This window comes from Pinus tabuliformis, chromosome 8 (genome assembly GCF_031772625.1).
Source record: "Pinus tabuliformis cultivar Carrire ecotype Pingquan chromosome 8, CPIR1, whole genome shotgun sequence".
NCBI classification, from domain to species: Eukaryota; Viridiplantae; Streptophyta; class Pinopsida; order Pinales; family Pinaceae; genus Pinus; species Pinus tabuliformis.
This window is the reverse complement of record NC_142294.1, coordinates 800059645-800131733: the sequence shown is the minus strand read 5'-3', so window position 1 is coordinate 800131733 and position 72089 is coordinate 800059645.

The following is a 72089-nucleotide window of genomic DNA, read 5'->3' as shown; positions in this document are numbered from 1 at the left end:
ACAAGGGGTCGATGCAAGGGGACATGTTGGGGAAAAGATATTATCGTTACTTTATATCCAACAATAAAAAAGGCCAAACTCAATAGAGGAAGAACTTCAATATATTATGCATGTGACGCTTAAAAAGGTTATAGGCTTAATTGTAAAAAAATATTCACTTTGTATGTCATAGCTTCAAATCCGAAAATGGATAGGGTATATACACCTTCATACACTAAGAAATCAAATCACTAAGAAAGGGGGATCCCTTGTTAGAAAAATAAGCTTGTCTCATACATTATTTTGGTGTCTCAATAGGTCGATCACCTTAACTAGTTCTAACAAGGTCCACAAGGCTTATACTTAGTTTCTTTTTCTCCTCAATTTTAATGAATCTCAATTAAAATGAATATATGCTAATAGTAAGAGTGTCTTATTAAAAAAAACATATAGAAAACATGATTATATTGTTACATAAACATTTAGATCATTTTAATAGGATGATACATAAAAAAAACATCTTCCCCATGTATATCTTTTAGTTTTGAATTTATTCATCTTTTGATTTTTCTTGATTTTTAGGTTGCTTTCGTGTAGATTTACTGAAATCATTCTAGCTTAATTTTTTTGGGGCTTTTCCAGAGATATCATCTTGTTTCTTAGTTTTATCTTTCTTCTTCCTCATTAGTTTCCTCAAGAACGTATACTTATTTTAATAGTCTCTTCTAGATTAGCAAAACCCATGGAACCAACTTTATATGAAGGACACTATGCTTAATCAAGAAATTTTGTATATTGTCGACCAAAACATGTCAAACTAATTATTTCTAGGTAAGAGTTTTGTATGTACTTCCAAGCAAATATATAAACATCGTACAATTTCATCCTTGAGAGAGGCTACAATCACATATTTCTCAATTTGGTTAGGTTGAAAGGAAAATTTGTTCTTTCATAGGTGAAAAATAAAAGGACAATAAACCCACACTAATGATGCAATTATAGGACCTCTAAGGAGTTACATACTGAGATGTACCGCCATTAGTTTTGAATCTCATTTTACTTTATTTTTGGAAGAGGTTTTTGCATTTTTACGAGGATAAAATTCTTGTTTTTTAGTTTTATTCTTCTACTTCCTCGCTAGTTTTATCATGAATTTCCACTTAGTTTGTCAATCTTTTGCACATTAGCCATGTTCATGGCACCAACAATATTTAAAATATTTTCTACTAATCAAGAATTTTGATATATTCTGTTTGGAAAAACCTTAACTAAATTTACCTAGATAACATTTTTGAAGTACTTTGACAAAAATATGCACACACAAAACACTATCATCCTCAAAGGATAAAAATATTAAGTGTGTGATAAAAAAATTTTGTGAAATAAATTTTCCATTTTTTTCTAATTTTTAGTGATCAAAATTTCATTGTCAAGGCTGAATAGACTTTGTGGATTTATTAGTTGAGGTATAATAAAAAGACTGTGTTTTCTAGTCCTTCCTATTTAGGTCGATGACAAAACTATTCTTCCAAAAATAATTCCATTTTTGTCTAAGTTTTAGTGACTTAAGAGTTCAATGTGCAAGTTTACTAGACCCTATGGATTTTCCAAATAAGGGCTAACAAACCAAGCACTTTATATAATTAGCTTTACTAACTCCCAAGCCATGTCCAACATTTTACCCATTCATGGCATCTATGTTTGTTATGATTTTTGGATTTATGTACCAAAATATTTTTAAAAGGGTAAAAACAACACTCTAATGACTAAATGACAAGTCCCTTTTAAACCTCTCTATTAGATTTACGGGATCCAAAGCTCACCCAAGCTAGGGCATGCATATTTTTTAGTGATCAAATTGTTCATTATCAAGGCTAATAAGCTCAGATATAATAACAAACCATGTGCTTCCCAATCCTTCTTATTTAGGTGAGTGGAAAATATTGTTCCAAATAAAATTTCCATTTTTGTCTAGTTTTTAGTGATTTAAGAAATTACCATCTAGGTTAGCCAGACTCCATGGATTTTCCAATTGAGGGCTAACAAACCAAGTATTCTATATAATTATCTTTAGTAAGTCCCAAACCAAGTACAACATTTCACCCAATTCATGGCTTCTATGTTTCTAAGGATTTTCATATCTCTCTAGCAAGAGTTTTTAAAAGGGTAAAACAAACTCTATGGGAGTCAGGGAATGACAACTTCCCCAAGCAAGGGTATGTAAACCTTTTAGTGATCAAAATGTTCATTGTCAAGGTTGATATGTATCCATGGATATATCCGCAGAGGTCTAATAAAAAATTATGTGCTTCTTAGTCCTTCCTTTCTAGGTGGGTGACAAAAATATCCTTCCAAAGAAATTTTCCATTTTTGTCTATTTTTTAATGATGTTAGGATTCACTATCCACATTAGCCAATCTCCATGGATTTTCCAATTAAGGGAAAAACAACAAAGTACTCTATATAGTTAACTTTACTAAGTCCCAAACCAAGTGCAACATTTCACCCAATTCATAGCTTCAAAGTTTACCAAGCTTTTTGGATTTGTGTACCAAGAGTTTTGAAAAGGTTAAAAAAACTCCAATGTCTAATTTAGGACAAATCTCCTTTAAGCCTCTCTATGTGAGTTAAGGAGGATGAACTTCCCAAACAAAGTCATGTAATGAGTATGAGCTTTCTCATACAAGGGTTGTAATAAGTATGTTGAAAGCCAATGTTTGGTGCCAAATCAATTATCTTTCCAAGTCACATGGTACTTCATTTTATCTAATATATAACTAAGATTGAAATACCACAGTAATTTTACTGTTAAATCATAAGGTTGCAATAAGATGGCCCTGGTAATTGAACCATATACTCAAGGATGATTTTGTTCCATGTAAGGAGAAATCACATCATGCACATGTAAAATTTCTGTCTAAAGAAAGTATTTTCTCAAACTTGTTTGGAAGTGTGTAAAATTAATAGAAGATAACATACCAATTTATAGCCATTGCAATACGAGCTATATTTTCCCTCTCAATGCAATGTCGTATATATGGAGGATGGCGAATTATATTTCCAAAATATATTACTATTAAGAAGAATAGCTAAATAAATAATAACTTCAATCTTTAATCACCCTAAGAGCAAATAATAAATGTGTTTCATTAAATAAAAGGCCCAATTGTACAAGATCTTGAAAAAGATAATGACCATCAAAAACATTCAAAGTTGAATTGAAATCACTATTAGGAAATAAACCCTGCAACATTGTTAAAGAAATAATATACACACTGTGACTCCAAGCTACTAACACCCATAAATAATTGGATCCAACAACTGATAATTCGAGTGATTTTGCTCTATAAATAAAATAACTATATAGGAGTGTCGCCCAAAAAATAAAATAAGTAGAAGCTTTTCTCTGCGTTATTAATAGCAGAATTAAAGACACAATAATTGACATTAATTTAATAAATAGCGAAATACATGTTACTCCAAAAAGACATTCATGTTTTCACAAAATGCTGTGGCTGCTGAAGAAAAATATAGAATTGTATCATAGGCTTAGAAGAGACGATTTCAGAACCAACCAAATAACCATCTTGAAAGAAAATGTGAATTTATTTGTGTCTTTTAAGTGGACCTTAAGGTTTGTCTAATCTTTAATGATGTTATGATTCATTGTCTAGGTTAGCCAACTTCCATGGATTTTCCAAAAGAAGGATAAAAAACCAAGTCTCTATATAATTAACTTTACTAAGTCCCAAACCAAGTGCAAGGTTTCACCCAATTCATAGCTTCTAAGTTTATCAGGCTTTTTGGATTTGTGTACAAAAAAAAACTCCAATGTCTAAAGGACAAATCCCCTTTAAGCGTCTCTATGGGAGTCAAGGGAGTCTGAACTCCCCAAACAAAGTCATGTAATGAGTTTGAGTTTGCTCATACAAGGGCTTGTAATAAGTATGTTGAAAGCCAAAGTTGGGTGCCAAATCTATTATCTTTCCAAGTCATAGGGAACTTTATTTTATCTAACATATAACTAATAGTGAAATAACACACTAATTTTATTGTTAAATCCTAAAGTTGCAATAAGATGGCCATGCTAATTCAACCATATACTCAAGGATGATTTTGTTCCATGCAAAGAGAAATCACATCAAGTGCTTATAAAATTTCTTTCTAAATAAAATATTTTCTCCATCTTATTTAGAAAAGTGTCAAATTAATAGAAAATAACATAACAATCTATAGTCATAGCAAGAAGAGCTATATTCTCCATCTCAATGCAATGTCATATATATATAAAATGAGCACATATATATATATATATATATATATATATAATGACCAATTATATTTCCAAAATATATTGCTATTAAGAAAAAAACTAGATAAATAATAACTTTAATTTTTAATCACCATAAAAGCCCACAAAAAAAGAATTTCATTAAATAAAAAGCCCCATTATACAAGATCTAGAAAAATATAACGACCTTAAAAAAACATTAAAGAGAAATGAATTTGATTAAATAAAAAGCCCAATTATACAAGATCTAGAAAAATATAACGACCATAAAAAACATTCAAGAAAAAATTGAAATCACTATGAGAAAGTAAATAATATACAAACTGTGTGCTATTGAAGGCCAGGATAAACGGGTGGGTGTCAAGCTTCTTTTCCGGATCCAGCGGCAATTGATAATTCGCGTGATTTTGCTTTACAAATAAAATAATTATCTAGGAGCGTTGCTTACAAATAAAAAAACTAAGTAAAAGCTTTTTCTTGCTTTATTAATAGAAAAATTAATGACATAATAATTGACGTTAATTTTAATAAACAGTGAAATAATTGGTACTGTAACAAGTATTCATGTTTTCACAAAATACTGTGCTGCTGAAGCAAAATATAGATTTGTATATAGGTTTAGAAGAGACAATTTCAGAACCAATCAAATAACTATCTCTTAAGAAAATGTGCATTTATATGTCTTTTAAGTGGACCTTGAGGTTTATAAATTTGTTTTTCTTCTCCATATTCCACACTCCGGCTATAGATCCGTAAATTATTTCAAATAAGGATTTAAAATTTGTGAAAATAAAGACGTTAACTCAACTCCACTGCTATGTCTCTAAAATCATAGACAACCAACTTTGTCTTGAACTCAACTCCATTGCTATGCATCTTAAAATCTTAGACAGTCAACTTTGAGTTTGAGCATTGAATTTATGAGACTGCATCTAAAATCTTAGATAGTCAACTTTGCCTTTGACGCATTGAATTTATTAGTCTCATAAGTTGTATTTATCCACAAGGAGTAGGATGACGTAAATAAGCAGAGCTGCACTGCACTGCTAGATTGACAAAAACAAAATTTAAGTTCAATTTTCTCTCTCGGGACATCTTTAAAGTTTCCGAGCATAAATGTGGTAACTATGAAAATGTATCCTAGACATTTAACATTGTGACAATCAATAGCAGTATCGTACAAAATACGTAAACATAAAATTAACATAAACCAGGGGGCAAAAGTTTAATATAAGTTTAATATCTTGAGATTTGGCATATTATTTGGCAAAGTTTATCGGTCAGTTTTCGACTGATATTATTTTCCAGAAACTACAATCTATACGACACCCAGAAAACAGCGAAGATGTATCATTGCATTACTCGTGCAGAAATTTTGAGGGGAGAATTTGCGTTAATAGTGGATATAAGTAAAGCAGCAAGACTAAGATGGCGCATGGCACTTATCCGGCGCATCTTTTACCCAGAATGAGCTGTTGCAACATCATGCTCCTATCAGATTGATAATAAATTTTGATCAACTTCCCCAATATGTACAGACTATAACAGTGCATTCAATAAACCACAAATCCCACACCGGAGATTGTTGGAGGAACGCAGTACGGCAGAGGGCAGCAGATCCCAGCGCTGTTACAGGAACAGCAACAGAGATGCGAGGAGATGGAAAGTTCAGAGGTCTAAGAGGAGAAACAATGGGAATGCCAATACCCTGATACTCTGGGTCGACTCGCCAAACTGAAAGATATAGGAGCTCCTAACCTGCACGGCGACTTTTACCTCTGAGGGTCTCGCAATACTCGATATGTGGGTTATCTCGTGGGATATGCGAGTTCTTATCTGTTACGTAAGTAAATTTAGCGAGATATGCATATTATCAACGCGGAATATGCGAGTTAACTTTCCCAAATATGTAAATTATCACTGGATACGCGAACTATCACTTGATATGCGCATTATCAGCACTCGAAATCCGCGTTATCGTCGGATACATGGATTATAACAAAAGATTAAGGTGATCAGTACGCTGATCCGCGAGTTACTGTCCGATACGCGGATTATAACACCAAAACGTGCGGATCATTACCTAGATACGCGCATTATTCTCGAATACGCGGAGTATCACCACATGATATGCATATCACTGCGCTGATATGGGACTTGTTTCTAACGTTTACGCGAGTGATTTCGGGTGGATTTATAAGTTACGCATGTGGATTTATTATTAATCGCGCAGACTATCCCAATTTTCTTAGGTTATGCGACCTGTGACCACTTATACGCGAATTATCATCACTTGATAAGCGTTTTATCTTGTGATATGTGAATTATCACAGAATACGCTAATTATAACTAGATACACTAATTATCAGCATCTAATAATCGATTTATCATCTAATACGCGGTTATCAAAGCGGGATATGCCCATCATTACGCCGATAGGCGAGTTGTCTCTGATGTTTACGAGTGAGCGTGATATGCAAGTAGTCAATGCATTATCTCACGATTATGCGAGATGGATATGCGGATTATCTGTGCCACGGATGCGAGTGATCAGTGTCCGTTAAACCCTCTCCAAATATATCATGGGTGACTTGAATATTATGTGTGGGAAGAGGTAATTTGAAAGTTTGCACCAAATTCCACACTTTACCATCCCAAGTTTCAACAAATGAAGCAACATGCATATAATTCACACCCAAGATTTCAAGTCATGTGAATGAACATGACGTTGGTTTAACTCCTGGTTGCCTTTTTAGCTTGTCTTTGGTTGAGGATTGCATATATGAAATTTAACTTCAATCTCTTTTAGTTTCAGAGTTTGCTTATGTGTTTGCATTTAATTTCTGATTAAACCATACATTGAATTTGCAAATTCCTCTCCCATTTTGGAGCTTCATTTTCCGTTAGTTGTGCATTTAATTTCTAATTAAACTAAACACTAATTTTGTACATCATGACAAATGTAAACTAACCTATCATTAACAATGCAAAACTAACATGGACATTTGTAAGCGTCAGGTCTCTAGAAGGAAGAAGGAGAAAGATGATAATGAAAGATGAAGTGAAAAATGACAAAGCAAGTGGCAAAAGATCAATAGCGTTTATGCTATCTAAAGAATACATTTCATTGCTAGTTAGTAGATGCATAAGGAATGGTGGTTGAATCTACATGTGCCAAGAACATTAGTGTGGGGGAACATACTTTGACCAATCAGGTTTAGCAAACACATCCTAATAACATATAAAAAGAGGGTGAAAGGAGTATGGTTGTACAATATTTTGTTAGGATATTCCGACACATAGGAAATAGTTAAGTATAACTTGGTCTAGTGTAGAGTTTGGTAAAATGTATTTCTTTACTATGTATTTTTGTAACTTACAATCCGAGGGTCACAATATGTTCTAGACATTAAGTGATCCGATGATTCATTCTCTTCTTGGTATTACTGAGACTTGATCCGTGGCTTAACACCTAATTGGTCCATGATCTCTATTTAAAGAGCATGGAGGGTCATTTGTAGGGTGACCGTTCATGAGATAAGCTTATGTAAATTTTATTTCTTTTATTAATAAATTGCTTGAAGTGGCCACGTTGGCTCAAGCCGTGGACTGTTTCCCTCTATGAGAGTTTTAACCACGTCAAGAATACTGGTGTATTGATCTGCGATATGTTTGTGAGTGGTGTCCTTTGGTGTTCTATTTAAGGAACTTACCCTGTAAATTCCTACATGGTATGAGAGCTGCATCCACTGGTGATCCAAATCCAAAGCCGGTACAACTGCATCCGATTGTCGTTTCCTATATCTATTGTTTCTAACTGGTTTCAGGCCGAAATGACTACTATATTATGTTAGGAGCATATGTTCCAGTGAGAACCCCTTTCATTTTACACGAAAAGGTTTCTGGTAGCCCTAGTTACCTCATTTTTAAAATTTGGATGTGTACAATTTTTTTTTGTAGTTCTAGTTATTCATCTCTTTGTTTATTTCGGTTTATTTAGCTCTCTGTTTTTATTACTGAATCTATACCTTTCATTTCTGCATATGCTCTTTGCCCTGCAAGTCTGTGTGATCTCGGAAATCAGAAACAAAAAGGAAGTATTTTTCTCATGCATATGCTCTTTTTCGCCGCGCCTTAGTGTCATCTCGAAAAACAAGAAACATTGAGGAAAATATTTAGTTTCCGGTGACAGCGAACTTCAAGTCGTAAGGTTTGGTTTTTTTGTATGTCCGTGTTAGGTTGTGTGGTTTTTTGTTTTGTTGGCAAAAATAGACTTTTTCAAGTAAGCATGCACCCCAAAGCTTCAATGACAAAAAAAAAAAAACCCATTTCCTCTTTTCCAAAAATCACTGATCTTTTAAACTAGCTCACTCGGTCCAAAGTTACTTTATGAGAATAGATGTCTTGAGTTCAAGTCTTTTTTTTGTTGAGTTACTTTTTCAAAAGGCACATGTAACTTATGTTTTAAAGTTACTTTTATGTAAAAGTGTTCTCACCCATTATAAAAAGTGAGTCGCTTATAATTCTAAAGTCTCTTTATCTTTTATTTAAGTTACAATTTAGTGGGTAGCTTATAAAATACCATTGTAAAAGTGAATTTCACTTATTTATAAAAGTGGGTCACATAATTTTTTTTTAAAAGTGGGCTAATTAGATTAACTTTGGAAAGGGGGTAGATTTTTTAAAAAATATAAGATTATCATTCATTTCCACACATTCACGCACTTCTTCGGCATCTTCCTCGACGTTTCTTCAAAAAGCCATAACTTCTTTATACAGAAGCCATTTTCAGAGCCGTTTTTTGTTAATCAGCCTAATTTTTCAGGAATTTTCCATTGGAACACTTAGTTTCGACATCTACAGCTTCAGTTTCTATTAAAATGAAAATTCCATGCCAAGTTATTCTTGACAGCACCAACTACTTCCAATGGTGGTCCTACATTGTGGATTTAGTTAGAAGTAAAGGTCTTTACAGAATAGCCTCACGTGAAGAAACTAAACCTAAAGATGAAGATAAGGCAACCAAATGGAAAAATAGGCAAAATCAAGCACGTGAGTTGATAGGGATGTCTATTTCTTTAGAACTTAGATTCCATATAGCAGAACTTGATACCCTAAATGAAGCAATGAAACAACTCACTAAAGTTTTTGGAATTAAAAATGAAATTAGAGCCTCTCAACTCAAAAATGAGTTCCTTATGTTGGACCCCAATAATTTTTCTTCCATTGAAGATTTTTTGTCCAAGTTCAAGGCCCTTAGAATTCCCTTGGAAGGTGTTAAGGTTAAGAAAGAAGACGGTAGCCTTATCTATTCCATTTTTACTAAGTTGGGACCAACCTACTCTGTGTTTGGTTCCACCTTCCAATCTACTAGAGAAGCATTTATTTCTCAAGGACAAGACTACAAGTCCCCTTCTTTTGATGCCTTTTGTGATTCTTTAATAAGAGAAGAAGGAAAACTCTTACATCTTGGTCTTCTTAATCTTAGAAACTCTTCTATGAAAGCCTTAGCCACCCAACAGAAACCAAATTCAAAGAATCCTAACAAGCAGTATCCTAAAAAGAATGGTCCTAAACCGAACGAGGGTCTTAAGCAATTTCAGTCTCAAAATGAAAAATCAATTCAACAAAATGGTAAGGATAATAAAAACAAATGGAAGAAGACTGATAGACATTGCAACTTTTATAATTGAGATGGCCACTTAGAATCCAAATGATTTAAGAAGATGGAAGCTTTGGAAGCAGCAATGAAGAAGCACAACATCCATTTGGAGCATTCTTCAAATTCAACTTCATCTTCAGGTATATCACTTTATGCATGTGGTTTTCAAGCATCTTGGTTTGGTTATGCACTAAATGTATCTTCTACTTCTCATTCTCATGAGTGGCTCATTGATTCTGGAGCTTCTTATCACATATCCAAAAACAAAGCCATGTTTTATTCTTTAAATGATTGTAACACCAAAAATATATATGTTGGTGATAATATATCTCTTAGTGTTGTAGGGACTGGAACTATTCATCTAGACAATGGTCAATTTAATGATGTATTATGTGTTTCAACCTTATCCTGCAACCTTCTATCTGTATATCAGATAACTCATTCAGGTTAAGGTAAAATCATTGAATTCTCACCTCATGATTTTGTAATTAAGGGCCTAAGAGATCCTAGATAGATTTTAGCTACTGGAATTGCTGATGATTCTACAAGTTTATATAAGTTTAACAACTTCGGATCATAAACTCTTCCCTCGATATTTGTTGCTCATAATGATGAAGTGAGCAAACTTTGGCATGAGCGATTTGGTCACTTAAAATATCGCTCCCTTCAAAATCTCTGTAAAGAAAATATGGTTACAACTCTTCCTATGGTATCTTGCAGAGATGGTGTTTGTTCAAGATGTGTACTCAGAAAACATCATCGAGATAGTTTTGAAAAACGTGCCTCTTGGCACATCTTAGCCCCTTTACAGCTTGTGCATAGTGTTTTATGTGGTCCACTTCCAATTGTCTCATTCTCTAGATACAAGTATTTCTTAACTTTCATTGATTATTTCTCCAGATGCACTAGGGTATACTTCTTAAAACTCAAGAGTGAAGTATTTAACATGTTCTTAGCATTTAATGCCTTTGTTGAGAAAAAATACAGACATCAAATTCTTAAGCTAAGATCTGATAGTGACAGAGAATATGTTAACAACAAATTCACCAACTTTTGAACTGAGAATGGAATTCAAATGCAACATATTGTTCCATATACTCCACATCAAAATAGTGTAGCTGAAAGGAAGAATCGCACCTTAAAGGAAATGGCTAATTTCATTCTTCAATCTAAAGGACTTAGTCTTAATTTTTGGATAGAAGCAATTAACAATGAAAATTACATTGTATTTCGTACTCCTACTAATGTTTTAAAGAATATCACTCCAGAAGAAGCATGGAGCTTAATTAAACCAGATGTAAGTCACTTTCACATTTTTGGAAGTGAAGCGTGGGCCCATATTCCCGATGAGAAACAGAAAGCCTTAGAACCTAAGAGTGAAAAATGTATTTTTGTTGGATATTTTGAAGATGTTAAAGGATATAGACTTATTCCACTTAAGTCCAAAAATGTTATCATTAGAAGAGATGTAAAGTTTGCTGAAAATATATCGGCGTATAAGCCTAGTTCGGCGAATGTGTCACCTCCCTCTATTCCTTCTACTTCTGAAAACATTTATTCTTTACATGATGACAGCGAGGATGACAATCCTCCCCCACCTTCTCAGGATCCTCCTTCAGCTCCTCAACTTCCAAAATGGGTCTGTGTTACTTGGGATATGTAGGTGTGTTTGGTGTCGAGCCTGATTATCTTATTTATTCATAGGCATCACCGCATTGGACCCCAGTTCATAATGCGATGGTAATGCTACCCATAATATTTCCATTGCAAGGGAGGTTCGGGGGGGCCAAAAACAATATTTAGGAGCCCCCCCCTGGTAGGGGATTGGGGGCAGCACCCTCAAAGCTAAAAATAGGTGTAAAATTTCCTTGTAAAATGTTGTAATTTCATAGTCAATCCGGGTCATTCATTAGGTGGAGATCTGAATATAGAAGTTATGTATAATTTAGGGTTCTTTTCCCCTAGGAGGTAACCCATCTCTATATATGAGGGAATTGTATTGCGTCTATGTAGATATGTATTCTGAGTGAGAAAGAGAGAGGATATTGTGTAAGAGAGAAGAGGGAAATACAACGGATTTGTTGTAGGTTGTATCTCTTTAGTTTGTTGGATAATATAAAAGGAAGGACTTCCTGTTTCTCGTGGATGTAGCCCAAATTGGGTGAACCACGTATATCTATGTCTCTCTTATTTTATGTGTTTTCTATGTTTATATTTCTGCAATATATTTTATGTGTTCCATTGCTGTGTAATATCTAATTTTCTAACAAGGTGCTCTTGCAGGTGATTCTACAGATCAACGACATACACATTCTCAGTTTGATGGAGCCTCTTCTTTACTAGCTCACGCTTTAGCGAATCATGATCGTGACACCCTTCTAGAAGCTTTAGGCCATCCAGATTGGGACATAGCTATGAATGAAAAATATCATTTATTATTAGCAAATGATACATGGGATCTTGTTCCTCTTCCAAAGGGACAAAAACTTGTTAGATGCAGAAGGGTTTATAGAACCAAGTTTGGACCATACGGAAAAGTTGATAAACATAAAGCTTGTCTTGTTGCTAAGGGTTTTTCACAAGTTGAAGGCATTCAATATACTGAAACCTTCTCCCCTATTACCAAAATGAACTCTATATGCCTCGTTCTCTCCCTTGTTGCCTCTTTAAATGGGAAATCGATCAGACGGATGTTAAGTCTTCCTTCTTGCATGGGGACTTTCATGAAGAAATCTATATGGAGCAACCTCCTCGATTTATACAAACAGAGTATAGCCTTGTATGTCGGCTTAAGAAATCCCTTTATGGTCTCAAGCAAGCCCCTAGGGCTTGGTATGCCAAAATGGATAACTTTCTTTTAGATATTGGCTTTTCTAAGTGTCATTCTGACAATACTGTCTACACCAAGAAAGTGGGTAAGTCTCTTATTACTCTTTTTCTTTATGTTGATGATCTTATCCTTACTGGTAGTAATCGCTACCTTATAAACCATGTGAAGTCTAGCCTTAAAAAGAAGTTTGAAATGATAGACTTAGGAAACTTGCATTATTTTCTTGGTCTTCAAATCTTGCAATCCAAGAGAGGTATTTCCCTTTCCCAGTGCAAGTATGCCTCTGATCTTCTATGCCACTTTCACATGGAAGAATGTAAGCCAACCCTTCTCCCATTTCATCTAGAACCAAAAGTTCAGTCACTTGTACTTCCCTTGAAGTTGATGCTACCTTATACCATCAGCTTGTAGGAAAACGTTTGTATCTGACCCATACCAGTCCTGACCTTTCCTTTGTTGTTGGCCTTATTGCTCAATTTATGCAAAACCCACATGAAAGACATTGTAAATCATCTAAAAGAATACTTCGTTATGTTCAAGGTACAATTTAGTTTGGGATTTATTATAATGTAGAAGCATCTCCTCTATTGGTTGGTTTCAATTATTCCGATTGGGCTAGTAACCCTGATGATCAAAAGTCTACTGGAGGTTATGTGTTCACTCTTAGTTCTAGACTTATTACATGGGCTTGTAAGAAACAAAGTTCCATTTCTCTTTCTTCAGCAAAATTAGAGTATTGTGGCGTCATATAGGCTAGTAAGGAAGTCCTGTCGCTTCACTAGATCCTGTCAGAGTTTTTCTTTCAGCAGCATCATCCGACTACACTTTGGTGTGATAATCAAAGTGGCATTCAACTATGCAAAGATCTAGTCGAACATTAGTGCAAAAAACGCATTGAACTACACATGCACTTCATCAAAAAGCTCATTCATGACCATGTTCTTGAAGTGCAATATTGTTCAACCGATGATCAAGTTGCAAACATCTTTACAAAGGCTCTCACAGAAGAGAAGTTTACTAAACATCGATTTATGGTTGGAGTTCTGGAAGTTGTCACTAAGGGGGGATAGGTCTAATGCCTCCTTCCTTCTACTATTGTGTCATATTTGTACATCCTTCAATCCTATCCCAAGTTTTTCTTAAGGGGGGATGTTAGGATATTCTGATACATAGGAAATAGTTAAGTATAAGCTGTTCTAGTGTAGAGTTAGGTAAAGTGTGTTTCTTTACTATGTACTTTTGTAACTTACAATCTGACGGTCACAATATGTTCTAGAAATTAAGTGATCTGACGGTTCATTCTCTCCTCAGTATTACTGACACTTGATTTGTGGCTTGACACCTGATTGGTCCATGACCTCTCTTTAAAGAGCATGGAGGGTCATTTGTAGGGTGACCATTAATGAGAGAACCTTATGTAAATTTTCTTTCTTTTATTAATAAATTACCCGAGGGCTGTGTTCACTTAGGCCATGGACTGTTTCCCTCTTTGAGGGTTTTAACCACGTCAAGAATACTGGTGTATTGATCTGTGATCTATTTGTGGGTGGTGTCCTTTAGTGTTCTATATGAGGAACTTACCCTGTAAATTCCTACATATTTTAATAAGTTCATGTATTATTTTAACATGTATGCATATATGAAGTGCAATCTATAAGACAATGGGACTATCATGGGTGTGTCTAAGACATAAAGGTAACACTTTCAATTGCGTTTGGTGAGAATGTAGGGAATCATGTGAGATTCATCCAAGGTCAAGAAATAAAATTGATAAGGATTAGTTTATAATAATTCGATATAATTCATGGGTTACATCACATAGAATGTTCTCTTGGAAACATAGTCAATAACAAAAGCAACTTCACATTTTTTAGAAGAAAATAGGGATTAACCTCCTACATTTACTCATCCCAAATGATAAGGGTGGAGGTGAGGAGGGATTGTAAGAGCCATCATTTTGACTAAGGCAATAGAGACCGAATTATTAAAGTCAACTTAGCCATACAATTCTTTATTTGCTTAAGTATATAACAACTCATGATCTAGAGGTGTCTAAGTGGAAGTCATGAGAATAAATTGAGGACTTCATTCAATATTTTTCTTAATTTTGATCACTTTAATAGGAGTAAAGGACTAGATTTTCATAAAAAAATAATTCCTTAATGGAGAATTGGTGTTGAAGGGTATAATAAGCAACATTATTATGAGATGTGGTCTTGTGAAAACGGTAATGCTGTTCAAGGTTATAAATGGAGATTTTCACCTAGAGAATGTAGAACACATTAATGTGTTATTGTATAGTCTAGCTTGAAACCACCAAATTGAAGCCATCTAAGCTTAGGTTTTCACTATGGCTAGGATGAAAAAAACTCTCATGAAGAGTAATACAGAATGTGTGCCAATTGGTGATGGCATGAAAACATGGATGAAGTAACTCCTTAATAAGCTCAATCCAAAGATAAGTGTGCATTTGAACCACATGTGCCAATAATTTTCCCACCATAGGGTCGTTGTACTGTAAACTCTACTTCAACAATTAAAATTTATCCTTAAAGTAAGTGGAAATTTTCCTAACTTTTTTTTTCCATCAAATCAACTAAAAAATAAGGAATAATCAAGCTCAAGATCCCACAATAGGATAATATAGGGTGATGGTTTGGAGATATTCATATTTTAATGGTATGGGAGGGTTTTGAGATTCAAATATGACTCACAAAAAGAATTCGAGAAAATTATAACATAAATGTCGAGGAGATGAAATTATTTATTAATTTTTACTATACTTATCATGGTATGCATTTACTAGCATCGTTGAGGATTAGCTCAATTGGTCAAGTACCCATTGTCAAAGCACCATAATTTTCTATTGAAAGGTCACGGGTTCAATTATCCCAATGCTCTGAGGCTCAGGTAAATGTTCAATTCACTTAACATTTAGAAATCAATGGAAATTATGCTTTAACTAATTTTCCCCATGTAAAGGGGGTTGTGAATGGGGCTAATGTTATTTTTTTCATTTTGTGCTTGTATGCACTGAAATTTTTCACCATTATAGTAGATGCATGCATTAATGGTATGGCAGGGTTCTGAGGCTCAAATATGACTCACGAAAATTATTTGAAAAAATTATAACATAAATGCTAAGGAGATGAAATTATTTATTTATTTTTACTATTTTTACCATGGTATGTATTAAGCCCCATCAGGGATTATTTCTATTGGTTGAGTATCCATCGTCAAAGCACCTTCATTTTGTATTCATAGGTCACAATTTCAATTATATCAATGCTCTCAGGTCCAATAAATGTTTAATTCACTTAATATTTAGAAACCAGTGGAAATTATGCTTTAATTAATTGACCCTATACATAGGGGGTTGTGGATGGGGCCAATGTTGAAGTCTTTTTAGTTTATACTTGTATGCATTAAAATTTGACATGGTTATAGTAGATGTTTGTGTTAATGGAATGGGAGGGTTCTAAGACTCAAATGTCAAACAAACAAATAATTCAACAAATTTATAACATAAATGTGGAGGAGATGAAACTATTTATTATTTTTTAGTGTCCTTATCATGTTATATATTTTCTAGCTCTGTTGATGATTAGCTCAATTGGTTGAGTACCCATTTTCAAAGGACAAGAATTTTCTATTAAGAAGTCATGGGTTCAACTTGAACTTATAGATCTGAAATATCTAGATCTAGATATCACTAAAAATCTATCAATGGATAATGAAAATACCTCATCATGATAATAATTACAACTCATAACAAGATGGTCTTAGAATTTGTGATTGTCTAGGGAATCAGAGTCTAACATCTATCTAATATTATCTATAAGGACCACAAACCACAAGGGCTTGATACAACTTCTACCCTAACTAACATAAAAATAATTAACCATGTTGGGGATTAGGCCTAATGTTTTGTAGGAGCCAATATTTATTCCTTCTCATCATTAATTAGATATTTTCCCTCTTCTTTCTTCACTATAAAGGATTATTAGATATGAACAAGATAATGTGGGTAGAAAGATGTGATCATAAAAGTAGTAATCCTATAAACTACTAGAAGAAAAAACATACCAATCATCATCATATGGCTTCCTCAAATCATAAATTTATCCATTCTCATAGTAACAAAACACCAAGACAATATTAAAGTGGAATTAAAGACTAATGTCTATGATGTGATTTAAAAATAAAAGATAAAAAAATCTATCCCTCTTTTCACAATATTCCTTCATGGAATCCCTTAATTAAAAATTGGTCCCATTAATATTTTAAATCAAATTAAACATATTTCAACCCTATTAACAAAATTAAATAATATTTATTAAAATTTAATGTCATTTATTAATAAAACATTAACAAGAATATTATCATTTTATGCCAAATGTGGAAGTATAGAAAATGCTTTACAATTGTTTCACACAATGAAAGTATGAGATATAATTATATCGGCTACATTAATCATGTGATGTTCCAAAAATGGATATGGTGAAGAGTCATGTTGATGATAAATCTCCAAGAATGTTATTTGTTTGTAATATTTATGGAATATTAGGGAAAGCATAAGAATATTATTTCCTATGTAGTTAAAATTGGATTTGGTATTTGGTTCTTTAATGGGTAGTTTTCTCATTCACTTATGGTAACATAGAGTATGTATATATTATATTTTACAATTTTTTTAAGAAATGCTTATTGACTTACATTCCAACTTATAAATTTGACTAATTTTGTTTGTCAGGTTTAATCGACAAAGTTGACAAGTCCTTCCAAGTGATGTTCAAAAGTTTGTGGCAGAATGTTTGGTTTTCCAATAGAACAAAGTAGATATAAATAAGAAAGGAATTCTTTTAGAACCACTAACCACACCAAGTTACCATTAGGAAGTGGTCAAAATGGAATTTATCATAGGTTTGCCAAATGTTTGAAGGAAAAAATACCATTGTGGTGGTGGTGAATAAACCAACAAGGTATTCCCATTTATGTCATGCACTTTCTTACCATTTTAAAGCAATAATAGTAGCTACAACATTCATATAAATAATTTAGAAGCTACATGGGACTTCAAATATTATAGTGAGTGAGAGTTATGCAATTTTCACTTCGACTAGCTTGTTTTCTTATTTGCATACTCAATTGGCTCTCAATTTCATTGACAATAACCATATCATGGAAACCTTTCAAAACAACCTTGATATGGGAACTTATGGTTCAAGCAATGGAGTATCACATCAAGAACCAAAAATATGTTCTCGAACTTTGTAGCACAAGACATGATGAAACGAAACATAGATCAACATCACAATGAAAGGGTACACTTTGAATTTGGGGTTTGGGTTCTTTTGAGGTTGTAACTATTTAAATAGATGTCTCTTAGGAAACAAAGAAAAAGATAATTAACTATGATGCAAGTACTATAGCCTCTATATGTTGTTGGAAAGGATTGGTGGTATGACTTGCATATTCGAGTTGCCTCAATATTCACATGTACATCTAGTCTTCCATGCTTCTTTTCTAAAGAAGGCCATCCATGTAAAAGTCCCATTTCAAACTACTTCATTAAAGTTTGACATATAAGAGCCTAAAATAATTCTTGAAACATGGATTAGTAAACTAAAAAACTAAGTAATTATTTCATATCTCATCAAATGGAAGAACCTACCAATAGAATATGCCACTTGGGAAGATGGATTTCTCATATAAAGGCATCATCATCCAGTCATTAATTGAGTAAAGCACTTATTTGAAGGGGCGGTTCATTTTAAACACCTAAATATCAGACCATTTCATTGTTATTGCTATATTATTTTTGACATTATGGTCAAATAGGTTCATTATTTGTAGTTTTATCCTTTACATCCTTATATATAAAGGAGATTTAGACTTATAAGTATAAACATAAATTTTATTTTAATTTAAAATATTGATATATAATATATAATATATTATATATTATACATAATATATATAATATATAATATATAATATATAATATATTATATATTATATATTATACATAGTATTACGAGGGAAGGTTGGCTGAAATTGGTAATAGTAGGCGCCAGAATATTGTCTAAGGCGAAAGGGCATTCCCTTTAGGAGGTGGATATGGAGGAGCCTGGGCGGGCAAATCTCCTTGTTTTTACAAGCAGAGCTCATAATCATTGCTTCACCCCAACGGGGCTTTATTATACATAGTATATATAATATATCATATATATAACAAGTGTAGGATTTCACTTCCAATCTTAGAAATTCAACCATAATATCTTGATCAAAACTCGTAGCTAGCATTCATGTTAAATGGAACTTATACTAAACCTTGACCTCTCCCACTCACTCTATATTTCTGCCATAGAAACCTAAAAACCTGTAACATTCCCAGTAGAGGAAAGTACAAATTCTAAGTTGCATGAGGGCACCAACAAATTGAAGTGTTGTAACTCTAGTATTTGCACAAGAGCACCAACTTAAAAAAAAAAAAAAAAAAAGTGGAGCACGAGAACCCTGATAGAGAATTATCACATGTTTACTAGACAAGATATGCTGGTAAACACTCCTTTTTAATAACTAAAGGTTTCATGATTGCTAATAATTTATATTATGCATTGCAAGCCATGGTCAAATTTATGCTTTTAGATTAGATTTAGTTCTGCAATTTTAATTTGGCCACCATATTCTTTGTCACTGCATTCAATTATTTTTTCACTTGAAATTCAATATTCATCAAATTAGAAGGCATCTCAAAAAAATTAGATCCTAGTTCGATGAATTTCAAACCATACCTAGACTTGATTGGGAACCTAAACTTAAAGGAAAATAAATCGAGCAGTAATTGGACAAATTTGTTGATATTTAACCTTGGAAAAGTAATACATGATTAAAAAAATAAAATAAATAGAAAACCCTAGCTACCATTGTATGTGATTTTCATTTCTCCAAGTTTCAAGTGAGATTTCAATCTATTTTTCTCTCTAGAAAGTGTAAACTCTAGAGCTTAACAACGGTTTCCTTACTCTAGAGTCTATCCAATGTCAATGCCAATGGACAAGGAATCCATAATTTCTCATTCCGTATTCAGCTCCTTGCATGGATTCAGGGTTAGATCACAATAATTGAAGGTTAGGTTTTGTATATCTTAATTTGCACCAACACAAAATATTTAATAATTCGAGTCTTTTACCTCATTACAATTTTTATTGTCATGATGGAAACCTTAAAGCAAAGGAAAATAATTGATCACAAATGATATTATAAAAGAAATATAAACAATGATCCATAAATTCCATTGCAAAAATAATTTGACCCCAAACGATATTATAAAAGGAACTGTAAACAATGGTATGACTTCATAATCAAGCTCAATAGAACTTGTCAAGGACCCTTCATCAAGGTTTGTGACAATGTATTGCTTTCACTTTTGTAAGACAACTAGATAGCAAGCCCGTACCCAGTCCTTTGGTCTAGCAGCTTAGAATTTGGACTTTCCTTAAACCATTTCGATAATTTGAAATGAACAACAATTTCTCATAATATCAAAATGTTCATAGCAAGTATGCCAAACTAAATCAACATTATTTTGATAGACCTAGATTTGGAATTATCTATATTTGAGCATGATGCAAATATTTAAACAAAGATAAATATCTTCAAGGTCCAATGTCCTCTATAGCATCTTACAAGAGAACTTGCTCCAACAATGAGCAAGGTCCAAACTTCCTTCAGACTCAATAAAAATATATCCCATATGTTTTGTTCATGGAGATGATTTCTCTCTACTTTTTCAAATTAAGCAGCTCTACCTCTTCAAATAAATTGTAGCAAGGACAATATTCAAATCTAAAATTGAATCAACCTTCACAAAATAATTTTGTCCTCCAAAATTAATTAGGAACAACCTCTTCGATAAGATCTATATAAAACCAATAATCCATGTTTCTTCTCCTTTAAATAATGATAACTATTATTTGAAACTTATGAGTTTTAGGCTTCTCACGCCTTTCTAGGTCTGTGACCTATATACCTAGTTCTTGAGGCCTTTTGGCCTTGTTTAATCACCCTAAAGCTCACTCTATGTTTGCCCTTTAGACCTCTTAGCCCTATGTAAATAGCCTTAAGGAAATTTTACATCGCTTGACCACCTTCTAAGGTGCTTTGACCTCTGTACTATCATACTAAAGCCTTTTAGCCTTCTGAAATTGGGACTGATGTCTATTTCATTCTCTTCTAGGGATGAGATCTATCTTAGTCTCTTTTAAGGCTTAGGCCTTTTGGTACTCTACCATGAAAACTTTTCTTCTTTATAATATTTTTTTACAAACATTTAATTCCATTCAATACAAATCTTTTATGTCTCAATATCTAGCTCCAATATGATTCTTGTTAACTAATATATTATAATAATATTACCATGATTTAGAAAGGGAAGATGGAAATCTTATTATTGTAGAAAAAATCCTCCTAGGAATAAGGTTAATTCCATAGTCAGTTATGATATTTAGAGGCATTATATTATTGCATGCATTCTTACATATGTAGTTCTCCATATCCCCATGTAGTAATGTTGCAAAATAAGTAAAGTTAATGATTTGTGTGTAGGAAGCAATTGACATGTCCGTTGGAATCAAAATGAGTGTCCCCTGCATAGGGTAATTAGTGCACTTGTTATAGAAATATCTTCTAAAAGTTGTAAATGATAGTGTACCTTCTCTCTAATAAAGGAAAAGGTGCATTACTCTCTATGAAAGAGGTAAATGCATGAAACAATTAGTGTAATGTAACTTATTTAAAGCCATGTGTTTACTATAGGAAATAAATGTTTTGTTAACATGGGTGAGTCATCATCATTACTAATGGTCTTCTTCTCAATGTTAGTTAGAAAGGGAACATCTCTTTGTTAAAATGGGTGAGGACTTCCTCCCATTGTAGTTGGATATGAAAAAATTACTAAACACCAACCATATAAAATTTTTAAAGATGCCTAATTGATTGCATTAGTTTCCTAGTGTTGTTTTCTTATACTAACCTAAAATAAAATTCAAGTCATGTAAATTAGAGTAATGAAAACACGAGTATTCAAATTTGACCATGGTTCTTCTATGTTGTGGTTTCAATTCCAATCATATGTTAGCTATGATTCTTGCAAATTATGCCTCTATATCTAATTTCCTTTCCTTTGAAATGAAGAAGCGTGTACATATAACATCATGATTAATGCATTAAATTTGTTATTCAAATATTATGATTTCATCTCCTCCTAAAATTTGAATCCAATGAAGCAAGAAGACATTCATTAAATTTGTTATTCAAATATTATGATTTCATCTCCTCCTAAAATTTGAATCCAATGAAGCAAGAAGAAAGAGGGAAAAGAATTGGAGGAAGACAGATGTTGTTGGAATATATATATATATATATATATATATATATATATATATATATATATATATATCTGTGTGTGTGTGTGTGTGTGTATGTGTTTTTGTGTGTGTATTATGTAACTAGATAAAAAAAGAGATAGATGAACGACTTCAAAATTAGCCTCTTTGAGGGGGAAAAATCCTTTACATCACATAAATGATCAATTCTTGAATGATACAAATTACAAAAGCTCCTTTGTATATATAGGATTCTAAGGGGTCACAATATAATCAATACTGACAAAATAATAATAATGTAAGGGCACAACAATAACAATATTGAGCTTCTATGGGGCACAACAATAACAATATCAGGGCTACATGGGCACAACAATAAAAATAAGGGGGCTACACTAGTATTATAGGGACCTATCATGCCACAATCCTTCAAAATGTGTTGTACTCAACACTTGGGTAGTTATGGATGCTTCTGTATAAAATCCTTATCCTCCCATGTGGAATCTTTAGTGGGTAATTTCTTCCACTTAATGACATACTATGAAATTGGTCACTTTCGTAGCTATTGAGTTCTTGTTTCCATGACTACTTTAGGCTCAAATATGGTTTTTTCCTTCTTCGTCAAGTTTTGGCAACATTTTTTGAACTTGAAGATTGTCACTGATAACATTCTTTAAGCACACGAAATGGGAAACTGTGTGTACTCATGAAGATGCAAGCAACTCAAATTTGTATGCCATAGTACCAATATTTTGCAACGCCTTATGTGAACCATAGTATTTGGGTGATAGTTTATTATCATTCTTAGCTTTCTTGAGAGAAATTTGTTTGTATGGTTGTAGTCTTAAGAGTACCCAATCACCTACATGAAAAATTCTTTCATTATGATGATGATTTGTCTGTTGTTTCATTTGATTCTGTTCTAGAGTGAGGTTATCCTTTAAGAGTTGTAGAACTTGTTGTTGATTCTCAATGTGATCTTCCACGACTTGAACAATAGAATTTTCTGTTAAAAATGATGCGATGGATGGTTGATGATATCCATAAAGTTTCATAAATGGGGTCATTTTTGTTGTAGTATGGAAGGAAGTGTTATACCACCATTCAGCTAGAGGCAACCACTTAACTCATTTAGTTTGTTAATTAGATACAAAGAAATGATGATATCATTCGAAACATTTGTTCACTATCTTAATTTTCCCATCATATTGAGGGTGATAAAATGAGATATGGGCTAGTTGAGTACCAAGACAAGAAAATAATTTCCTCAAAAAATTTATAGTTAAAATGGGATCTCTGTCACTTACTATAATCTTTGGGTTTCCATGAAGCACTTGAATTATTTCCATAAATGCAGTGGCAACTGTACTGGCTTTAAAATGATGAGATAATGCACAAAAGTTTCTATACTTGGTAATTATATCAATTACCACCATGATGACACACTTTTCTTCATACTTGGGTAAACCTATGATAAAATCCATTGAGACCTCCTCCCAACACTGACTTGGAATGTGTTGGGTCCCTATAATACTAGTGATTACCCCATTACTATTGTAGTTATACCCCTTATTTATATTGTTGTGCCCCTATTACCCCCATATTGTTATTTCTGTGCCCCATAGAATCCCTCTATTGTTATTTTTGTGGCTTTATATTATTATTGTTAGGTCGGCTGGATTATATTGTGACTCCCTAGACTCCTATATATAGAAAGGAGGTTTTGTCATTTGTATCATCCAAGAATTGTTCATTTATGTAATGTAAAGGAGGTTTCCCCCTCGAAGAGGCTGAATTCTAAGGCGTGGATCTCTCTTTTCTATCTTTTTGTGAGCTGGTTTCATAACATTTGGTATCAGAGCTTTGGATTCTAGGGTTTCGCTGCTCCAAACAGGTCATCGTGGAATTTTTGCTATAACTCTTTTTCTGTGACGTTTCAGAAGTCGTAAAAAAAACCCATTTGAGAAGAATTGGCGCTGAACCTTGGGTCCGAACTTCAGAGATTTTCTCGCGATATTTTCGGAGATATGATCTATGGAAGTTGGTCTTTTTGCAGACTCCTGAATTACATTCAAAACAGGTGACCTGGGGAAAATCGTCATAACTCTCTCTCTGAGGATCAGATTGAAATTTCGTAAAAAGGTATAGAAAGAGGACAGACGGTAGTTTCTTGTGCGTGTGTTTCAGATTCAAAGGTTGAAACAGTGACTTGTGGCACGTCGTACAAGTTCGCTCTACTGAACGAGTCTAAAAGCAAGTCACTGTGGGAGATTTTACATAACTCTTCCTTGGAGAATCCAATTTGGCTCAGACTTGTGGCATTGGAAAGAGGAAGCAGAAGGCTACTACAGGTAGTAATTTCAGAATTGGAGGATCCGAAATTACAGAGATACATCAGATTCAATATCAGGCTTCTATAAAGTGAAAAAAGGTGTGTAGTTTTTTTTAATTTTTGTGTAAGCTTGGTTTAACGGAATTCAAAGGGCATAGTAAAACATTATTATCGGTAACTGATGCCCCGAGGAAAGAAAATGCAAACACCTAGTAAGGAACCTGAAAGCTCTAGCATGACTCATGAAGAAGAGGAAGAAATGCTACATGATATATCAAAATTACAAGAACAAGTGCAACAAATGTCACGCTCACAAAAGCTAACAGAAGCTAAGATAAGTGGCGTGGAATCTAAGGTAAATGGCGTGGAATCTAAGATAAAGGGAATGGAAGCTAAGATGGATGGCATGGAAGCTAAGATTGACGCTAAATTTGATGGCATGGATGATAAGATGGATGAATTGAAGAAGTTGCTACAAGAAAGGGTCACTAATGGTGAAAAGGTAGTAAAGGAAACTCATGATGAGAACAAAAGAAATGTTAATCATGATTCCATAGACTCTAATGTTGGATCGAAGACTCACCATGTTCCAAAAATCGATATGAGGAAGTTTGATGGCAAGGATCCCGCCACATGGATATTACAGATGGAGCAATTCTTCGATCTCAATAATGTGCAAAACACACAAAAGGTACGTATGGCAACTTTATATTTGGAACCAAATCAGTTTGTATGGTATCAATGGCTTTGTTCTCGTAAACAATTTATCACTTGGGCAATTTTTACGGAAGAATTGATAGCACATTATGAGGATACAAAAAGCAACACTTTTTTTAGCCAATTGATAAGTCTCAAACAAAAGGGTTCAATAATGGAGCACATTGAGGAGTTCCAAAAATTGAACATAAGGGTAAAAGATATTCCAGAGGAGCATAGGATTGATGTGTTCATAGGGTCTTTAAAGGATAATATCCAACATGATGTGCGCCTTTGGGAACCTGATTCATTAGAGAAGGCATTCAGGTTAGCAAGAAAAATGGAAAGCAAAATTATGGCAACTAGGAAGCATACCGTCACAACTATAAAGACGGAAGTGTTGTTGCCCATAGTCTTCCACAACCTACAAGGTTGACACCACAACAATTGGAAGAAAAAAGAGCAAAAGGGCTTTGTTACAATTGTGATAGCAAATACACAAAAGGTCATAAGTGTGCTGAGAAGAAATTATTCTACATAGATTGTGAAGAGGAAGAAGAAAAGGAGCAAGAAAGGTCAAAAGAAGAGGATATATTCCAGGAACAAAGCCTAGATGAAGAACAAATAAATCCGACCATATCTTGTAATGCATTGGCAGGAATTACCACTCCTCAAACCATCAAGATAGAAGGACAAATCAAGAAGAAAAAGGTAATAGTGTTGATTGATTCAGGAAGCACCCACAATTTTATTCATTGTAGGGTAGCAAAAGAATTGAATTGCTTCCTATATCCAGCACCAGAGTGTCAAGTGATGATTGCAAATGGAGGAACAATAAATTGTTCTGGAAAGTGCCATAATATCAAGCTATCCATGGGAGAATATGTATTGACTAGCCCAATGCTTTCCATTCCAATGGGAGGTGCTGATGTTGTACTAGGAGTCCAATGGCTACAATCCTTGGGTACAATAGCTTTTAATTTTCAAGAACTTTTCATGAAATTTTCTGTGGAAGGAAAGGAAGTTGAATTAAGGGGTATTGCAGGGAAACCAGGAAAGATAATCAGCTCTAATGGCATGACAAAGCTTCTAAAAAAGGAGCAAAGAGGTGTAATTGCACAATTATGTTCGCTAGATGTTTCCACATTGGAATCATCTATTTCTCCAGATCTCCAAAAAGTCCTGGACAATCATTCCAAGGTATTTGAGACTCCCAAAGGTCTCCCACCTATGCGTGATCATGATCATGCTATTCATCTGATTCCAGGAAGTGTTCCTCCAAACATCAGGCCGTACAGATATCCCTATGTCCAAAAAAGTGAAATTGAACGTATGGTTGCAGAAATGCTAGAGGCTGGTATAATTCAACCGAGTCAAAGTTCTTTCTCAGCTCCAGTAGTATTGGTGCACAAGAAGGATGGATCATGGCGCATGTGTCCGGATTATAGGGAGCTCAACAAGCTCACTATTAAAGATAAGTTCCCCATTCCTGTTATTGATGAATTACTGGATGAATTGCATGGATCAATTTACTTCACCAAGTTGGATCTTCGTTCAGGATATCATCAAATCAGAATGAAGATTGAAGACATTCCGAAAACGGCATTTAGAACTCATGAGGGTCATTATGAATTTTTGGTCATGCCTTTTGGCCTTACCAATGCACCTTCAACATTTCAAGGTTTGATGAATTCAATTTTCAAACCATTCCTTAGAAAATTTGTGTTAGTATTTTTTGATGATATACTAATCTACAGCAAGTCTTGGAAGGATCATGTTGAACATGTTGACAGGGTGCTACAACTATTGGAGGAGAAACAATTATATGCAAAAAGATCCAAATGTTTCTTTGGAGTCCAGGAGGTGGAATATTTGGGTCATATTGTATCTCATGAAGGAGTTAAGGTAGACCCTAGCAAAATTAAAGCCATTAAGGAATGGAAAATCCCCACATCCATAAAGCATCTGCGAGGATTTCTTGGGTTGACAGGGTATTATCGCAAGTTTGTTAAGAATTATGGGAGAATAGCAGCACCTCTAACAACATTATTGAAGAAAGATTCATTTTCATGGACTCCGGAAGCAACAAAGGCCTTTGAACATCTTAAAGAGGCAATGTGCCAAGCACCGGTCTTAGCTACACCGGACTTCACAAAAACCTTTATTGTGGAATGTGATGCTTCAGGAAATGGAATTGGTGCTGTTCTAATGCAAGATGAAAGACCCATTGCTTTTGAAAGTCGTCCAATCAAGGGAAAGTTTTTAAGCAAAGCTATTTATGAGAAGGAAATGTTGGCAATACTCCATGCACTTAAGAAATGGCGACCCTACCTAATGGGAAGACACTTCAAGGTAAAAACGGATCATGATAGCCTTAAATACTTTTTAGAACAAAGATTATCCTCTGAAGAGCAACAAAAGTGGGTCACAAAGATGTTGGGTTATGACTTTGAAATCATCTACAAAAAAGGGAAGCAAAATGTGGTGGCAGATGCACTCTCAAGAAAGGATGAGGATGTGGAAGCATTGTTGTGTGCCATTTCTATTATCCAACCAGATTGGATAAACGAAGCAAGGGAGGAATGGAAGAATGACGAAGAAGTGTGGGCACTTATTCGAAAGTTACAACAAGATTCCAGTACTTCTGATACATTTAGCTGGCAAAATGATTCGTTATGGTACAAAGATCGCTTATACCTCTGTAAGAATTCCCAGCTAAAACAAAAGATTCTTATGGAATTGCACACTTCTCCCTTAGGAGGGCACTCAGGATTTTTAAAAACTTACCACAGGGTTAAGAAGGAAATTTTTTGGGATGGCCTTAAATCAGATATTCAAAAGTTTGTGGCGGAATGTTTGGTTTGCCAGCAAAATAAAGTTGAAACAATTAAGACACCGGGTCTATTACAACCTTTATCCATTCCAAGCCAACGTTGGGAGGAGGTTTCAATGGATTTTATCACAGGTTTACCCAAGTCTGAGGGAAAGAGTGTCATCATGGTGGTAGTTGACAGACTTACCAAGTATGCACACTTTTGTGCATTATCACATCCATTTAAAGCCAGTACAGTTTCTACTGCATTTATGGAAACAGTTCAAAAGCTACATGGAAACCCAAAGATTATTGTAAGTGACAGAGATCCCATTTTCACTGGAAATTTTTGGACAGAATTATTTTCTTGTCTTGGTACTCAGTTAGCTCATAGCTCATCTTATCATCCTCAATCTGATGGGAAAACTGAGATAGTAAACAAATGTTTGGAAGGATATCTTCGTTGCTTTGTATCTGATAAACAGACACAATGGGTCAAATGGTTGCCTCTGGCTGAATGGTGGTATAACACTTCCTTCCATACAGCAACAAAAATGACCCCATTTATGGCACTTTATGGGTATCAACCACCATCCATCACATCATATTTAAGAGAAAATTCTAAGGTTCAGGCAGTGGAACATCACATCGAACATCAACAACAAGTCCTCCAACTCTTAAAGGATAACCTCGTGTTGGCACAAAATAGAATGAAACAACAGGCAGATCAACATCGCAGTGAAAGAAGTTTTGATGTAGGTGATTGGGTATTCCTACGGCTACAACCATATAAGCAAATGTCCCTAAAGCAAGCTAAGAAGGATAATAAATTATCACCAAAGTATTATGGTCCGTACAAGGTGTTGCAAAAGATTGGTACTATGGCATACAAATTGGAGCTTCCTGCAGCTTCTCGATTGCACCCAGTTTTCCATGTTTCATGTTTAAAGAAGGTTATAGGTGACAAGCTCCCAATTCAAACAATATTGCCAGAACTTGACGAGGAAGGAAAAATTATATTGGAACCGGAAGCAGTCACAGAAACAAGAACTCGACAGCTACGAAATCGATCAATTTCAGAGTATCTTATCAAGTGGAAGAACTTATCCGCTGAAGATTCCACATGGGAGGATGAGAATTTTATGCAGAAGTATCCAGAACTACTCAAGCATTGAGGACAACACTTTTTTGAAGGAGAGGGGCATGTTGGGTCCCTATAATACTAGTGATTACCCCATTACTATTGTAGTTATACCCCTTATTTATATTGTTGTGCCCCTATTACCCCCATATTGTTATTTCTGTGCCCCATAGAATCCCTCTATTGTTATTTTTGTGGCTTTATATTATTATTGTTAGGTCGGCTGGATTATATTGTGACTCCCTAGACTCCTATATATAGAAAGGAGGTTTTGTCATTTGTATCATCCAAGAATTGTTCATTTATGTAATGTAAAGGAGGTTGCCCCCTCAAAGAGGCTGAATTCTAAGGCGTGGATCTCTCTTTTCTATCTTTTTGTGAGCTGGTTTCATAACAGAATGACTACAGGTTGTAATAGACCGAGGGTCTTAATTGTCTCAACTTCATTTTGTTGGAAAAACAAACATTCTTCCACAAACTTCTGAATATCAGATTTAAGGCCATCCCAAACAAAATACTTCTTAACCCTATGGTAAGTTTAAAAAAATCTTGAGTGCCCTCCTAAGGGAGAGGTCCGCGATTCCAAAAGAATCTTTTGTTTGAGTTGGGAATTCTTACAAAGAAATAAGCAATATTTGTACCATAATGATTAATTTTTCCATATAAATGTATCAGATGTACTAGGATCTTGCTACAACTTTTAAATGAGTGTCCACACCTCTTCATCATTCTTCCATTCAGCCCTTGCTTTGTTTATCCACTGAGTTTGGATAATAGAAATGGCACAAAGCAATGCTTCCACATCCTTATCCTTTTTTGAGAGTGCATCTATACCACAATTTTGCTTCCATCTTTTGTAGATGATTTCAAAGTCATAACCCAACACCTTTGTCACCCATTTCTGCTACTCTTATAAAGATAATATTTGTTCAAAAAATTATTTAAGAGTATCATGATCTATTTTTACCTTGAAGTGTCTTCTAATTAGGTAGCGTCATCATTGTTTTAGTGCATGTAATATTATCAACATTTCCTCCTCATAAGTAGGTTTATGTAAATAATTTCCTTTGATTGCATCCCTTTCAAAAGAAATGGGTATGCCTTCTTGCATTAAAATAACACCAATTCCATTTCCTAAGGCATCACATTCCATAATAAAGGTTTTTCTGAAGTTTAGCATAGCTAATACTGGTACTTGACACATTGCCCCTTTAAGATATTCAAAGGCTTTAGTTTGTTCTCGAGTCCAAGAAAATGCATCTTTATTCAGTAATGATGTTAAAGGTGCCACTATTCTCCCATAATTCATAACAAAGTTGCGATAATACATTGTCAACCCTAGAAATCCTCGAAGATGCTTTATGGCTGTGGGGATTTTCCATTCCTTCATGGCTTTAATTTTGTTAGGGTCTACCTTAACACCCTTGTGAGATACAATATGACCGAAATATTCCACCTTCTTTACTCCAAAGAAAAATTTGGAGGTTTTTGCATATAATTGTTTCTCCTCCAATAGTTTGAGAACCTTGTCAACAATTTGAACATGATCCTTCCAAGACCTGTTGTATATTAGTATATTATGAAAAAATACTAGCACAAATTTTTAAGGAGAGGTTTGAAAATGGAAATCATCAAACCTTGAAATGTGGAATGTGCATTAGTAAGGCCAAAAGGCATGACCAAAAATTCATAATGAGCCTCATGAGTTTTGAATGTTGTTTTTGGAATGTATATAGTCTTCATTCTAATTTGATGATATCCTGAATGAAGATCTAGTTTGATGAAGTAAATTGCTCCATGTAATTCATCCAACAATTCATCAATGACAAGAATGGGAAATTTATCTTCAATAGTGAGCTTTCTTAGATCCCTATAATATGGACACATGCACCATCATCCATCCTTCTTATGCACTAATATTATTGGAGTCGAAAGAGAGCTTTGACTAGGTTGAATTATACCCACCTCTAGCATTTTTGCAACCATATGCTCAATTTCACGGTTTTGGGCATAACTATATCTGTAACACCTGATGTTTGGAGGAACACTTCTTGGATTCAAATGAATAACATGATCACGATCACGAACAGGTGGTAGGCCTTTAGGAGTCTGAAACACCTTATAATGATTATGCAAGACTTTGTGGAGATTTTGAGAAATAGATTATTTCAATGTTTGAACCTCTAGTGAGCATAATCGTGGAATTACACCCCATTGTTCATTATTTAGAAGCTTTGTCATGCCATTAGAGTTGATTATCTTTCTCAGTGGCTAGGGTAATCATAGTTTCCACCCTTGAGTTATCCTATAGGATTTGTGCCATCACCATGACTTGGATTCTAGGATTCCCATCACTTCCTTTAGCTTGGTTTGCAGGGTCTTCCATTACTTAATGTTATTTTTTGTTGATAGATATTTTCATTCATTTTAAATTCTTTTTTATCTAGGGTTAAATCATATTGCTCATGTATTCCCTTGAGTTACACATGTTTCTCCTCCTTGTTTTGAATCTTCATTGATGTGATTTAGTTCTAAGTGGTTAAGGTTCAAGAGTTTAATACTCCATAGTAGTTGGATTGAAGAGTTCCTAGAACTATTCAAAGGGTGGTTATTCCAATATCATTTATTTTCTTGCACGTGGTTTAGTGAGGTAGAAATATATTGAGCCAAGCATATTTTCCAAAACCGTGGATGTAATTCCTTCTCCTGGATTGGGTTTTACTTCTTAAAAAACAAAATTAAGACCGTTAAGGAAAAAGGGATGATTGGCACTGGAATTTTCTCTAATTATAGCTTTATTTTGTATTGGGTATCTAACAATTGGGTGGAACATGAGACTATTTTCACTTTATATTGTAGAAAATGTTAAATAACCGACAATAGGGATTTCGTGGGATTTGAGGGAATGTTTCTCACCCACTAGATTCAGTTTTTTAATCCCAACATGGAATTTTTTTTTTGTTCATGTTTGGATTATATTGCAACATCCTCCCATTATTTACTAGGGTGATGGAACTTTTAAATCCATCAGATACAAGTTCAACCACTATATTACTTTCTCATAGAGCAAGGAGAATATCCTCTCTTATACCAAAATTTGTGTTGAAATGGGTTTTGCAATAGGAATCCCTAAAGGAATTCAGCTTTAGTTGGAGGGTTGGATCCATTTTTAGGCCATGGATTATGATCAGGTTCCTTTTAACTGAAATTATTTCCATGAATATGGAGACTTTGCAAAAAATTGTCCTGATTCTATAACATCTTAGTTTCCTTCTATCCCAACTTTGTCTTCTCAAAATAATGATGAGAAAGTAGCATGAAAACAATTTTCAAGGCAGTAAAAGAAACAATTGTCTAAGAGGTGTCATCCATATCAAGTACAAACATAGAACATCAATTCACCTATTAAGGAAGAGGTTCTATTTAGGGAAAATGACAACAACTTTATTCTAGAGAGGGAGGAAGAAGAAGTGGCAATAGAGGAAAAGGAGGTGGTTCATATTTTCTCTTTTTCGCATTCCTATTTAGATGTTTAAAAAAAATCCATGTTCCTCCCCTCCTTTAAAAAAGGGTAGAAAATATCAAAGAAACAATTCCCCAAAATTTGGCATCCAAAAATGATTTTCCTCTCATGGATCTACTACGGGTTTGGTCTCACTCAAAACCTAGAAATGTTTTTTTTGTATCATCTTGTGTAAGGAATTTGTAAGAATATCCTTTCATACTCAAGAAGTAGTATGCCTAATTTTTAGTAAGTTTAGTGTTGGATCTTCTCCCTTTATCACTTTATTGGGAGGAGGATGGTATTTTGCTAGTTTCATTTTAGAACCATTGAAGAAATTTTCCTTGTAGCATTCAATATGATGTACTTCAACTATTTGTTTTTGCTACATATTGTTGATTAAGACAAATTTCTCATTATAATTAAAAAATAATCTTATTTAATTTAATCTTTAATTATTTACTATTTTTTAATGACATCTATTTTGACATTTCCTTTCTTTCCTCAACATTCATATCCTCACCCTAACACTCCTTTCTAAAAATTCCACTTGGTTTCAAAATATTTTACACAATTTATATCTAGAAAATTAAAGAACATTATTGATATATTTTGACATAAATCCATCCTCCATTCCATTAACTCATTGCAAATAATATGAAACAAATATGATATTTACTGTACCAAATGTCAAAAGATAAATACCAAGAAATAATTATATCAAATGCCAAAATTCAATTTATGCAACAACATTGGATCATAAACGTTACATAGAGGGTGTTATTCCATTTGGGAATCATTATTGCAGATGGAGATGGAACAAGAAGAAATAACACTAAACTTGTAGAGATCTTATATATTATATATATATATATATATATATATATATATATAGATAGATATAGATATATATATATAGATATATATATATATATATATATATATATATATATATATATATATATATTGTTAGGTCCCTATAATACTAGTGTAGCCCTCTTAATGGTTTTTTTACCCATGTAGACCTCATATTGTTATTGTTGTGCCCTTACATTATTATTGTTATGTAGGCTCTCGTTATATTGTGACCCCTCGGGGCTGTTTTATAAAAAATGGTTTTATAAATGGGTATCATATACCATGGAAAATTCTCTAAAAATGGGAACTGAACTTGAATTCCCACAATATTTTATGGTACACATGGATGGAGGTAGGGTTTTGTATAGTCCATTTCCAAGCCATGTTTTGAAATCGTGAACAAAAACATATGGCATCCATTACATAAGCGCTCATGTAAAAAGGGGAATAGTTCGTGAGGAGATAATTCTCTTTTGCCTGTATTCCTTAATACCCATAGTTAAATTATCTGAAAAAATATGACTCCAATTCATAATCACTGCGTTAACAACTACATCAATCATTGGAACCCACTCTATAGAAAATTTGGTACTATTAGCCTTCCCAAATAGTCTACGCATCATCGCAGTTACGAAATTATTTAGAGCCGAGAGGGATGAAATTGGGTACATACTAGATTTCCCCCGTTTGAATAACATCCATTGGGTCCTTGTTTTCTTTGGAAAAATGTTCAAGAAAATCTTTATCATAGAGCTTTTTGTGGCTCTGGTAGATGGTACATCTTGCGTGAAAGATCCCATAACTTCATGTCTTGAATTTCCTATCTAAAATATTGACATTATCAATTATCCATTTCACCATATCTGTGTATGGTGATATCTTGGGCCTTGCAGGTATTCTGTGTAGAAACGAACATGCTTCCTCAAAGTATCAAGCCTCAGATGATTCCTTGACATTAGTTGTCCCCTTAGTTTCTAGTGGTCTTGGTTTTTCTCCCTCCAGTGAGTTATACATGACTTCCCACGATGTGGTCACTCCATCTTTGTTGCAGGTGGTATCAGAGAAGAGTGGGGGCACGTCTGATTTCTTAGATGTAGTAGCTTTTCCTTTCTTCACCATATTTTCAAGTGTTGTTTCCTTCGGAGGTTCCCTAAAATTGAGCAATGGAGATTATTGGATAAACACATAAAGCAGAAATGAATGAAAATGAAATGATACAATTAATTTTGAAAGACGAAAAGGAAGAAGCTTTTATTTGAAAATATAGATGAAAGATATCAAATCTCATCGAGCTGTTTTAAATGTAAATGTCATTAAAATTCATTAACTACGCACTACAGTGTTTTCATTACTTCTTTTATGAGTCATTTAAACCATCGCATTGAAAATTTGTAAGTGATACTTCAAGTTGATGTGTTAAAGGGTGAGGTGCTGATAATGCGATTACGATTAATAGTAATTATCACAATATCGCAATATCGCAATATCAATTATGGGCCATTTCAAAGTCATTCAGTATTTGGCGATATGCAATGCGAGCGGCATACGTTTTACCCTTTTCAGTGAATTTAACTTAAATGAATAATTATTCCATAAAGTAGTTGTTTACCATGCGTTGGACTTGATCGAAGTTATAACATTTTCATAATTCCATTGGGTCCAGATCACATCGCATTTCGCAACTTTTTCATGGTTCACAAGTTTGGCATTTTTGTAAAAGTCATGATTCGATAAGTGTTTTACTTATCATATTGCAATATAACAAATCACATATCATTAAGGTTTGCTTGTTTTGAACTTTTATGAATGGTGCTATGCGATTGTGATAAGTACTTTATTTCACAAGAAATGCTTTAAGCCTTAGATTTAATGAAAAGTTCAATGATACCATAAGTCTACTATGGTGGTCCCTTTTATTGGAATTCACGGATTTCGATTGTCAATTAAATTTTGTTATTCAAGGTCCAACAATTTGTGATATCTTGAGTTTATTCAAAAATTTATTTCTAATAGTTCAAAAAGGGAATCTCTCATTTCATAGGTTTTTTGAAAACAATTTAAAGGGTCCCCATTTATTAATAGAATATTAATTATTAAATAAATAAATGGTGGGGTTTTTGAACAGTATAACAACACCATATATGCTCAGGTAAATGCATATATAGTACACAACGAGTAAAATCTCTACAAACTGACCCATGTCATGCTTTGTAGCTATAGCCAATGCTTATCTAACTAACAATAAAAGATACATTACTTGTTTTGAATATTATGCCTAAAATATATTCAAAAGAGGTGACACTTCAGATTCATAGAACCTAACACTTTGTTTTTAGATTAATGTATTAAAAAGGATTTGTCTACCAATGTTTACACAAATCTAAAAGTACTCCACTAAAGAAAAGACTTATGATCGTTGTGTGAAAAGGAACTTAGGATCTATGGATGGGATGCAATGACTATCAGGGGAGCTCGAGAAACTACAGAGTTAATGGACCACAAAATAAAGAGAGTGCCTTTCATCAGGTCCCTACAGAAGGGAAGCCTATGTGTTAAAATATCATAATTAAAAGTGGGGTGAATTCTAAAGCCTCATTGAATATGTAGGTGCACACATGTATATAAAAGTGGGGTGCATTCTAAAGCCTGATTGAATATGCAGGTGATTGATAACTCTCTCTGTATGACCATGTGCATAATATGGCATTGGGTGCAAAATTAAATATATTTATAGAGAGAGAGGAAGAGTGTTTCAATTCATATCCTACTTGTATATCGACAAGACCTTTTTTAGTGTCATCTCAAGAAAATAATGATTTGGGTTCAAATTAAAGCATTGCTAAAATTAAGTATTGACAGATTATCATGTGTAATATTTGATATATATGGAAGCATTTAGTTTATTTTAATCCATGCTCTCATACATGATTAATATTTTATTTTAATCGACGAATTTAGATTATCCTATGTCTGATTTAATTGCTCTCATGGTGTATTGTGGTTAACTGTGCATTTATGTTGAATCTCTTTCACTTTAAGATGTACATTTTTTCATGCATATCCATTTGTTTTCAGTATTACACATCTCTAAAATATGGTCCTAAAGACTAAAAAATATTATTTTCACTCATCCTCGCTCGACTGTTTAAAAACATTTCAAGAAGGAGTCTTTCATGTGCTCATGAGCTTGGAATACATGCATATTTTTCAATTAGGTGGTAGCATACAACCATTAGGGACACCCCTTTGAGACTAAAAAAGCACAAGTCCGAACATAGAGGTATTCTAATTGTGACACGGTTTGATTTTCCTGCAACTGTTGGGAAAATATCTCTATGTAGATTATCATGATAAAAACATCCCATGGCATCAAATTCAGTTGAGAGAGACAATGAGACCACCATGCAGGCTGCAACAACATGATGCTCATAATAAAATGCCATCTTATGTTTAAGAGACTTTGGAGAGATCCAAGCCCTCTAAATGTAGATCCAATAAATATCATCTTCAAATACCCGATTGATCTACAATTTTGTGGGAAGGAAATGACTAAAAGGAGGGAGAAACTCTATCAAAATGCCAATGGAATGGAGGAATTAAGTGGCCTCTGAGAACCAGCCATGTCTGCGACTAGAAAGATATATGGTAGGAATCTCCTCAGACAAGAAAGGAGTGAGATACAAATATCTCTGTTGTCTAGAAATAGATCCCCCTAGAGTGTAAATCCTTTGAAGGAAAAAAAAATCTAAAAATGTTCTCCAAACATAAGTCACCTGGTTGATCAACATCTCCAAAGCATTCAGAAAAATATATGTTTTTGAAATTTACCAGTCAAACATTTCATTTAGAGGGAATGAAACTATTTAGTCATTCCACCTACATTTTAACACCTCTAGATCCCTCTAAGAGGCATAAAGCTTTGCAACAAGAAGCCTCATTTTCACCCATCTATAAGACCTTATAGCCTTAAAACTACGTGACATCCTTGTACAACCCCATAGATCATAGCAAGATGACTCGTTCTCCATATTCACCGATTCCTAAAAACAAACCAATACCATGAGAGTGGATTTGAAGTCTAACTGTGAGGGAAAAATACTGATGAGTAGTGAAGGTCAATGGGTGTTTTGGCGTTGGAAAAACTAAAACAATTAATATATCATATGTAATAACATGAGATCATGAATTATTTCCTAGTTTTTCAAGTTCCTGAGATCTGATTGATTTAAAACTACATGCCATGCCCATAAAGCCCCACCAAATAAAGCATGATGACTAGTTCCCCATATTCATCTTTACAAGTTGTATATTGCATAATGTTAGGAAGGGATGTATAGGGAAGGAAATAAGAATGGGAATATGAAAGAATAATGACATGAAGCAGAAACAACCTTATCCTATGCTCCTGCTCTTCAAGACTTCAATTTATTTTTAGTTGTGGTGGTGGCGGTGTATTTCATGGAATTTATTCAATTCTTACACTTCCCCATATGCTGATTCGAGTTTGGGCTTCTCTTATTGCATCTCAATGAATTGCATATCTCTAGGGAGCGACACTTCTTGTCCTTGAGTCTCTTGTCTGCCTTGATTTGACCCATTTGAGTCTAACTGCTCTGAGGTTGTAGGCATGGGAATTAGTGATGATGTATTTAGGGAAAATAAAAGGGGTGTGATGAACATCTGTGTTTGGAGAGATGCTTGAGGGGTAGTCAAGTCCTATGGTGTTGAGAGTGCACCTTCTTTGGATATCTAAAGCTAGAGTGATTGATGCACTTGCAACATTGAGGACATGACCTTTGCACTGTTATGTAGTAGTATTGTGAACTACTTGGTGGTAGTGGGAGTAACCATAGCTTGCAAGGATGTTGAAAGGCTGCATTTTGAAATTGCAGGTTCTGGGTAAGTACATAGTCAAATCCTCTATAATTGTCTAACCAGTTCTCTTTTGGTTGATTAAATGTTTGAATGATCAACAATGGGATACTGCCAACGTTATAATTTTAGGAGCATAATATTTTGGAATTTTTACTTTGCAAGCATGCCATACAGTTCCTCGACATGTGCTTCAAGATAAGTATGGGTATGGTGCAATGATTATAACCTTGCACAATGGTCATGTACTCACAATGCTTGATGGGTTGTTGGGGCCATGATGTTAATTGGGAGTTATCAAATGTTTTCTGGGTGCATTACTCTTTAGGTTTTATCCACTCCTCCTTCAATGTATATTGTAGAATTGCCTTTTTCATATATAGTGACAACTTGACATATATAAGTTTTGTAAAGTTTTGACTACGGCCCTGAGTTGTGAGGAAATGTCCAGCCCAATAATTATTAACAATCATGTTGGTCCCAGGAGCACTAGTAAAACCTTAGTGGCTTTATGCTTTGAGCCAAAGAACTCTCATTGTAGGCTAATGTGGGTCATTTAGTGTTTCAACATCCTCTCTAATTAGTATTTTCAATGTGTATTTTCTATAACCCATTTTTTATATTCAACATTTTTAACATTTTTTAATTTGTTCCAATATGTGTGTATGGAGGTATAGCCATACCAGAACGTAACACTTCGTTTTCAGGTTAATGTATTAATAAGGAGTTGTCTACCAATGGTTACACAGACCTAAAAGTACTCCCCTAAAGAAAACATTTATCATCACTTTGTTAACAATAACTTGGGATCTATGGATGGGATGCAATGACTATCATGGCAAAGCAAGAAACTACATAGTTAATGAACCACAGAACAAGGAGAGTACCTTTGATTAGGTCCCTAAAGAAGGGGCAGTCTCCATGTCAAAAGACTCTAATTAAAAGTGGGTTGCATTATAAAACCTCATTGAATATGTAGGTGCACACATGTATATAAAGTGGGGTGATTTCTAATGCCTGACTCGATATGCAAGTGATTGATGACTCTACCTGTATAACCATGTGCATAATAGGGCATTGGGTGCAAAATTAAATATATTTATAGACAGAGGAAGAGTGTTTTCAATTCATATCCTAATTGTATATCCATGAGACCTTTTTCAGTGTCATCTCAAGTGAGGATTGATTTGGGTTCAGATTAAAGAAATGCTAAAATTAAGTATCTAAAGGTTATAATGTGTAAGATCTCATATATATGGAATCATTTAGTTTATTTTAATCCATCCTCTCATACATGATTAATCTTTTATTTCAATCCATGCTCTCATACATGATTAACCTTTTATTTTAATCCATGCTTTTAGATTATCCTGTGTTTGATTTGATTGCTCTCATGGTGTATCGTGGTTACCTGTGCGTTTATGTTGAATCTCTTTCACTTTAAGATGCACATTATTTCATGCATATCAATCTATTTTCAGTATTACACATCTCTAAAATTTGGTCCTGAAGACTAAAAATTATTATTTGAAATCACCCTCACTCTACTATTTATAGACAGGTCAAGAAGAAGTCTTTCATGTGCTCATCATCTTGGAATACATGTAGATTTTTCGATTAGGTAGCAGCACACAACCATTAAGGAGACTCCTTTGAGACTGAAAAAACACCAGTCTGAACAGAGAGGTCTTCTAACTGTGACAGGGGTTGATTTTCCTACAGTTGTTGGACAAATTTCTCTGTGTAGATTATCATGATAACAACATTCAATGACATCAAATGTAGTGAAGAGAGACAATGAGACAACCATGCAGGCTGCAACAACATGATGCTCATAATAAAATGCAATCTTAGGGCCAAGAGACCTGGGGGAGATCCAAGCCCTCTAAATGTACATCCAATAGATATCATCCCGAACTACCCGGTTGATCTATAATTTTCTGGAAGGAAATGACTAAAAGGAGGGATAAACTCTATCAAAATGCCAACGGAATGGAGGAATCAAGTGGCCTCTCAGAACCAACCCTATCTGAGACTAGAAAGATATATGGAAGCAATCTCCTCAGACAAGCAAAGAATGTGATACATATATCTCTGTCATCTGTAAATAGAGCCCCCTAGAGTACATATCCTATGAAGGAAAACAAATCTGAAAATGTTCTCCAAACATAACTCACCTAGTTTGTCAACAATTCCAAAGCATTCAAAAAGAACTATGATTTAGATATTTACAACTCAAACAATTCATTTAGAGGGAATGCAATTGTTTAGACATGCCACCTACGTTTGAAATCTTCTAAATCCATTTCAGAGGCATAACGCCTTGCACCAAGAAGCCTTGTTTTCGCCCCTCTCTGAGACCTTATGACCTTAAAACTACATGACATCCTTGTACAACCCCACAGATCATAGCATCATGACTAGTTCTCCATATTCACCGATGACTAACAACAAATCAGGACCATGTGAGTAGATTTGAAGTGTAACAGTGAGGGAAAAATAGAGATGTGTAGTGAAGGTCAATGGGTATCGTCGGGGTTGGAAAAAAAACAATTAATATATCATATGTAATAACATGAAATCATGAATTATTGCGTAGTTTTTCTAGTTCCCCAATACATTGTTGATTTAAAACTACATGCCATTCTCGTAAAACCCCACTAAACACAGCGTGATGACTAGTTCTCCATATTGACCTTCACAAGTTGTATATTGCATAACGTTGGGAAGGGATGTAGGGTGAAGGAAATAGGAATGGGAGTATGAAAGACTGATGATATGAAGCAAAAGTAAACTTATCTTATGCTCCCACTCTTCAAGACTCTAATTTATTTTTAGTTGTGGTGTGACCATGTTTTCGGTGGAATTTCTTCAATTATTAGACTTCCCCGTGGGCTGATTTTTAGTAAGAATGAGTAATGATAGGACATATAGCCTTGTATAGAAATTTGCAATGAGATTATGCTTAAAGGTGACTTAATTGTATCACATTGATTTTGACATGACAGCATCAATAAAATGATATAAGTCATTGCAGCTGGTACACCTATGTTTGGTGCATTAATCACTGTATGAGATTGAAGGAATCTGGTGGCATTCTCAATCAGAACTACTGCTTGATTGACAACATCATGAACCTTGTGTTGTAGAGAATTTGTATTGACTATGAAGGATTTAAGGAACAATAATGTTGTTTTTGCTGAGCCTACCAAGGATTATCAATTTCATTGTTTATTGGTCCCTATGTTCCTCAATTTTTGCTTTCCCAAGTTTCCTTTACAATATCTGATACAAATGCTAATTATAAAATTATTTAAATTTATATTATTGATCTTCCTTAAAACTCTACATTGTTTCATAGTGAAAGAATTTGATCATTTGTTCTAGCTACTTCGTTACAGTGTTGAAAAAGGCATGCCCAAAAGATACAAAGAAAAAAAAAAGTCGGAAAAAAAACCTTTATGTAACTTTATTGTGCTTATACTTTTATAGCTTACGCGTGAATTCAGTTCACTCTTATAATGCTCTCATAATGAATGAAAGGATTTATTTTAAGTTTCTTAATATTTAAATATTTTATTGGTCTTTGAATCTGTAAGAAATATATATATTTTAACCATTAGATCCATTCACGCTATACAAGTGAATTTAGTTTATTTATTATAATTCTTAAAAACCAGTAGAAAGGATCCATTTCAAATATGTAAAGGGAGTTATTGCATAGATTCATTTGAATATTTTACATGTATCCGCAGTACGGTCCATTTCAATAAAAGTGATTATTTTGTTGGTTTACTAAAGTATTTTGCAGGTAACGAGAGGATCTATTTGAAGTCTGTAAAAGCAATTATTGCACTAATTTATTTTAATATTACACTTATTAATCTTTAGTTTCTTTGAAATCTAGTGTAGAGGATCATACTCATTTCTCGTGTTTTTCTATTGTGACCACCAAAGTAGGTGTCTGTAACTATTTTAACCAGCGGAAACTGGCAGAGGCATTTCTGGTGCTTATTGATATCTGATTCTTCTAAGCGATTTCAATGAAATGAAATGGTTTGAATGTGTTTTTATCCAAATTTCCAAATTAGTCTTTGTCCAACATGGATGCAGAACCATAGGGTCTATAAATGTACGAATTGGCTTTCAGCTTTTAATTTGTACGCAGTACCTTAGTAGGAAGCGAAGAAATTTTTTTGAGTGTGATTTTACCTAGAAGACAACCTGGAATTTGATTGTAAAAGCTAGCTTTCGTTGCTGGTTGGTCTACTATGGTTGCACACTTTTCCAAACTTTGTGCAATTCTATTTCCATTTTCAGAAAATGGGTCATTGTGTTTGTTTCATGCCTTGCTTTCTGCTCAGAGAATATAGGAGGCCAAGGCATTGAGGTTGGATCTGAATACCCAATTGAACATAGTTACGGAATATTATGTGCAGATTCAAATGAAATATAATTTTTTTTTTGGAAAGTATTGTTGGTGGCCTGTACCTCATCAAATTGCAATGTAAACTGTTTTGATCCCTTTATTTTTTGTCCTGTAATAACAATTTAGTACAATGCCAGCTATAAAATGTTAGTGTTTCAAAATATTTCTGAGCACCCTTCTCTTTCATTAGCTTCAGTATTATGTTTCTTTAACGTTACACCTGGTGGCAGCATAACTAATCTAATATGTACTATCTGTAAAAGGAGCTACAGTTGCTGAGCTTTCCTAGGCTATGTGCTTTTGGGGCGCACTGATTCTCTTTAAATTGTTTGAGGCTGTGTGTTTGAAAATTAACAAACCCTCCCCAAAAAAAACAGTACAGCCAACTCTAAATACAAATACGGTCCGCTGCTCTACACTCTAGATTGGTGCTTAACGAACCACTCCCCAGTGAACGGTACAGTGCACTAACCCTTCGCTTTTGCTTCAATTAGGTTACTGTTAGTTTAATTTGGATTAAAATTAAAAAAAATTTGTTTATTTTTTTTTAATTTAAAATGAAATTTGTTTATTTTTTTTAGGGAAGTGCAAACAAAATTTTCATCAGATATTTTACTTGTAATTATTTTTATAATTTTTCTTTATTGATATTATTTTAATATATCATAATTGTTAAAAAAGATGTTAATAATTTTTTTTTTTCTCTATGTAAAAATTTAAAAATGATTGTTATGGAGCTTATGTATTTATGCATCATTTATTTATTGAAATTGCATCTTAGTAGTGGGAATTGAAGATCTACAATTTTGGTTGTAGTGAATCTTTTTGTTACACATTCAAGGGAAGCAATTCCAATTAGAATCAACTCCCCATCATTTTACTACTTGGATTTACACATGGTACCTACCATTCTCCCATGTCTTCACCTATACATCTTCCCACTTCCTACTCTACTTGTTTGTATCTATGAACATTACTTACATGTCTTTTTATCCCTACTTAATAGAAAAACACAACCCTAAACACTAGGGATAAAAAATGATTCCATGCAAGTATGATTCCTTATCATTAGAAATTCTATGCTAAAATGTTATTTTTATGTTCTTTTGCATCTTGCAATGTATATCATAATGCAAACACTCATCAATCATTGGGCATATCATTTTTATGGCAAAAGATTCTTGGAAGCTGTATTATCATTTTTATAACAAAAGATTCTTGGAAGCTATATTTCTTTTATGGAAAATTGTCATGCAAACATGCATTAATCATTAGGCATATCATTTTTATGGCAAAAGATCCTTGGAAGCTATATTATCATTTTTATGGAAAAGGATTCTTGGAAAATATATTTCTTTTATGGAAAATTGTGTTGTTCGATGTTTTATATAATTGTTTTTTTTTCTCTTGATAGGAATTTGTAGTGATATCTATAAAATAATTCTTCATAGTCAAACGTTTTTAGCAATAATTTTTTGGTGAAACCCTATAGAGACATATCGAGACAATCTTTGACACAATGTGATGTTGGACCATGGTTGACGTTGGACCATGGTTGACCATGATTTTGACTAGTAACTGCCAAAGATAATAATAATGTGTGTTTCCACATTGATTGTTATGATTTCTCTGTGGATTCTGTGGAAAGGTAATTTTCGGTGGTGTCGAGTAATGCTCTTGCTTTTTCTATGCTTCCACTGCCCTTACTACCATGCACGAAAATTTATGGTGCCGCCTCCATATGACATTTTGCAAGCAAATGTGAATGTTATCAATAAGATGATAAGATAGATTTATCTCCTTTTCTATTTAGATATGAGCATTATTGTTGTATTTTTACGGATCATCAAACATTATTATCAACAAGTATGTCAACTATATCTATAGAAAAACTATGACACTTAACATGGTCACCTAAATTATAAAAATATTTAAAGATCTATTTTACTTTAAGAGAAAGAGATGTTCCTATTTTTAAGAATCAAGAATGAGTTTCCTATAAGAATATATGAAAGGAAGAGAAATGTTATTTAATTAATTCATACTTATCTATGTAGGCCAATAAATAAAATCACTTGGGCAAGCCTTTTATTTTCTTATCTTCAGTTATGATAGAACACGTGTGGATTTATTTCACAAGAGAGAAAATTGGTGAGTTCAAATATTTTAGAGAATTTAAAAATATGGTTGAAGTGAAGGTAATAAAATACATCAAGTTCTTTAGGCCAGTTCAAGCTATGGTTAATATTATTTTTATGGTATAATATTACTCATATGGTTTATCATATTAATCCTAGTGTTAAATATGGATCCCTTGGGTTTATGATCATGCTCAACCATGGTCCGATGTCACATTGTGTCAAAGATTGTTAGAATATGAAAGTCAACCATGTTCAACCATTTTCAACCATCGTGGACCATGGACAATCATGGTCATCCATGGTCTAATGTGACATTGTGATAGAGATTGTCTCAATATGAAAATAAAACATGGTCAACCATGGTCCAACACCGCATTGTAACAAATATTGTATCAATATGAAAATAAACCATGGTCAACAATGGTAAACCAAGTTAAACCATCTTTATTTTAACGTTTCTAATATTTATCACATGATTTATATACCTTGGTTTATAATATTTATCTTAGGGTTTATGATAGGATTTTCTCAACATGAAAATCAATAATGGTCAACCATGGTTAATAATGGTCAACATTGGTAAAACATGGTCCACCATGGTCAATTATGTCCAACCATGGTTAACTATGGTCAAAACTAGTCAAACATCACATTGCGAAAAGATTGTCTTAATATGAAAATCAAGCATGGTCAAGCATAGTCATCCATGGTCATCTATTGTCAACCATGGTTGAGCATGGTCTACATTGGTCAATGAAGCATGACCAACCATGGTCAATCATGATCAAGCATGGCCAAGCATGGTTAATCATGATCGGGCATGGTCAATAACCATGGTCACATTGTGACAAAGATTGTCTCATGGTCCAACATCACATTGTAATAACCACGTCATCGATGGTCAACCATGGTACATCATGGTCTAACATCACATTATGAAAAATATTGTCTCAATATGAAAATCAACCATGGTCAAGCATGATCAATCATGGTGAACCATGGTCCAATGTCGCATTATGACAAATATTCTTTCAATATGAAAATTACTCATGGTTAGCTAAGGTCAACCATGGTCCAATGTCACATTGTGACAAATATTGTCTCAATATGAAAATGAACCATGGTCAAGGATTGTCTCAATATGAAAATCAACCATGGTCAACAATGTTTATTTCGGGGTTTATAATATTGATCTTAGGGTTTATATACCTTGGGTGTATAATATGAATCCCTTGAGTTTAATATTATTCCCTTGGGTTTATAATCCTTTCAGGTTTTACTATTAATCCCTTGAATTTATAATATCATTCCCTTGGGTTTTACTATTAATCTGTTGCATTTATAATATCATTCCCTTGGGTTTATTAATCTAATGGTTGAAGCGAAGGTAATAAAATACATCAAATTCCTTACCTCATTTCAAGGAGGAGATTATAAATGGGTCAATATTGGTAACATTGTAACAAAGATTGTCATAATATGAAAATCAACCACATGATCAACCATGTTCAATCTTTGTCACATTGTGACAAATATTGTCTCAATATGAAAATCAATCATTGTCAACCTACATAGTCAATCATGGTCAATATGAAAATCAACCATGCTTAATCAAGGTTAATCATGGTTAACCATGTATGTTTTAGGGTTCATAATATTTAGCTTAAGGTTTATATACCTTGGATTCACCATATTAATCCCTTGAGCTTAATATTATTCCCTTTGGTTTATTTGTGCCTTGGGTTTATAATATCAACCCCTTGGGTTTATTAATATTAGGGTTCATATTTGTAGGGTTTAATATTGTTGAAAGAGTTTATAATATTAATCCTAGGGCTTAATATTAATCCCTTTGGTCTATAATCCATCGGGTTTATAATATACATTCCAATAATTATCAACCATGGTCAACCATTGTCCAATATTGCATTCTGCAAAAGATTGTCTTAATATGAAAATCAACCATGGTAAAAAATGTTTATTTTATGATATATAATATTTATCTTAGAGTTTATATACCTTGTGTCCATAATAATACTCCCTTGGGTTTATTAATCTAAGAGTTCATAATTGTATGGTATAATATTATTCGTAGGGTTTATCATATTAATATTAGAGTTAAATATATATCCCTTGGGTTTATAATAATGGTCTACCATGGTCCAACATCACATTGTGTTAAAGCTTATCAGAATATTAAATTCAACTATTTCAACCATCGTGGACCATGGTCAATCATGGTCATCCATGGTCCAATGTGACATTATGACAAATATTGTCTGAGTGTGAAAATAAACCATGGCCAAGCATGTTCAACGAGGGTCCAATGTTGTATTATGACAAGAATTGTCTCAATATGAAAATCAAACATGGTTAACCATGGTGCAACATCACATTGTGACAAAGATTGTCTCAATATTAAAGTCAACTATGGTCAAAATGGTAAACCATGTTAGACCATGTTTATTTTAATGTTTATAATATTTATCATAGTGTTTAAATAGCTTGGTTTATAATATTTATCTTAGGGTTTAGCATAGGATTTTCTCAACATGAAAACCAATCATGGTCAACCATGGCCAATCATTGTTGACCATGGTTAGGTATGGTGACCGATGGTTAGTTATGGTCGACATTGATCGAATGTCACATTGTGACAATGATTTTATTAATATGAAAATCAACCATGGTAAACCATGGTGCAACGTCGCATTGTGACAATGATTATATCAATATGAAAATCAACCATGGTAAATCATGGTTACATTGTGACAAATATTGTCTCTTGGTCCAATGTCACATTGTGATAATCATGGTCAAGCATAGTCAAGCATGGTGAATCATAGTCGTCCATGGTCGTCCATTGTCAACCATGGTTTAGCATGGTCAATCATGGTATACATTAGTCAATGAAGCATGGTCAACCACGGCCAATCATGGTATACATTAGTCAATGAAGCATGGTCGACCATGGTCAATCATGATCAAGCATGGTCACATTGTGTAAAATATTGTCTCATGCTCCAACATCACATTGTGACAACCATGGTCATCCATGGTCAACCAAGGTAAATCATGGTCCAAAGTTGCATTTGACAATGATTGTCTCAATATAAAAATCAACCATGGTTAAGCATGGTAAATCATTCACATTGTGACAATGATTCTCTCAATATGAAAATCAATCATGGTCATCCAAGGTCAACCTGTTGAAAATGGCAACAAGAAATGCTAAAAATAAAAGTGCTATAAATAGCAGTTTGGGTATCAATGCTGGATTGAGCAACAGGGAATGAAAAATGGAAGTGCTAAAAATAACATTGTTATTTTTAGTAGTTCAGGATGGATTCCAATTTTAGTCAGTCCCTGTACTAAAATAGGAAGTAAAATTTGAATTTGAACTTAACAGGTGTTTGAAAATAAATTAATTAATTCACCATGAGTTAATTAGTTGTGAAAAATAAAACATGAAGTCTATGTGAGGACATGCAAAAGTTTCTCTATTAATTCAAGAATTTATCCATCAGTTAAAGAGATAAGGATGAGTTCTAATTTGAGTTGTAATTAGTTGGCTCAGTTAACTGAGTCAAGTCCAATTAGATTGATTTAAACAGTTTAATTAAATTAATGTGAGTTCAGTTAGTTAATGCATGCTTGCGTATAACTGCTACACTTCAGATAATTGAATATTCTCTCATGAATAACTCATGCATGTTATTTTAGACAGAGACCAAGTTGAGATCAGAGGAGACAATGTAGTATCACTTGGATGGATTTTTTCCTATAAAGGAAACTCACCATGGAGAAGGATTTATCTCCTTCAGGACTGCGTAGTTGGATTAGAGGTTAGTGAGTGTGTGAAGAGGCCAATTCACACAAGTGGCTGCACTGGAGCCCAATCAAAATTGCACAAAGAAATAGGAGGCTGGGAGGGAATATCAGGAGGTTTGAGAGAGACCTTTGACTATCTATGAGCAGCAAAGGTATTACAGAGAGAGCAGGATAGCTTTTGAGCTAATTATTTTTGTAATACTGGCTATATTTCCACTTGTATGATAATATAGAGTTGGGGTTTTGGACTGAGGCTTTCCCCTAGTTATATCTTATGTGTTATGTGTGATTGATTTCTCCATATCAATTATATGTGTTCTTATTGATGTTGCTAATGTTCGATTAAGCTTCCGCTAAATTGGTTGTAGAAGTAGATCAAGTATTTTGCTTTAGTCTATTGCATTATCAGGTGATCTACAGTGCGAATTTCTACATGGTATTAGAGCTAGATGATTTGTAGAAAAATTCCACATGGTATTGGAGCAAAGGTGATCAAAGTGGAGAACAATATACTAGAGGAGATTTCGATGTTTTGAGTTTTGGCCCATGAGTTTTCAGAGCAGATATGAATATTTTTGTGAAACATTTTTAGAAACAAATAGTATGTCTGGATTCCTTGCGAAAAAATACCAAAAAAAAAAAAAAAAAACAGTTGAATTGGAGTTCGGATGAGGGAGATGTCACTGATTTAAAATCAGCTCTCTTTTCTAGGAAGTTTCGTGACAACGGGAAAGATGAAACAGATTGGTGTGCTAGCCAAGAACCTGTATGCACTTGAGGTACAAGATGCATGTAAAGCCTTGAGAAGCAAGGCAAAGGTTAGATACTTGGTGGTTGAGAGGGAGAATAAATTACCTCTCAACATGCAGTGCCAGAAGAAGTCTCAGACAATTGTGGAGGAGTCACAATTGGTGAAGCAACTTTCGGAGGTTGTGGAGCAGCCACAACTAGAGAAGTCGAGAGGAGACTGAGTAGAGACATCCACTCAGGCAGAGACCTCTAGTAGGGGGAAATTTCGAGGCAGGTGGGTAGAGGGATCACATGCATCCATACCTCCAGGTAGGAGGTGGGGCGATGTGGAGTGACAATCCCAAGAAGGCTAGAACAGGGGTAGGATCCTTGAGGTACCCAACCTCTTTGATCCCACTTTGCTACAATAGCCCCGACGAGGAGTAGCAAGACCAGTTGATTGGATAGAGACAGATGTGGATGGAGCGGCAGAGAGAGCTACAGTGCAAGAGTCCCAAGACGGTGTAGAGCTAGCAGGCTACAACAATGCGAGAGGCACAGGAGTGTTTCATGAGTGTAAGATGGCATAGAGAGGTGTGCAACGGTGTGAGATTCATGGAGTGTTGCATCAGCTCAGAGGTCAAAGAGGGAGCACTTGTCAGTAGCAGGTAGAGCTTCAGCATCAGAGTATGTTTCTAGCGCAACAGAGAGGTCAGTTGGGAGTTTTTTTTTTTGTTTCTAGAGTTGCTGGAGCAACCACACTTAGTAGAAGTGTTGCATGCAGAACATTCCAAAGGTACATGATCAGGTTCGAGTTGAATTCATTTCTTGTGGAGATGGAGTGTTGAAAATGGCAACAAGAAATGCTAAATATAGAAGTGCTAAAAATAGCACTGCTATAAATAACAGTTTGGGTATCAGTGCTAGATTGAGCAACAAGGAATGAAAAATGGATGTGCTAAAAATAACATTACTATTTTTAGCAGTTCAAGATGGATTCCAATTTTAGTGAGTCCATGGACTAAAATAGGAAGTAAAATTTGAATTTGGACTTAACAATTGTTTGAAAATAAATTAATTAATTCACCATGAGTTAATTAGTTGTGAAAAATCAAACATGAAGTCTACGTGAGGACATGCAACAGTTTCTCTATTAATTCAGGAATTTATCCATCAGTTAAAGAGATAAGGATGAGTTCTAATTTGAGTTGTAATTAGTTGGATCAGTTAACTGAGTCAAGTCTAGTTAGATTGATTTAAATAGTTTTTTTAAATTAATGAGTTTAGTTAGTTAATGCATGCTTGCATATAACTACGACACTTCAGATAACTGAATATTCTCTCATGAATAACTCATGCATGTCAGTTTAGATAGAGACCTAGTTGAGATCAGAGGAGGGACAATGTATTATCAATTGGATGGATTTTTTCCTATAAAGGAAACTCATCCATGGAGAAGGATTTATCTCCTTTAGGACTGTGTCGTTGGATCAGAGGTCAGTGAGTGTGTGAAGAGGCTAATTCACACAAGTGGCTGCACTAGAACCCAATCAAAATTGCGCAAAGAAATAGGAGGCTTGGAGGGTAGATCAGGAGGTTTGAGAGAGGCATTTGACTGCCTATGAGGAGTAGAGGTATTGCAGATAGAGCATGATAGCTTTTGAGCTGATTCTTTTTGTAATACTGGTTATATTTCCACTTGTATGATAATGCATAGTTGGGGTTTTAGGCTGAGGCTTTCACCTAGTTATATCTTATGTGTTATGTGTGATTGATTTCTCCATATCAATTATATGTGTTCTTATTGATGTTGCTTATGTTCAATTAAGCTTCCACTAAATTGGTTGTAGAAGTAGATCAAGTATTTTGCTTTAGTCTATTGCACTATCAGGTGATCTACAGTGGGAATTTCTACACAACCATGGTCCAATGTCGCATTGTGACAATTATTGTCTTGATATGAACATCAACCATGGTCAACCATGTTTGACCATGACCATTGTCAACCATGGTCAAGGATTGTCTCAATATGAAAATCAACCATGGTTAAAAATGTTTGTTTTAGGGTTTATAATAATTATCTTATGGTTCATATACCTTGGGTGTATAATATTAATTCCTTTGGTTTAATATTATTACCTTGGGATTATAATCCGGTTTTAGTGTTAATCCCTTGGGTTTATAATATCATTCCCTTGGGTTTATTAGTTTAGCAGTTCATATAAAATTGAGAGTTCAAATATTTTAGAGAGTTTAAAAATATGGTTAAAGTGAAGGTAATAAAATACATCAAGATCCTTAGGTCACTTCAAGGAGGAGAATATACATGGGCTAATATTTGTTGCATTGTGACAAAGATTCTCACAATATGAAAATCAACCATGGTCAACCATGTTCAGTCTTTTTCACATTGTGACAAATATTGTCTCAAAGTGAAAATCAACCATGGTCAACCTACATAGTCAATCATGGTCAATATGAAAATAAACCATGCTCACTCATGGTCAATCATGACCAACAATGTTTGTTTTAGGGTTTATAATATTTTTCTTAGGATTTATATACCTTGGATTTACAATATTAATCCCTTGGGTTTTATATTATTCCATTCAGTCTTTTGTATTAATCCCTTGGGTTTACTTGTGCCTTGGGTTTATAATATCAACCCCTTCGGTTTATTAATCTAAGGGTTCATATTTGTAGGGTTTATATTGTTGAAAGGGTTTATAATGTTAATCCTAAGGATTAATCTACATCCATTGGAATTATAATCCATTAGTTTTATAATATATATTCCTATCATGGTCGACCATGGTTAACCACGATCCAACATCAGATTGTGATAAGTATTATCTCAATATGAAAATCACTCACGGTCAATAATGTTTATTTTAGGGTTTATATACCTCGGGTCTATAATATTAATCACTTGGGTTTAATATTATTCCCTTGGGTTTATAGTCCTATGGGATCTTAGCATTAATCCCTTCGACTTATTATTCCCTTGGGTTTATAATCATGGTCAACCATGGTACAATGACACATTGTGTCAAATATTGTTTGAATATGAAAATCAACCATTGTCAACCATCGTGGACCATGGTCATCCATGGTCCAATGTGACATTGTGACAAAGATTGTCTCAATATGAAAATAAAACATGGTGAGGCACGTTCAACCATGGTCCAATGTTGCATTATGACAAAGATTGTTTCAATATGAAAATCGAATATGGTCAACCATGGTCCAATGTAACATTTTGATAAAGATTGTGTCAATATGAAAATCAATCATGGTCAACAATGGTCATCCATGGTAAACCATGTTTATTTTAATGTTTATAATATTTATCATAGGGTTTATATACCTTGGTTTATAATATTTATCTCTGGGTATATCATAGGATTTCTCAACATGAAAATCAATCATGGTTAGCCATGGTCACTCTACACTGATCGAACGTCACATTGTGACCCTTGATCAGCCATGGTGCAATGTCATATTGTGAAAACGATTGTCCTAATATGAAAATCAACCATGATCAACCATGGGGACATTGTGACAAGATTCTCTCTTGGTCCAACATCACATTCTGATAACCATTGTCATGCATGGTCAAGCATGGTCAAGCATAGTTATCCATGGTCTACCATGGTAGAGCACGGTCAATAATGGTCTCTATTGGTCAATGAAGCATGGTCAACCATGGTCAATCATGATCAAGCATGGTTAATAACCACGGTCACATTGTGACAAAGATTTTCTCATGGTCTAATGTCACATTGTGACAACCATGGTCATCCATGGTCAACCACGATAAAACGTGGTCCAACAGCGCATTATGACAAATATTGTTGCAATATAAAAATCAACCATGGTTAAGCATGGCGAAACATGGTCCAATGTCGCATTATGACAAAGATTCTCTCAATATGAAAATCAGTCCTGGTCAACAAAAGTCAAACATGGTCCAATGTCTCATTATGACAATGACTATCTCAATATGAAAATCAACCATGGTCAGCGATGTTTGGTTAGGACATGGTCAACCATGGACAAGGATTGTGTCAATATGAAAATCAACCATGGTCAAAAATGTTTATTTTAGGTTTTATAATATTTATCTTAGGGTTTATATATCATGGGTGTATAATATTAATCCATTGGTTTTAATATTATTCCCTTGGGTTTATAATTCTTTTGGGTTTTAGTATTAATCCAAAAGGGTTTATAATATCATTCCCTTTAATTTATTGATCGAACAGTTTATATTTGTATAGTGTAATATTATTCATAAGGTTTATCATATTAATCCTAGGGTTAAATATAAATACCATGGGTTTATAATCATGGTCAACAATGGTTCAATGTCACATTGTGTCAAAGATTGTCTCAATATTTCTCAACGGGGTTTATAATATTAATCATATGGTTTAATTACATATATTTATTAATATTAATGTTAAACTTCAGCTTTAATATTAGTACAAACTTTAACTTTAACTTTATTAATATTAATATTAAATTTTAAGTTTATTATCATAGGGTTTATATACTTTGGGTATATAATATTAAGTTTTTGGGTTTGATATTATTCACTTGGGTTTGTAATACTTTGGGGTTTTAGTACAATCCCTTGAGTTTATATTATCATTCTCTTGGGTTTATTAATCTAATGATTCATATTTGTATGGTATAATATTATTCATAGTATTTATCACATTAATCTTAGGGTCAAATATAAACCCCTTGGGTTTATAACAATGGTCAACCATCATCCAACATCACATTGTGTCAAATATTATCTCAATATGTCTCAATAAAATTTATAATATTAATCCTAATATGCTTTAATTACATATATTTATTAATATTAAACTTTAACTTCAATTTTAATATTATATTAATGTTAAACTCAAACTTTATTTTATTAATATTAATATTAACCTTTAATATTAAATTTAAACTTTAATTTTATTAATGTTAATGTTTATTTTACTTTTAATGATGATGATGATGATGATGGTTAACGTCCACTGAGACCAAACAACGGTCTATCGGACCTAAAGAAACAAATTATTTATTTTGATTTAAGATTTTATTCCTATGCTCAAAAAGCTTGGAGAGAAGCCTCCCGAGCTCACTAAAATTTTGACATTGTAAAAGGCTAGGAAGGTCAGTATTGTAACAAAGATTGTGAAACTGAGATCTAATGTGGTTGTACGTGGGGCACTCTAAGAGGAAGTGGCTTTCATCCTCGATGTTCCTATTCTCACATATATGGCAGATCCTTTCCATCCATGGCGTTTTAGGAACTGCCCAATGACCTGTTTCAATATGGAGCTCATGAGAATTCGTTCTAATATTTGCTATATTCATTTTCTTCTTTGAGCTAGTTAAAATAGAGAGGTACTTTTGATCTTCTAGGGTCGGGTTGATGACCTTCTTATAATAACTTAATTTTCTTTTAGCTGCTAAATCTTTCTCACACCACATTTTTTCTTTGAACTTAGAAGTGACAATATCTTTAATGTTATTTATATTTTTCAATGCATCATTTTCGTTGATCTCCCAATAGTTTAACCAGGCCCTTGTGTCTTTATGCCAACCTCGATTGAGCCTTAGGTGGTTTTGGCTAGAATTTAAAGCTAGCTTAGGAAGTCTATGATTGTCTATGTTATTGAGTTCGTGCTTCACAAAAACAACCTAAGCATAGCTAGGCTCTCAATAGGGGAAAGACCTGCTTCTATAAGGAGAATAGGATAGGGTGTATTACTTTTAATTTTCAGGTTATAAGTTATAAAATGCTTCTGGATTTGCTCAAACTTTCTCCATGATTCTCTGGAGATGTTGCAACCCCAAACCTCACAACCATATAAAATAACAGGAGCGACTAAAGTTTCAAAGAGGAACTTCTTTTTATCCCACATTACGAGGTTTGCTATTTTACAATTATTTTCAAGACAAAAATAAGCTTTCCACCCCCCATTAATCCTTTTCTCAATGCTATGGTTCCAGTTGAGCTTGTGATGAATATCAATTCCTAAGTACTTGTAAGAATACACTTCCTCCAAGTTATTATTGTCATTCATAAAATTAGCATAAGTGTCCTTCTTAGATTTGATAATCATAACTTTTGTTTTGTCAGTGTTAACAGTCATACCCATGGTAGAGCATAAATCCTTAAGAAGCCTGAGTTGCTTATCAAGATCAGATGGCACCTTTCCAAAAGAACAATATCGTTAGCATAAAGAAGAAGGATGACGACTATCCCAGCTAAGATCATGGCATCACATCCTGCTTCCTCTAAATAGCCTTCGAGCTTATCGATGTAAATGCCAAATAGGGTAGGGGAGTGGGGGAAACCTTGTTTGACTCCGATGTTACACTTAATATCTTTCGACCACCCCTCATTGTTCTTTAGCTTGGCAATTACATTCTCGTATAACCTTATAGTGGCAGCTCTCAACTCGAGAGGAACCTTTATCTCTTCTAATCTATTCCAAAGGTTGTATCTAGGAACCGTATCAAAAGCCTTTCTAAAGTCCACAAAGCAACAAAATAAATTGGATTTCTCATTATGACATCCCTCCGCAATGATCCTAAGCGTAACAAGGTGGTCTATTGTTGAGTGATGCCTTCTGGAACCTGCTTGGCCTTTAGCCCGCTTACCTTCACTTTCAAGCCATATGCTTAACTTCTTTTCCAAAATACTACCATATAACTTGGCTAAGAGAGGGCTGATCATAATTTTTCAATAATTAGAGGGGTTATTTATATCCTCACTTTCAAAAAATAGGGATAATGAGGCTCTAAGTCCAAGGTTTAGGGAACCCATACTTGACTGCTTGATTGAAAAGATTGTGGATGTGGGGGATGAGGACAGGACCTCCAATTTTTAAGATTTCCACTTGGTAACCTTCAATGTCCTTAGCTTTCCCATTAGCGAGGCGATTAACCCCAAACTTAATGTCTTCTAAAGAGAAAAATTCTTTCGTTGTGAGAAGGGTTTCCAAATTATCCATGACATTTGGAGATTCATAAAGCTTTTTAAGATAGGAATTCCAATCGTGAAGAGCAATTTTATTATTATCCTTAGTCTTCCTAGTTAGAATCTGCCTCCAAAATTTCTTACGAGCTACCTTAGAGAGATGTAAGAGATTCTCCTGTCTTTGACGAATGTACTGGCTCTTTTTCCTTTTAGTTAGGGCTTTGTATATTTTTATCTTGTCCATTTTAAGAGATTCATCAACAACTTCCTTAATTGCTCTCCTCGCACTTTTACAATCTTTGTCATACCATGGATTGGTTTTGCTATTTCTTTTATTATTTGAAACTTCAATTGAGAACTTGTTAATAGAATATGAGAGGGTTGTAGTAAAATTATGATAGAGGTCTTCTATGTTGTCCATACTAGATAAAGGAAGCAAATTAGTTTTTAATTCATTTAGAAAGAGATCATTTTTATTTCTATAAAATATTAAGTTCTTTTGGCTGTAAGTATTATTTTCTATGGGAACTCTATGCATGACAAAATTGAGAGTTATAAGTAAAGGCCTATGATCAGAGTTAGGTTCGTGGTCGTTTAAGATGTCAAAATTTATTATTTCGTTGTATAACGGGAGATCGGAAATAACGTAGTCTACCATGCTGCTACCAAGTCCATGGATGTAGGTCATCTTGCTGGAATTGGACCACTTCTTTAGACCATTGCAAATTATGAGATCCTGAGCACTATAGAGCTTGACTAGCTCCGACCCAAACAAATTTTCCCCGAGGTCTTCAGAGCTCCTTTTGTACCTGCTAGCCACAGTAGGGTCTTCATCTAACCAAAGAGGATTAGGGTTGGAATGATTGCTTAGAATAATAGCTTGGTTATTTGAAGTTCGAGCATTAAAGTCACCTATTAAAAGGATATTACCGTCATTCCTTAGGCTAGAAATATCATTCTCTAAACCATTGTAACTGTTAGTTTTATCTAGATTCTTCTTCTTATAGAAGTTAGAATTGATGGGGGGGAAAATAACATATTGCTATGTAAGACTTTTTATTATTAATGTCTTTGATCTCTATCCAACTATATTGGTTGTGAGGGTCGTTTTTATAAATCCTAACATGGGGGAAGATGTTCTTCTTAATGTAACAAGTTATTCCCCCAATGCCTCTACGGGAGGATCGCTTGTTCCAGGTAGACCATAGCGTAAAGCCATCTATGTTAGGGACCTTAGATTCTTCATGCTACCAAGTTTCAACAAGCAAAATAATATCAACATCATTTGAAATCCAACTTAGCTTGGGGCCTTTATTCCATGGGAAGCCCCAACAATTCCAAGAAAGGATCCCGAGCATGTTTAATTGCTATTGATTACTATCTTTTTGGTTTCTATCTCGAATAAAGGCTTTTCTATTTCTAATTATTGCCCATTTTCCTTCCTTTCCAGCTTCTTTTACCTTTTGAACCTCCTTTCTTAATTCTGCTTGGTCGTTTGGAATGAGATCTTCATTTATGAATATTCCCGTTCCTTTTAGACTTGAGGTTTTACTAAGTATGTTGTGCTTATGATCAGTGGAGCTCACCTTTATGCGGATTAGTATTCCTTTATTCTTGGTTAATTTCCCCAACCTTGTTGCTTCTGTGAGACACACCCTTTCAATTTGTAATCTATTATGTAGTTCTGTCTGGGCTAAGGCTAAAGTATCCTCATCTACTTCCTCTTTTAAACCGAATATTATAAGGTTTAAGGCCCTTTTGTTACGTTCGCGGTCTAATTCTATTAATTTTTTCATTTCATGTTTAATTGGTTTGATATCTAACTTATCTACCACATTATTTAGGGTGAGGCGGCTATTAACTTTTTCTTCTAGTTCTTTAATCATGTCTTTTATTTTAAGACTCTCTAAAGTATCAACATCTCCTTGCTGCGATGGTTGGTTAGTATCTTGGTTTTGTTTTTCTATAACCTGCAGTCTAGTCTCCATTGCCTCCATTTTATTCTCGAGCAGTTCTATTTTATTTTCTCTTTATTTTTGGATCGTGTCTTCAAGAGATGAAAATTTATTTTCCAGCATGGCTTCTAACTCTTTTTGTAGCTTGGCTTCTCTTTCTTCTCTATGTTTCAATAAAGACTCTATATACTCATAAAGGCCTTGTAGAGTAACTGTGCTAAGTATTCCCTTGGTAATCTTTGGTAACTGTGGTGAAATATTCATACTTGAAATTATATGAGCAAATATGTATTAGAAAAAGAAAAAGATAAGGAATGTGTGCACCTGATATCAGCAAACCTGACTGCAGATCGCCGTCTGCCCTTGGTAATATTTGGTAACTGACTGCAGATCGCTCGTGCCCACCGCGGCCCGCAGACTGAAGAATATATGTGAAGAATATATAGAGTACTTTTTTAATTCTTTCACTGAGCCTTAGAACTCTTTCACTGAAGAATATATGAGAAGAATATATAGTACGTGTTTAACTCTTTCACCGAGCCTTAGAACTCTTTCACCGAAGTATATATAGAGTACGTGTTTAACTTTTTCAACGAGCCTAGAACTCTTTCACCGAAGAATATATGCGAAGAATATATAGAGTAAAAATATATGCCAAGAATATATAGAGTATGTTTTTAACTCTTTCACCGAGCCTTAGAACACTTTCACTGAAGAATATTAAACATAAACTTTAATTTTATTAATATTAATATTAACCTTTGAAATTAAATTTTAATATTAATGTTAAACTTTAAAATTAGTATTAGTATTAATATTAAAATTTAATTTTATTAATATTAAATATTAATTTTAATTAATATTGATTTTTGTTAATTCAAAATATTAAATTTTTATTTGAATATTTGTGCATAAACCATATAGACCTAGACCTTCTGTGTATACCAACTACATTGTAAATTTATTAATATTTACATATTTTATTGTTCTTTGAATTTGTAAGAAATATATATGTTTTAACCATTTGATGTTTTGGGTATACAAGTGAGCTTAGTTTATTTATTATAATTCTTAAAAACCAGTAAAAAGGTTTCATTTCAAATATGTGAAGCAACTTATTGGATAGATTCATTTGAATATTTTACAGGTATCCGCAATAGCGTCTATTTCAATAAAAGTGATTATTGTGTTGGTTAACTAAAGTATTTTGCAGCTATGAACAATAGGATCTATTTCAAGTCTGTAAAAGTAATTATTGCATTGATTTATTATAATATGTTATTATTAATTTTTAGTTTCTTTGAAATTTAGTGTAGAGGATCATATTATTTTTTTTTGTTTTTTTAATTGTGATTATTAAAGTATACGTTTGTAATTGTTTAAATTATTAATAAAATGTTATTGATGATTATGTGGAGAGGTGTATTATTATGTCGAGAAATGTATTGTATAGTTTAGTATGTAGGTAATGTGTAAATATATTATGTTTATAATAAAAAAAAATAATGAAAGTAATCTCTACTTAAAACAAATATGAAAAGAATTATATAGATAAAAATTCTACAATACACTTCACAATAGAATCTAAAATCTTTTAATTTTTTTTTAATTAAATATTTGTAAAATGAATCTTTAATAAGAAAACCATATAATATGGATATATTAAAATATTTATTGACATAAATATTTTCACCTCAAAATTGTAATATTTCAAAATATTAATTTTATTATTATGCCATTTAAAAACCATCTAATATTTTTTTTAATCAAGACAAATAATCAAAAAAAGCTATTTCAAAATCTTTTAATAATTCTTTTAATTAAATATTTGTAAAATGGAGGAAATACCATATCCTATCAATATATTAAAATTTTTGATAACATAAATATTTCCATATCAAATTTGTAATATTTGAAAATATTAATTTTGTTATCATGCTATGTTAAAAACATCTAATAATAATATGAAAAGATTAATATTAATGCTAACCTAGATCCATCTTAATGGTGGATCTATGACAAGTATAAAGGGATCAAATCTCTTAAGATACAAACCTATTTTACTATGAAAAGATATTTAATCCTTCTAAACCCTTGATAGATCAGAATTTAAAATAAATCTACACTAATTTTAAAATATACTCATTAATAAATAGTTACCTAATTTTAAAAATAATCCATTATATATATGAAAGAAAAAACAATTACACCTGATGTAGAATTTTGTTCACTACAATAACAAAAATTACTGAAAAAAAAAGAGAGGAATGGAGATGACCTTATGGTGGCCGAATCTATATGAACCATAAATACGAATGTATAAATACATAATTGTTTCGACATTGATTTTCAAACGTGTATGTATATATATAACAACAAGCGTCTTAAGCTCAAAATATATAAGTTAATCCTGATATCGAGGTTGGGAGGTCACTCAACTTAAAGCAAAACATTTTTTTTACGTATTGGAAGCATTTAGTTACTGGCCGTACAGTAAATGATCAATGTCATATTAGTATGACAGTGTGCAAGTAATAGTTTTATATATCTTTCCACTTCAATTCTAATGCAAAATAAAAACTCAATAACAAAACCACCCCATCCAATTCTTCCCTAACATGACTCAATACATGACTCTATTATACTGGAAATAAATAATAAAGACAAAATAAATAATAAATATTGTCGTATTCGACGCCAAGTTGTGGTTTTATTTTTGAAACTTTAAAAAAAAAAAAAACACAGTTCATTTATGGTAACAATGTGATCTATTTAATTAGGTATTGGCATCGATCAATTACCAGTTATATTTCGATTATTATTCAGTGAAATGTTTTTTCTCAACCATTTAAGTTATTTTGTATTTACTAAAGGGCGTAGTGTTTAATTTATTATAGGAAATAATACATTATGAACCTGTAAATGTGTGTGTGTATATATATATATATATTTTTTTTTCTAAAGGTGGAAAAACCTATCAAACTCAGTTGTCAAACCAACAGTGAGGACAGCCATCTCTGGCTGCTATCCGCGAATGTCGATTGACGCATCACTGTTATCAAGGAAAACCACGCCACTGGAATAACTCGCTGGTGGTCCCTAAGGTAGCAGGCTATCACTCTTGTCAGATGCCTCTGGGTCTTGGGCCGTTAACCTGTTTCCTTACGTCCGAGGAAGACGAGCTCTTAGCCAAGCAGAAGCAGTTTTAGGGCCCAATATATATATATATATAGATATATATATATATTAAACTCAATGTATTTTTTTATAATTAATTATTTAATGTAAAATCATGTTATTATTAATTAAGTTCATATATATTATGATTTACTAAGAATTTAAACATCGCTTTAATTATTTCAAGGAGTTTATTTTTGATATTTTTGTAAATAGTTTTCTTTAAAGAGTTAAAAATTCACACAAATTATAAATAATATCTATATCTTATTGTTTTATAACTATATCTATATATATATATATATATATATATATATATATATATAGTTAAATATAATGATGGCATATATAGATCTAAATAAGTAATATATGATGAACTATAAAAACTTACATAGTTTAATAAGTGTTGTTACAAATTGTTATTTACCAGAATATATTATTTTTCAAATTGGGGCAAGGAGGTAACAATACCACCTTCTTTGACCTCAGTAACACTTTCTTGCAAGTATTAACAGTAGAAAACCTATAATCACATATGAGGTTGAGTTTATAATGTTATATTTTTCAAATTTAGTTTGCACCTCACATACTCATTGTCATTTTTCTTGTAGGGACACGTCAATGATGACGCCAACCAGAAGAAACACCATTGCCACCACCATCATTGTTGGCACCAACAACATCTCTATTAGCACTAAGCGTTCCATATCTTAAGCTAACCACTATAATGCACTCGTTGGAAGCAATATTGGAGACACTAAACAGGGTGTCGACAATTAGTATCGAGGAAGAGTGACCTCATTTTGAGGAAGAAAACCAAGACGGATCTAGAGGATCAGATCAGAAAAAAAAACTCATGAGGATATTTCTAGGGAGATACAAAAGATTAAGCTCCCAAAACTCTCAAGAGGGTGAGCTAGATAATGTGCTAAAGCATGGTTGGAAGGTATGACAAGCTGTTTTGTGATAAAGGAATATGCTTCCACCTTTAAGACAAGGATCACTATACTCCAGCTAAGGGGAAGTGCTTTGATTCGGTGCGGAAATTTAGAAAAATAATTGCATCTCACATTAGACAATGTTCCTTGGGAGTTGTGAAAGGAAAAATTTCATGCGAGGTACTTTCCACACTACTTTCAAGAGTAGCAAGCTCGAGACTTTCATGCATTACTCTAAGGTAACAAAACAATGGAGGAATATGAGACGAGGTTTATCAAACTTATAAAATATGTCCCCTATCTAGATACCGATGAAATCTAAGCTAAGTGTTTTGTGTATGAGTTAAACCCTTGAATCAAGGCCATGCATAAAATGTGGAGGCCATAATTAGCAAGGAAACTTTTAGGGGCTAATATTCACACATGGGCTAATTTTTCATACTTTTTCCAAAATGAAGATTCATTAATTTCCATTTTTTCTAAAAATGATTTGCACAAATTTTTATATTATTAAACTATTTTACTTTAAAAATCATAAAAAATGTATATAGAGACTGTATAAAATTATTAAAAATTGAATGGTTTTACAAAATTATCACCAAACATAGAGATTTCATATCATGAAGTAGTGAGATTCACCGAGGTTTCTAACCATTAAGATAATTTCCATCCTTAAAATTTTCTATGATCGTTAGTAGCAGAGGTAGCTGAATGTACCTGCTATGCATAGGAGAAACTAGGAGTCACAAAGGACATAAGGCTAATAGGACCCCCACAATTGATATTCTTTGGGGAAACCCCTCAGAACTTATTAAAGGGAGGTATTTCAAGGCCACCCCTTTATTATAGTAGGTTTACTCCAAGTAGAGTAGGAGTAAGTGCTCTGAGGGAAGCTAATGTTGTATTTGCTGTTTCATCAAGGTTTAACATGATACATTGAAACTCTCAAGGAAATTTCAGCAAAGGAAGAAGAACAAGGGAAGGAACTCCTTTTGAAGCAAATAAAAATATGGCACAAGGGGATCACCATAGGTTATTTTTTTAAGGATGTGGAGGACCTTGTTTCCGGCTTGATTTCCCAGAGGCTTCATCAAGTGTTGTGCATAGGGAATGAAAAGAGCCATCATTAAATACCAAATACAAGTGATCTATGATTTAATCAATGACAACCAAGCAAAACAATAGTCCACTATAGTGGAGTGATTAGGCACGATTAGAAACATAAAAATAAAAATCTTATTTTATTTTGTTTCTATTAATAGTTTCATTTCTTCATATGCATTAAATAAATGTGGGTTGTAAAAATGCAAGAAAAATGGTTTAATACAGGTAGAAATGGCATTATGGGAACTATAGTAAGTAGAGTTAAGTGTTGTGGAATGCGTGGTTGATTTAGGAGTTTATTCGACTAAGTTAGAATTATATGTCACTACCCTAGGAACCTATGACCTCGTCATCGAGATGGATTGGTTGGAAACTCACCGGGATTGGGTGGAAAGTTATGAAAAAATAATTCCCTGCATAAATGATGAGGGAGAGTCGATCCAAATCAATGGTTTAAAAGGAATTTATATTTATGCTTTATCTCAATAATTCAAATGAAGCGTCTCATAAGAAAACATTGTCAAGTATATGTGGTACAGGACATGAGAAAGGAAAAAGTACCATGCCTAGAGTAATATCTTGTGTTGCCTAAATTTTTGGATTATTTTCCCAAATAACTTCCAAGATTACCTCTTGAAACAAAGCTTGATTTCATAATAGGATTAAAACTAGGAACATAAATAATATTTAAAACACCTTATGGAATGATGACTCCTAAACTTCAATAATTACAAATACAATAAGGAACTATTAGACATAGGACTCATCTAGCCTAGTATCTTGCCTTGGGGTGCACTTGTAACTCCTGTCAAGATGAAGGATGGTTCCTCGCAACTTTGTATAGACTATCACTAGTAGAAAATGGGGAAATTACTGACTCAGTGACTAAAAAAGTTATTCACCACAACTTTTGCAAATGAAATACTATTGAATATGAGTAATTTTAATCAACTAAAAACAACTAACATAAATCAATAATTTAGTCCTAGGTTAAAATATATGACTAGGTAATAAGCAATACAACTAAAAAAGACTAACGTGAATGACTAATTTAGTTTAAGAACAAAAATATGACTACCTAACAAGTAATACAATAATATGAATCAATGATTTATTTTAGTCATTTTAATTTTTTCACTTAAAAAATCTAAACATATAAGTGATAGGGGATTCAAATGTTGTTACAGATTGGTTGAACACTTATTTATTGGTTCAACACATGATTAGAGTTATGGAGACAATTATGGCCTTAAGGATTATATCCTTCAATCACATTCATAGGAAATTAAATTCAAAGGATGACAAGTTATCCAAAATGGGAGTGGACCAACACTTCCTTTTGCAACATGACATAACAACCTATATATGTTGCAAAAACCTTGTTAACTTATTTAATGGGTTGCACATCTATTCCACATTTCTTTTTCATCTTGCAAAGTGTTAGTGCCAACGAGAGGGTATTAAATTTGATCGAGGAATGTTCACTTAGTACCACTATCAAGTTTCCTTCATGCAACTTGTTAAATGTATTAAGTTTGCTTCACAACTTCTCATGGTGCTTAACTTACTTGTATACCTCTAAGTGTTACTACAATCCCCCAACCTCTCTAACTATTCAACTTCTTCAACACTTTTTAGAGTCTTCTTAGACATGCACTCATGGCTCAAGAAAAAAATTACAGTAGAAGCTAAAATTTTCATGCTCATTCACTTTTAATGCCTCACTGAAACCACATTATCACACTCATTAAAATGAAATATTCATATCCTAAGGAAAAACACCTTCTTTTCTTGTGATAACCTAAACTATGCAAGCGACTAGGAAAGTAATCTATTTTCTCGAGATGAAAACATAGGGTCTTACAACTCTATTCGTGCAACAATTTGAATATTTTTAACCTAATGAAGGATACCTTCCCTACTCCTTCCAAATTTGAAATGTGACTTTTATTCAACTAACACTTTTTTTAACTATTAATTCCACTTACTATATACTCTATTTTGTGTTCACCTACCTAATATAAAAAATAAACTGAATGTTTTCAATACATCAAAGTTAAGACCACTTGTTTCCTTCAACATTTTAGGTGTTTTTTCCTCCATAAACGTTAACAACAATATCATTACATATAGATAATGACCTTAAAAACTACATTATTATTATTATTATTATTATTATTATTATATCACATGTAATAAATGTTTTAAAAGACACGTAAGAAGTAGTTTCTCAAATAAAAATAAAATATGATATGATGTAAGTGAAAATAAAATATTGTATCTATTATTTTACACAAAAGAAAATTTTATCATTTTTGAAAAAGTTAAGCTTTAAATTTGTCTTATGAAACCCCTCATGACTCGAACTTCGTATTTGTTTTCTCTTCGTACAGTGAGAGAAAAACAAGGTTTTAGAGGCTTATGAACTAGGGCTTTACTAGTAGTAAACCTCAAATCGAATGCCACCATCAGATCTTCAACCCATTGACGACGCCAAGGTATCTTCCCATTTTTAGCTCCAATTCATTTTTATCCCACATTTAGTCTTCCACATGGAGAGAAGTACACGCACCTCAGGTCTCCGGTTCAAAATCCATTATTTTTTAGTAGCCACTCTTGTATGTTTAAGCTTTAATATCTATTCTGCATTCTGTTTCTATTTGTAGGGATGGCATTGGCATTTTATGAGTTTAGGAGGTTATTTATCACAATAAAGGACCAGGAGAAGAAGACTCAAATAAGAGCCTTAGATGCTTAAAACAACAACATTTTGGTTGCCAAGGCTATTGTGGGAATCCTCCACTCACTCGGCCCCAAGGGAATCGACAAGATTATCTAGAGTCTCAACCATAGAAAGATACATGTTACAAATTGAGAGGAAAGATGGATTTATGTTAAACATTTGAAATTTGGAGGGTTACCAATTAGAGGAAAAGATAACGTAGGAGCCCAAGGCAATTTGTACATGAAAAATGATAGAGCTTACAGTTCCTTGAGATTTCAAGGTTTCGGTTGTTAAAAATTTCTACTAAAACATGCTTTGATAATTTATGTTAACCTTCTAAACAAGTAAGAATTGTGGGATTTTAGGTTACCATAAGTGCGACTTTAAGAATATGTCGTGATTCCTCATATTCAAGAAGTTAATTATTCGAGAGTTTATTCAATTGTTGTTACCTTCGACGTGATTAATACTGCCACAAGTCCTCACAATCCCAACCAATCCTTTGAGGTATGCATGTCTTTTCCCAGTCTTTTACTCTTGTAAATATCAAGTATGTCACAGCCTACAGAAATATGCCTAACATATAATTCGATGATATTGAGCCTATGAATGACTATGCCTATTACATTCAAAGTATGCCTCATGTTTCAGTGTAGTTAACTTAGTTTGGCTTCACTTCCCCAAGGTCAATTGGTCCATCTTGGTAAATAATTTACATCACAAGACTTTAATGAAGATCAAAATTTGGTTGGAATTCCTTCAAGGATGCTTGTCGAGAGATAATTTACTCACATTCAAAGTAGTATATAGTTTCTCAACTATTTATTTCTAGGTGTTTGGAGACAAATTTCCTTTATGCTGACATCTTCTCTCTCTCTCTCTCTCTCTCTCTCTCTCTCTCTCTATCTCTCTCTCTCTCTCTCTCTCTCTCTCTCTATATATATATATATAGAGAGAGAGAGAGAGAGAGAGAGTTATACAAATGGAACTTTATCAATGAAGAGGACTTTGTTTTTTACTTGCATAGAACACATTCTCTGCCCAGATACATATGCAAATATAACACAACAATTGGTTGCATTAACATGTTCTATAGGACAATTAAACTCAAGTAGAATCAAGTGCACTTGAATTTTCATTTCATGAAAACCCACAACACCGGTCTAGGCTTGAATTTTTAATATAAACACGTGGCCTTGATATCTAGGTGCAATGAGTTCTATCCCTACCTCAAGGTGCCTTAAGCCTACCCTAAGGTGCTAGATGAAACCCTTGGGAATGTAACCTAGGTTGATGGTGTCAAGATACCGTTCCATAGGCCTTAAGGGGAATGTTGAGGTGGTACTGCATTTGTAATATGAAATATGTTCCCTAATTTTAATACCTACCTCCATATACCCTTGTGATTGTTTGGTAAAGAATTTGGGAATGAACTTTCGCCAATGGTGTTGACATCTTTGCTTCGAAGGCTTAAAGGAGAAATTATAATTAAGAAATGGGTTTGGTCTAGGAATACATGCACTTGGTATTCATCTCCATGTGCCATAATTTTAACATCTACCTCTAGGTGTCATTGTAAATGCCTGGTAAAGCATTTGGGAATGAAATCATCGCCAATAGTTTAAAATTATTGCTTACCAGGCCTTAAGGAGATCATGGGTTTAGTTTTGATTGTAAGATGAGAACTAAATATTTATCTTTGGGAGCCGCAATTGCAACCCCTACCTCCATGACCCCTTGTCTATTTCAAGCTTCTAAGGAAGGGCCATCAACCCCAAGCCAATTTGTCTTCTTGGAATTCATATTTTATATAGGAACCAATTTCATTATCTCCATGTAGACTTATTATAGGTAAGAACAAGAAAACCTATTTAACCTCCTAGAGTCTAGAAATTATATTTCTTTTTGTTGTTATATGTGGGTATTTTATGCATGGGTCATGCTACACTGTTTTATTGGTGATTTATTGTAGACTAGTGCTACATCATCTTCATGAATCAAGTAATGCAATAAGATGATTATCTTTTAAAATTATTTATTTTCAGATTGTGCAACCCCCAAATGATAGTATCTCAAGCCTCTCTTTCAATCCAAAAGCTAACTACTTGGAGGACATTTCTTGGGATAATCAGGTTTTCTCTCAGTTGTCTTCATTTACCATTTATTGAAACAAGATTTAGTTATTCCAAATGTAATGATAAATTGTGGGACCGATAAAAAGATCAAATTTATACTTACCTCATGGTAAACATTTTATACTGTGTCACTTTGGGGTATTAGTTAGATGGTAAATAAGGGGTGTTTTACAATCCTCACTAAGGTTCAAATACCCTAGGGACACATTTTTCCCTTCAGGGCCATATTTTCTATGCAAGTGGGTTGTCTGGAATAGTTTGTTCTCAGTTCAAGTCTTAGTTAACTTTGGCACAAAAAATAATCCTCGGTCGTTTCTTCTCATATGAAGGGATATCTTTATAGTGTCATAATCCGATTACATTGCATTATGATATTCTCATATTGGGAAAGGGAATGCTTAATGCATAGTGATAATGAGAATTATCTTTCCAAAACAATTTATTTGACAAACATTTTAGCTTGCTTTGGTGCTATGATTGTCATATGAAATGAATTAGACCCTTTATATTGGAGATTAGTGAGCCTTAGGAAATAATTTTGGTGAATGGACCAACATGTGGGTAATATTGGATACTAAACCTTCTTCATAAACCCAAATGATATTATGTTTCTCAAGCCATTTTGAAATTTGGCCCTTTTCAAAGTTACATGCCCCCTTTCTATTGAAATTTAACAAACTCGCACAAATTTAAAATAATATCATACTGACATGAAAACATCATTTTTGAAATGCACTACTAAGATTATGGCTAAATCACCCTTTTCTTCGTTGATATTAAAGAAAGTTACTTATTCTAGCTCATGTGGCTCTAAGATTTGTCGTCATGTTAAAATTGAGTTTAATTGCTCATAAGCTTAGAATATGTAAAGAGTGATTGCTTGTTGAGTGATTTTGATCATTAGTCATGATTGGGGTAAGTTGTTAACCTTGTACATATATGATTTGTTCACACTTTAAGCCTTCCTTCCTATTTTAGCAGAGAAAGATGTAGAGTGGGTTATTAACTTACTTTTTATGTTTCAAAAATTGTGTACAATGGTAACTCAACAAGGATTTAAAAAATAAGTTGGGAAGAAAATGGGAAAAATTATGCAAAACTACGAAATGTAGTTTATATGAATCACCACTTCTAATAACATTGGTTATTTTCGGGACTTACATTTTGTTGTTTAGGGTAAAAATCCTTTGACATGTCATAATTTCATGCATGTGCTAAAAATTTCTGTTTGCGACAACAAAACATATTTTCTCCTCTCAATAAGAGTGGAGGATGAGTTCTTCACCATCACATTAGGGATTCTTTTGTTTGTTTGATGTGATTGATGAAACATTGTGTTGAGCAAACAAGTTGTTTGGGAAACCTCCTTGATGTGAAGCTACTTGGAGTTCTAGTTGTCGTAGCCTTGAATAGTCATTAAGAAGCTGAAGGAAATGACCCTACTTTATTACATTTTCTTATTTTAGTCTATGCATCAATCATAGTGAGACATGTTACTATATATAGTTGCCTCATTTCACTTTTTTGTATTAAACAACAATTTTATGATGTTGTGTTTGGTGTCCTGGTATCTAAGTCACGAACCCCAAGTTTGGGCATGTAACAATTTTTTTGATCATGTGTTTAGTTTCCTGGCATCTAAAGCATGGATACAAATGTTCACATAGGTTACCTTTTGTTTTTAGATACTCCCTAATTCAACTTTCAATTTCTTCCTCAAGTCATTGTTATGGGTTGACTTGCACATATGCTATTTTCTTTAGTCTCTTAACCAATTTGGACAAGAAATATGTCCAAGTGATTGAACTATAAACATTAAAATATTGCTAAATTCTATTAGTAGGATGGAGAGTTCAACCCATATAAAGGCATTGAGTGGAAACAAATTTTGTAATGGGAAAATCATGTACCCAAAAATGGAAAAACTAGCTATGTTACAGATTGGGTAGACTTTCTTCCCATATGGTTAAGTCTATTCTTGAACCTAAGATCTAAGCATAGACATGGGAAGAGTCTCTAGTAAAATCCAACTAAAGTAAAAGAAATAAATTTTGACAACATATGCTAGAATAAATCAAAACATTTGGACTAAAGTCATAATTATTGTTTTACATGTGTGAGGTGAATTTCCTTGTGTTCTTTGATGCATTGTTTTACCAGTATTATATGTTTTTTTAATAGAATGCTTCCATTAACTATTAATATGAACACTAAATGTGCATTGGGAATGATATAAAATAAAAAAAGTCTTCTAATGTAGCCAAAGGTATTAGTAGGAAAATAAAACATTAGATAGGGTTGAAATCCAATCGCCTATGAACCTAACCAATGCGTGTTCGGGTTCTACATTCATATTTACTTGAAATGTGTAAATAAGGTTGAAAAATTATGGTTGGTTGTAGTAGCTTGGGAGCTTCCGAAGAAGCAGAGATGGGAGAACCAATTGATATTGTTGGATAAGGCATGTGGGCAAAAACATGACATATTCAATCTATGAAAGAAATCATGAACACATTATAACATTTAAGCTATATTAACTATGGAGATGGATATAGTTTCTAGCCACTCTTCATAATATGAAATTGTTTAAAGATTTTTAATTGTGAAAAACATCTAGAGGAAGCTTTTGAAGAAATATGGAAGTTATATTAATGTCTCTTTGATTTGGAATGGATCTAAACACAAGACAATGATTGTAAGACTTAGTACCTAAGTGCATTTATGTAATTAATGAGGGTAGGAAAATAATAAAATACAATGCAAATGCCATAAATTAAATGAGACAAAAGAGAGAAAATCAAAGAATTAAAGAAAGCAGAAAAATGAAAATAGGAGAGGAATAGGAATTGAAAGGTCAATCTCTTGGCCTTCCCATTATTCCCCAACTCTCCTATATTTCCTTGTAACTTGATTGTTAAAGGGGATATTGTCTAGGAGGAGAGATTGAAAAGGAGGAGGAGATGTGTGAATTGTTCAATGACAATTGAGCCATGAATTTCATTGTATCCTAAGATTGTTGAAATTAGAGTTGAACAAACATTGAATGTTGAATGTCTTGTTTGGTTTTTAGGGTAAAATATATGATTTTGTTAATTTTAATTAACAATGGCATGTTATATGCTTATAGGAACTACTTCAATGTTCCTTTTATTAACATAATTACAATTCCTCTTTAAATAGAAATCACATTAACCATTATCTCAACATTTACAGTAATTGTAGATAGAACATAGAAATAAAAGGAGTCAGAAAGCCAACATAAGAGAACACAAATATATAGACTAATGCTAATGGAAAACCCACAAGGGGAAAATCCAACAGACCTTATTCTTATTAATAGAGATCAAATTTTTAGATAGAGAGATAATTATTTCACAATCATAATGAAGTGAATGTCAAGCCTTTGACTGTCAAACAATCCTCCAAAATCCAAACAACAACTACACAAAAGATGCTCATAAAATCAATAAAAAATAACTAAGTGTCACCTCTGAAATGTCTCGGGAAATCTAAATTTAAACCTCTACAATTTTTGTCAAGGAGTGCATAAGTGACTTGTGGTCAATTCAG